Raw genomic sequence first — 59,366 nt, 5'->3', positions numbered from 1 at the left:
TTATTTTAACTTTTTTTAACGAAATTAAACGTTTGTAGAATGTGCATCATACCAGCCCCGTTCCTAGAAATTTATGGGCCCTAGGCATAATGTAAGAAAAAGGCCCCTTACGTAAACAATTTTTTTTTACACGTAATAGCTTTAAATATAAGACAATGAAAATAACTTAAATTATTTGAATAATAAGTCTCCATACACAATACTGGAGTAATAACTTTGCATAATATTTCGGTAATTGAATAAATATGAAACGATGTAATTGAAAAGATTAATATTTTGAAACAGATACTCATAAAATCGGAAGATTAGAAGAAGAAGAAGAGGTTATATTGCATAATTATCTCCACCTAATTGACATCTAAGTAATTTAATATTAATTGCTAACTAAATGCATTTATTATCTTTTTTAAAGTAGCTTATTTTTTAACGAGTAAAAACTACAGTTTAGACAGTTTAAATTCTACAGCTATGTAAATTGATTTTTTTTTTTGAATTTTTGGGCCCCTTTCTAGCGTGGGCCCTAGGCGGTCGCACTTGAGGCCTACCCCTCCGGGCCGGCCCTGCATCATACAGACGCCTGCACGAACCACTCATTGATTATGATGAAAAAGATCACGCTCAATCCCTCCCTTTAATTGAGGAGTGAATTGTTTGAATTTTTTTTTAAAAGCTACATCGCTTTGTTTGGGTGCACGACCACCCAAATGTACTCCGTACCATGTAAATTTCAATTCTTGTATGTACTACAAATTGTTATTTTAAGATGGTAAGGTATTATTTTAGTTGACCCTTAAGCTTATTGGTATATCTAGTCTCAGCGTACGAATTTCTCCCATTAGGACTCCGGGGTATCATAGATAAAATATGCTCCTTATGCAAAGATTACGTCCAAGCCTAAGATAAGTTTTGTGCATTCATAAATTCTTGATTAAGGCGGACTTTTATCTAAGTTATTGTAAGGTCTTGTTCACTTCACCTTAAACAATATTAAGTAAAATAATTTCAGTTCAATAAAATATTTTCAATTCAGTTTAAATAAATTCATTTCAGCAAAACTAATTCCAGTTCAGTAAAAATAATTTCAGTTAGACAAAATCAGTATTTTTAAAGAAGAAGCATAATAGAGAATCTGTAAAAAAAAAAAAAAAAAAAAAAAAATTAATCAGCAAAACTTATTTCATTTCACTAAAAATAATTTTAATACGGTAAAACATAACATAAATTAAGCAAAAATAATTTATGTTTAGTAAAATTAACTTCAGTTCATAAAAAATAAGGTGAAATGAACAAGGTCTAAGACAGGTTGAAGTTACTCTAAAAATATTTAAAGTTACCCTTTTATGCAAAATAATTTATCATTTTATAACAAAAACTTTACCCTTAAAAAATACTTACCTCTTTTATTTTTTTTAGTTGACACGTGTTTCTTTTAAGTAGGGGTGTTAAAAAAACCCGACCCAATGACCCAGTCAATATCCGATGGGAGATTTATGAAAATTACCTGTTATCCAGGTCGGGACATGGACCGCATTTTTTAATTATCGGGTACCCGCTTACCCGATAATAAATTAATCTCTTCATAAAAATAAAAATAATAAAAAAAAACTCTCCCTCAAACTGAGCGTTTGAGCCCAACCCATTTAGACATCCAATTAGGGTTCTCTCTCTTCGTATCGTATTTCTAACATTTGGTCCAAAAAAACACACCATAGTAAATCTCCCAACACTTGTCCACGGATCTTTCTCCTAGATCTGCAATCCCACAGTACACCAATTCAATTCAATTCAATTTAATCTCCCCTAATTCATGACCATTCATCTGAATCAATCCAATCGACGAGTTTAACGAGTCAGTGACTCAGCCATGGCGAACATCTCCGGCTTGGTATCGATCCGAGTCCCCTACAAACACCTTAAGCAAGCTGCTGAGGTTAAATTGGTAGACTTTGATCATAATTCGCTGGAAAATCACCTGCATTCGTCGGATTCGAGATCGAAGAAGTATAGTTTGCTGAAATTGATACTGAGTTGTACGGTTGCCGTCGGTGTTCAGTTTGGTTGGGCGCTTTAGCTTTCTCTTCTCACTCCTTACATTCAAGTCTTTTTTTTTTTTTCTTAATTGTTGTTATAAATTCAATGCAATGGTATTTTATATCATAATTGTGATTTTTATGTGAATTTATGTCCCGGGTACCCTATATCCCGACCCGAATAATCCGGGTACCCGAGATATTCGGGTCGGGGCCTGGGCCAAATTAACAACTACCCGAAACTCCGGTTACCCATATTTTCCGGTAATCGAAAACCCGAGTACCTGGATTTGAACACCCCTATTATTAAGGAAGTTTATTTTTAGTTGATACATTTTCTTTTTGAGTAAGTTTTACACATTGCATACATTAGTATACCCCACTTGTTTTATCATTCTCTCTAATTCTCCTGCCTCTCAGTAATATGTGTACTTAAATTGATCACGTCAACTAAATAGAAACGAGGGAAGTACTTAAAAAGTATTTGATTAAGCGTATTAGCCTTCAAATCATGTATTTATTAGAATTTTTTTTTTTTGAATAAATGTATTTATGAAAAATTACATTAAATACAATCAAACCTATAAAAATTAAGAGTTAATCTTAATGGGTTTAAAAATACCACAAAAATTATTAATGTTGCCCTTAAACTGATCGTCTTATAATAAAATTAACGTAAATTAAACAAGACTTATTAGGCCCTGTTTAGTTCACCTGATTTTAGCTGATTTGGTCTGATCTTATCTTATCTTATCTGATCTGAACTTATATTTTCTGATCTGATCTGAACTTATTTTTTCTAATCTGAACTGAACTTATTTTTTCTGATCTGATCTGAACTTATCTTTTCTGATCTGATTTGATTTGAACTTATTTTTTCTGATCTGAACTTATTTTAATTATTTCAATATTCTACTTTTATTTTAATCAATATTAATGTTTTTTTTAAAACATATTAATGTTTTATTATTATTATTATTATTATTATTATTATTTATTATTATTATTATTATCATTATTATTATTATTAGGAAAATTATTATTATTATTATTATTATTATTATTATTATTAGGAAAATTATTATTATTATTATAAAATATTTTAGATTCCTTACAAATATTTTAAAAGAAATCTAAAAGTATTAATGTTATTAGATAGTATAAGGTAATATACTTGTAATATTTGATAATTTTATTATTTACAATATCCAACATCATAAATGAATTTGTTTATAAGAAAGTATTAAAATGGGATCCTAAAAAACCTAAATTGCAGATTAAATTTGTCATAGCTTTATAGGGAATTTTACAAATTTTTTGGTTATGTAAAATGGTTGACTAAATTGAATTGAAAATTATCATTTCATATTTCAATATTCCGAACAACTATGGGTAACACCTCTATTTTCCTATATAAAACATCTTAGTGTCATAATTTTCACACTTTAAATCAATCTCCTAAAATATTTTTCTATTCATTTGTTCAATAGGTTGTTTGTCTTTTATCTCCATCATAGGTAAATACTTCAACACTCTATGTCATTAATTTTATCATTTGTCCATTGTTTTTTAGATAATGTAGGAAAATATACATTTATTTGATTTCATGAATTTTACATTTGACCTAATGCAAGTAATATCGATGAAAATGTAAAGCACAATTAATATTTTATCTTCAGTTCATTTATTTCAAAAGAATCCTTTTGATTATAATCCTGGTGCCAATTCAACATTAATGTCTATAATTTATGCATGAAATATTGATTCCAAAGTGTTCTTTATCATAGTGTAATAGCTGGTTGGGTAGCATGGTCTGAAGAATGTACGGAGATATTGTTGGACATATGCTTGGAGATGAAAGAATTTGGATATTTAAAGCTTAATTGGGATAAAATAGTGAGTACTTTGATCGTAAAATGTGGAAAGCAATTCAATATCAAACTAGTAACAAATCATTGGAATGATTTGAGATGTTTTGGACAATTCAAATCTCAATGGAAAATACTCACAATGATGCCAAATATGGACACTAAACATCAATTGGCGATTATGGTTGCTGCATTCACATTTCACAATTTTATTCGATTACATGAGTTGGATATACCCATTGATAGTGGTATAGAAATCGAACCAAGAGCAGATTATGATTTGTTTAACGAGAATCGTAAGGCCTAATGAACGAAGTATAACTTAATATAGTGAAGGAAATTTGAAACTTCTTATGATGGAAATTATATTTGTAAACGTTTATGATTTGGAGCTTATAATGAAAATTTAATTATTATCGTTTATTGTTTGAACAATAATAATAATAATAATAATAATTATTATAATAGTAATAATAATAATAATAATAATAATAATAATAATAATAATAATAATAATAATAATAATAATAATAATAATATGTAATAATAATAATAATAATAATAATAATAATAATAATAATAATAATAATAATAATAATAATAATATGTAATAATAATAATAATAATAATAATAATAATAATAATAATAATAATAATAATAATAATAATAATAATAATAATAATTTGTATTTAATTTGAACTTATCTGATCTGAACTTATTTTTTCTGATATGATCTGATCTAAACTTATTTTTTCTGATCTGATCTGATCTGATCTTGTTTTTCCTGATCTGATCTGATCTGAACTTATTTTTTCTGATCTGATCTGATCTGAACTTATTTTTTCTGAAATAAGTAAAATTAAGGTCAACTAAACAAGGCCTTAGTGTGAACATTATATAATTATTTTTTAGGTTTCTTTACACCGGTAGGTCTCACATTATAACCCCTATATATAATGATTAATGGAAATTTTTTCTAATTGAGGGGTTTCATAGTATCTAAAAGTATTTATTTGAATAGACTAAAGACCTGTTCTTTTCAGCTTAATTTATGTTCAGTTCAGTTAAGCTCCAATCAGTTCAGTTAAGTTCTATTCAGTTCAGCTATAATTAGTTTTGTTCAGTTCAACTCTTTTGCTAATTTTTTTTATTTTATATGATTTAGCTAATGATATTCGTAATGACAATTTAGGTTTGGTGGGCCGGTCTATTTAAGTTCCTCTTTATTTCTAATGATATTGATAATGATAATTAAAGTTAACATTTATACTTTTTAGCATATATTACTCCCTCGTTTTGCATTAATTGCAACAATGGGCTTGATTCATAGTTTAAGAAAATTATAAAAAGGACTTATAGGCTTATAATATAAGAGTATTAGAAAAAATTGTCAAGAAGTACCCACTGAATAGATCATTTTGTGAACAACTAATCACCTAAATTTTTCCCCGTAAACCTATAAAAGCACCGAGTTCATATTTTTATACCCTCCTTATGAAAAGTGTGCTGTCCATTTTGCCCTTATATTTGAACTTGAAATCCTTATGAATAGTGTGCTTCCCGATTTACCCTCAAAAATATGTCATGTGGTGCTACAATTCACTGCCCAATAAAATTGCCCCTGATTTTGTATCAAGCTTTTCTTTATCAATAGTGTGATTCGTGAAATGCCCTTAAACATTTGTGCATGTGAGGGCTTATGTGGGCCCTTAGAATATGCAACATTTTTTTCCTCCAGACACGTGTGAAGTCAGCTTTCTTCTTCTTGAGCTTGACAATGGAGCTCATTTACAGTTCAATGCTGTTTTTTTGGGCCGTAGTTGCTGAGATGAGTTGGTGGTTAATCTTGGATTAGTTATTTTTTTGCGAAAAAGCTGAATTTATTTGGAACTTCATTTTGGGCGCAATTTTGCTATTTCCATGTACATTGAGTGCATTTGTATACTGCAAATTGATGCTTGCTGAGAAATTGGTGAAGTGACTTGGAGCTTATTCCTGGATTATTTTGGAGTCGTATTTGCTGAATACAGTTGTGATCTTATTGTGAGCATTATTGTGAGCGTTATTCTAGGACTTGTAAATCTATGGAGTCCATGTTCATGCCGCTTATTGGTACTTGCTCAGCTTCTTGGTTATTCATTTTGAATTTCATTGACTGTTAAGTTTGTTCAAGTGCCTTATTAGCTGTTGCTTGTGAATTTAATTAGCGAAGCATATGTGCATGTGTTTTATTAGGACATAGACAATGATTTATTAGGTGTTACTCTCCATATGCGAATAAGTAAAGTACGAGCTGATTATATGGTTTTAAATTGTTTAGCAATGTTATTAGTTTTAAAAGGGGTGATCTTGTTAAGTTTTGCCTTTTTTATAATAATAAGGTGATGTGGCTATTCAATTAATTACTTTAAGTTGATGTGGCTATTCAATTAATAACTTTGTATAAGTAGTTTTGATACTTTTATTCCGGTTGTTTAACCGAACGTTCTTTGGACCGATGGATTTTGGATGGTTGGGTTTTGATGCTGAAACACTGCATTACACACCGGTCTATCTTAGTTTATAATGGGTAAGAGCAATACTCTTATTAAGAAAAGTGTCTGCGTTTTGGGAAGTGGGTCTGGCTGCTTGTTTATTGATAATGATGTTTGTAAGGATGTCATTAGATGTGGCGCATGCTTACTTTATTGTAAGATTTAGTTGGTGTACTCAATTGCCTGCTGTGTTTTACTTTAACTTTGTTTTACTTGTTTTGTCTTCTACTGCTTTGTAGCCTAATAAATATAAGGGGTTTTATTTGGTTTCTGCATATGCAACATATACAAACCAAAGTCCATGGAGATTACATTAGAGGTAATGCAAAATGTAGATGTAGGTTTCTCTGGTTATTAGTCAAGAACATCACAACATACAACTTCTTACTATGAAAACAGAACATTTAATAACTTGGTTTGGAACACTGATCTTAAATTATGTACACTGAAGAATAATTACTTTGACTTGTTATGGTATCCTAGCTTTGTGATTCACTGATCATTAACTATGCACAAAAAAAAGAATTACTGGACTTGCAGATACTGACTTATAGATCTATTTCTTCTCTAATGATCACATTGAAATATTGATTGTTTAGTTTGAGTTGGTATGCTATCCTAGCTTTGTGATTTACTAATTATGAACTATGTACAAAAAAATGAACTGCTGGACTTGCAGATACTGACTCACAGATCTATTTCTTCACTAATGATCATATTGGGATATTTATTGGCTAATTAACTTTGCCGTTCTTTACTAATAATGAGTCTGTGGGCTCCAAATTTGCTACCATAGGTTTATTGAATGCATTTTTGTGTTGCTGGTAGTATCTGAGTTTTGATGGGTTAACATGGGTTCACTAAGCAACACTGAAAATTTCAGATTTGGGTACATTGTTTGTGTTTAGGTTTAAATAGCTTGTTTTGGGTTCTTACATCATAGCATTGTCAAAGTAATGGAGTATTTGCTTGTTTGGTAAAGTGCTGATTGATTTTTTCTGTTGGGTTTTGGCCTTCTCTTGTGCAGAGTTATGAGCTTGCAATGGTTGCATATGAAGTTCCTGATGTAAGTGTTTCTGAAACCTGGTTATGGTTATTTGGTTTGGCTCATGTGTTAGTTTAGTTGTCTTTAATACTATTGCTAAATTTTCCATGTTCATTACACAGTGTTTGCCCTGGTTAATTATGCTAGTTAAATATCTTGTATGGATTTTGTTGTTGTAGTAGCTGTTTGCTATATCAGTCATATTTATTTAAAAAAAATTTGTTTTTTACATGCCTTAATTAGCTCGGTAGATTCACTATATGTTATGCCAGTATTATTTGCTGTTCTTCTTTGCTGAACTATGTTGCATGTTTTTAGTTGCTTGTTAGGTTAATATATATAAGATAGCAGGCTTGGTTATAAAAATGAGATACCTGATACTACATCAGTATAATATCATCTCCTTGGATGCCTTTATGAATCGCTTACTTGCTTATGTGATTATGATTTGGGTTTAGAACTATTCCTTCCTTGTTAAATATATTACCCTTTTCCTACACATAGCTAGGGTTATTAGATTTCTAAGATAAAATTGGTTCCATACATATCTTTCTCATGCTATGGGTTCGCACACAGGTAGGCGGGCATGAAACTCGGTAAGTTTCTATTTCTTTTTCCTGCCTCCTGCACCAGGTTGTTGAGTACCTGAAACTTCCTCTGCCAGCTTACTATTTGGCGGATGTGGGAAAGAATGTTGTGAAGGTTGTCATGGAGACTGATCCAGGCTTGGGTCCTTCTATGTATGAGGGTGGTCAAGCTGCAACAGTTAGGGAATCTCGTGAATAGGTTGCTGAAAATGTTGTTCGTTCCCTTCGTATGGAATTCAGCGTTCAGGTTGAAGACCTAACTACTAAGAAAATCAATAGGCTTGAGCGCGCTGAGTTTCTATATCTGATGAAACGTATTGAGCTAGAAGCAATGGAAAAAAGAGCAGGGTAAGTTCCAGTGAAGTGGCCAGCTGTGCCTGATCACAAGCGTCGCAAGAAATATGTCTGCATTGATTACATGGATGTTTTGCACACATTATCTTTGGAAACCAAAGTGCGTATTTCGGAAGTTGACAACTTTAATGTTGGCCCTGGGAAATTTATATCATGGGTGACAATTTACGGATCTTCAGTTGCTACTGGAATGGAGTGTTTTTTTAGTGCTGTGCGTGCTGACTCGAAAGCAACCAAACAAGATGCAACTACGAAGGCTGTTGATTTCATACGCATTGCATACAATCTTGACATAGTTGATCTGAACTATGGGAATGGGATTTATGCTGGCATAAAGTGTTCCTTAGCTAGAGAGAGCTACTTAGCAGCTAAGGAGCGTATGTTGGGGATTCATGATGCTCTTCAATTAGCTCCTTTTTTAGTCGAGGAAGGTTGTGTTACACCTAGGTATGCTGTCCATAGGATTCCAACACCTACTCTTCCTCCACCTCCACCACACAAGCCAAAAGCAAGGCCATCTTTTAGTGCTCGCTATAATGGCCTGCCCTCACCGGCCCCAATTGAGTTGGACAGTTTTTTCAAGCGTAGGAAATTTGATTAGTGTGCAACTGCATTTCACATAGAGCCCTAGCTTTGCACTTTCATTTTTTTTTCTTTTTGCTTTGTTTGTTTAAGCTTTTAGAGTTATGGTGTAATACCATTTTCATGTACTTGTGTTCTAAGTTAGTTGAAGCTGCACTATCTGTATATGTAATTGGCAAGAAATGCTATTCAGCTATTCCTAAGTACGATGTATCTCATCTTTTTGTGCTTGATTAATGAAATACACTTCTCTTGCCATGCTTCAGATTACTAGAATGCATATTTTTTTTATAACCAGAATGTTTTTATTTAACACTTTTCTGCCAGTGTCTTTGCGGTTTACTGAACTGTTATACACAGCCACTGGTTCTGGCCAAAATAAGTGCCTAATTTTACCATTATGCATTTCTTCCCAATCACAGGTTTAATTAGGTGCATCGCTGCCATTAAATTCAGTTCGCCTCCAGCCAACCTATAGATTTTGCTGTTGGTGTTAGACTGAGCTGATATTACTATCATGAGTAAATTCGCTATCTCTTTTTGCTTCCGACTGTTTTCTATATACCTACACTAGCTTTTTAATTGAACAATATCGCCTAGAATCAAGCCTCATTTTGTTAAATTTGAAGGCCTTTACATTGTATTCCAAATCGATGCTTAGCTGCTAACAAAGGTCCTCCAAAAACTAGGAATAACAAACGTTTACAAGGCTTATAGGCTTTTTCTCAGACACCTGTTTCAATAAGGTGCTTATTTGTTGTTGTGATTGTAGATTCACATTGCTTATTTATACATTTTTTTTATTCACCCTCTTCTTTTTGTTTGTTTCATTCGCTTATTCACTTTCGTCGCACAGAGAGCCTAATGAGCCAGAATCGGCTAGAAATGAAAAACAGGATCCTGTAAACATTCAGTCGGGACTTATCAATATAGGGAATGCTGGCAATCAACCGTGTACCGAATCAGTAGGCAGAATTAATGGTGAGCATGATTATATGTATTTTGTATAAGCATTATGGCTTAAAAAGTATAAAGATATTAAGCTAATAATTTTACTACACTCTAAATAGATGTTCCTAACTACTGTTTACAAGCTTGACTGCTGCATAACTTTAGTGCTGCATTTAAATAACATAGTATTTTGGTTACAAGCCCAAATATCTTGCCTATTGATGTAGTTGAAGCGAACAATACACAGGTTGATGGCCAAGATATTTTAAGGCCACTTTCAGACCAGTGCATGCTGTATTAGAAGAGTACGAACCAACCAAGAACTAGCAAGTGCAAACGAGCAATTACTTCTATGTCTGAACCACCTACTCCTATAAGGTGTTTCCACTTTCCTTTGTGACCACAACACATATTTATTTTTATTAAATAGTTAAGAGCAATAGCTCACTTACATTTTTGGCTACTGCACATATAGGGATATAGGTGAAACGAGTGAGCAAGGAAGAACAAGAAACTAAAACTTAAAGAAATCACAAGCTAAGAAAACCAGTAAGTGTGCATGGTATAAATCAGAAAAACATATCATCTTGATTGAATAATAACCAGATCAGTTTTGCATCAAGATCTATAACTAAAATATTCATATGTATATAAAGTAGCAACATCTGAAAAAGCTTTCAGCATAACAATCTGAAAATAAAATTCAGACCACGCAATTTCATAGCAACATCAGTATCATTACAACCAAATTTCATAATCAAGCCATTAACATGAGCATCCTCATTAGATTCTTCTTTGGTATATTATCCCCACCACAGCTGACGAATTACTATATCACTCTTCATTTTCTCGCCTTCAACAATATCATTGTTCACATATTCCTTAGCTATTCCAGCACCTTCACCATTAACAGTAATCACAACATCTTCATCACGTTTTGTGTTCAGCATTTTGGTCTTCCCTGCCTGCACCACAGGCACAAACTCACTAGCATGACTTACAACATTCTTTCAAGCTCTTTTTCCTTCACCAAAACTCCTGATTTCCAATATCTCATTTGACAGATCATCTCATTTCCTCTTTAGCTTTGTAATCCTCTTCCCTACATCAGAATGAATAGACATTGCATTAGCTAATTTGCCTTGTAAATTAGCTTCCCTTAGCTCTATCACTCGAAGTCTAGCTTGAATATCGCGCTTCTACACTGCTGAAAATTTATCCCCATTTCCTCCCATATTTAATTTTTACCTTAAAAAAAAAAAACAAACCTGTAAAATAATCAAAAGGTTTAGGATAATTTACAATATTACTCTTACCGTCTCCTTAAAAACTACAAATCACAATGGCCTCTTCCCTTTTATAATGAGTTGGCCTCCTGTCGTCTAAAATTGTCACTATCTTATTAAATAGGGAAAAAAGGCTAGGTAATATTAACATACAATTACTCAACAACAACGAAACCTATATTAGATACTAAAAGCTAAGAACATCATAATATTTTTTTCTAGAAAGTAATTATTTCACATTTTTTTAAAAGCTAAGAATTGAGTATGGGAGGAAGTGCTTATTTCACAAGGTTTGTTTTAAAAGTAAGGTACCAAGTATTTATTGCAAGAGAAAGAAAGTAATAAACACTTCAGTACTCATTGTCCATAAGCTAAAAGGTTGGCACATAAATACTATATATAAGCAGTGACCACTAATTAATGCTAGCTTACCAACAAAACTGTATAGAAACATAAAATGAAACTTAGCTTAGTGGAATTTTTTTTACCAGTAATAAACTTATCAATCAAATTATGAATAAGCATTTGTTTCTAATGATATACTGCCTTCTGAGTTAGTTCTTAATGCCTGAACTCTTAAAGATTGATTTTGAAAAATTCTCATATCACAGAAGCTGCTACTGTTCCATCTTAAAAGTGGGTGATGAAACAACCTACTGATAAAAAAACAAGTAAGCTTTGCTGACCATATTTGCTTAAACGCTTGTTTTGCATTGTAACATACTAATAAATTGCTGCGGCGTTCACTGGATGGATAGCAGAACCCCCTGTTGCTATGGCTGGCCTAAAATTACCTGCTACTTCTTTGAAGCTCAAACCACCTCAGTATTGTAAGCACTGTAATGCAAAAAAAATTCCAACACGAATCACTTCATTTCTGTTGTGGAAATGGATCTATTGCATTAGTCACTAATGATTATCCTCCTGCATTAAGACTTTTAACATCTGATGACGATGATGCACTGCACTTTAGACAATATATCCGTTTATATAATAACTTATGCATTTAGCTCTTTGGGTGGCAAATATGATTCAGATACACAAAAAGGAATTTATGTCTTTAAATTGGATGGTCAAATTTATCATAACTTTCCTGATTTAATCCCTGGTGATGAAGGCCCTAAATATTTGCAACTTTATTTTTATGATGGCCAATTTGAAGAAGCTGCTAGGGCAGACTGCTTTAAACAAATTAGACAACATATTATCAACATACTTATGGAGGTGACGGAGCATAATCCGTACACTCGGTTTTTAGATCTTTGAGAGAAATTGATATCCAGGAAGACACACAAATTCTCATTTACAAAAACACTATTGTAGTCCAGCGTGTTTATAATGCTCCTACAACAGATGAAGTAGTTGTAATCTGGCATGATAATACATCGTCAAGCGAGTCCAAGAGCCCATACATTGTAGTAAGAGGAAGATCAAACGATTCTCATCGTATATACCATAATTACGGATGCTATGATCCTCTGCAGTACCCGCTCTTATTTCCTTATGGTGATTGTGGTTGGAGTCAAGGTATGACAAAAAACAACTGTGCATCTCAGGAGCAAATAAACTCTGCTATGTCTTCTGCAATACATACAGAGGAAGATGTGCTTGAACAAGAAGCAAGCCATAAGCTTCAAAACTCAGTAACAAATTTGCTTCTTTTGATCATAACTCTTTGCCCTTCACTATATGCCTTACCTGACATACATTGCAACCACATTGATTTCAGGCTTAGCAGATGCAAGCGGTAGTTCAGCTAGGCATATTTCGCCTCGTGAATATTATGCTTACAAGCTGCAGTCCCGTCCAAATAACATGCTGTTTCGGGCAGGCCGGTGTCTTCAGCAATATATAGTTGATATGTAGGTGAAAATTGAAAATACTCGACTAGACTTTTTCCAGCACAATCAGCAGGCAATCAGAGCTGATTTGTACCAAGGTATCTTAGACTCAATTGAGAATGGTGAAACTAATCCCATAAATGTAGTCCGGCAAGTTATATTACCACCGACTTTTATTGGTGATCCACGTGACATGAAGCGCCGTTACTTAAACACAATGGCTTTAGTGCAGTGCTTTAGTAAGCCTGATTTGTTTGTCACAATGACCTGCAATGCAAACTGGCCAGAGATCAAAGAAGAATTGGCTCCTGGGGAAGCAACTCAAAATCGACCAGATCTTGTTGCTCGTATTTTCCAGTCTAAACTGATTTGCTTGAAAAAGAAAATAATGAAGAAACATATCTTTGGAAAAGTTGCACCTATGATATATGTGGTTGAATTTCAAAAAAGGGGTATTCCTCATGCACACTTCCTTATTATCTTAAAACTAAGTTGCAAAATCAAAAACCCATCAGATTTTGATCGCTTTGTCTCTGCAGAATTACACCCCCCACAACTCTCCAGCACTCCGGAACATTATAGTCCGGCATATGATGCATGGGCCATGTGGAGAAATTTATCTTGATTGTGCATGCATGACTCCAAATCACAATAGTCCTTTGTCTTTTAAATATGGATATCCAAAAAAATTTTTAGAGGAAACAACAAACCACGTTGATGGATATCCCATGTACAAAAGAAGGGATACGGGAGAAAGTGTCCAAATTCGGGGTGCAAGCCTTGATAATCGCTGGGTCATTCCATACAATCCATACCTTTCTATGTTATTTGATTGCCATTTGAATGTAGAAGTATGCTCATCTATTAAGGTTGTGAAGTATCTATACAAGTATGTCTACAAAGGCCACGACAGAGTTTCTTTCAATGTTGTTGGCAGAGAAAATAATTCTGAAGATGAAATAGAAAGGTTTTAGTCTGGTCGATGGGTGTCTCCATGTGAGGCAGCTTGGAGAATTTTTTCCTTTGATCTTTTTGAGATGCACCCTCCTGTGCAACAATTGGTTGTGCACTTGGAAAACATGCAAACAGTTTAGTTACGGGCTCATGAACAACTAAATTTATGGAGCACAACAGATGGGATGCTAGTAAGAAAGCATGGTTTCAGAGGCAAAATAAGAAACTTGTGGTTGGTCGGCTGGCAAGTGTTACACCAGCAGAAGGAGAACGATTCTTCTTGTGACTACTGCTGATAAATGTACGCAGTCCTAAATCATTTACTCTCTTCGAACTGTTAATGGATTAATTTGTGCCACTTTTAAAGAAGCAGCTATTAAAAGAGGTCTATGTGAGGAAGACAATGTAGTTCATGCATGTTTGGCTAAAGCAACAGAAATTAACTTGCCAGCAGCCTTACGCCGCTTATTTGCAGCTGTTTGTGTATTCTGCACCCCCAGCAACCCCAATAGACTTTGGCAGCGATTCTACAATGATCTATCTGATGATTACTGTGGGGAATAATTTCAAGCCTTTAAAATCCCACTAGCTTGAACCCCACTGTGATCATACACTAAAGTACGGTGGCATCCAAAAGGGAAGAAGATAGAGCAAAAGAGTCGCCAACAAGTTTTTTAGGAACTTGTAAACCATTCATGAGGTGAAGGTTACACCCCTTAACGATCCAAGAGATCGTCAACTCCATAAGGTCTAGAACCAAATAAGGGTTCGGGGATGATGGTACAAATCCAACCTAAAAGAGATTGAACCTGGCCTAATAATAGGCCTCTACTTTATTCTGATCGTATTCATGTGCGCTTTATGATTAACATGCAATCAATAGAATTAACCCTAAACCTGTTTAATCTATGTTGGTTGAATTTAATGCACAAATAAATCTATTATTGGCGATCACTTGAATTATAATCATATTAACCCTAACAAGATTATTAATTATCTTATTAATCGTGATTACAAGTACAAATTCCCTTTAAACATGCATAAAAAGGTGATCAAGCAATAACAATAAATTTCAAGCAACATAATAATAATCATAAAATTATAACAATTATAATCATAATCATGATCATGTTAAAGCATAATAATAATAGCAAGATCCTAGGCATGATACTAACAAGATTAATAACAAACCCTAGCATGTCACTAAGCAATAAAAATCAAATCTTTAATCCTAACATGATACTAACAATCACAAATATTAGGAAGAACATAGGAAGCATCGTAACAATCATATTTAATACTAAATTTACCCTAGACATGATATTAGGAATATCATATATAATAACAACGTAAACATGATTTCTACATCATAGATCAATTAAAACCAATAAAGTACTTACTTTGATGCTTCGTACCTCTTTCTAATAACAAAATACACACGTTAGTAACTTCAAGGAAAATAATCAAACAATTAAATTAAATAATTGAAATAGAGATTTGGGACCAAACCCTCAGAAATTAAAACTTTCACGTCTAGGGCGAAGGCAACTTCGAATATGGCTAGGTGTTTCTAGATTTTGCGAATGCGGAATTTTGTATTTGAGAAAAGGCTAGTTTAGAAAAAGAGAGAGAGAGAATAATCAAGAAAATCTTGATGAGAGTTGGTGAAAATTGGAGAATTAATGATTGCGAATGAAAACTGATTGTAGGTGAATATTCGTGAGAATTGGTGAATGATAAGAGAGAATAGGTGATGAATGAAATCAATTGGTGAATCAAAACGGAGTTTTTAATACGATATTTATAGAGAAAATCAGCCAAAAAGATAAATTAAACAAAACAGAGTCTGACCCTCAGAAAACAGAGCTGGCGCCAACCCTGGCTAGCTGGCGCCAGGCACCAACACTAGCGCCAAACGCCAATGGCTAGCGCCAGGCCTGGTTCCAGGCGCCAAGGCCTGGGGTTAGGCGCCAAGCCTGATTTTAACGCGTTTTCGAAAATCCGATAAGTTTACCGTACTGGAGGATAAAATCATATAATTTCTTCGAAAATGCTATTTGATTTTGATTAAAACTCTGAATTGTCAACAAAAGTCAGTTTATCAATGCTAATTGAATTAGGAATGAAAAGAACCTTCTTGAAGAATCTAGAAGACTAAAACCATTCCTAACTGCATTAGGAATGATAAATCATATTAGGCCCTCCCCTAGATCATTGGGCCGTATATAAAGCTCAAACCGGGCCCAGTTTAGTAAATTGGCCATAACTTCCTCAATATTCATCGGAATTGGGCTTATAATATATCGTTGGAAAGGTTTTTGTAAGCCCCATCCAACTACACTACTATTGGACCCATATTATGGACCAACCAAACTGGATTGGCTGTTTTCTTAAAATAAGTTTTCAAAAACAGAGAGAAGAGAAAAGAAATAAAAACTTTCCGCAACACTAGACTTTCCACACTTTCGCTTCATTCGATTATGATTCGACGTGAAATGTACTCATCACTGGGTTTGGTTTTGGGGAGACACAAATGGGTGTCTACAGAAGCCCCCACTTTGACTGAGTTTGGAGAAACGCAAGTTTTGAAAACAAAAGTCAAAGTATCGATAGCGACGGAGAATGATTCAGAACGTTCTGCGATCCTAAACCACTCTTGTAACGCCGATACCTGCAAACTATCGTTAGTTAAACAGATTAAAGAGTTAAGAAACGCGTATCTTGCACCGTCGAGCACACGTCTCTGAAGGTAACCGATTTGCTGCCGCTTTACTGTTGTTTTAATGACATCCTGCAAGCTAGAGAATGCCATCCCGCTTGAAAACTGCTACGCCCGGAACTGCTTCCATTATAGAAGACTGCTTCGCCTGAAACGATCCTCTTCCGCTTTGATAATATTCCACATCCAAGGGAATACTATCGAAGATTGCTTCTCTTGAAACAATCCTCATCTGCATTGATAATATTCCACGTCCAAGGGAATACTATCGAAGATTGCTTCTCTTTAAACAATCCTCATCCGCATTGATAATATTCCACGTCCAAGGGAATACTATCGAAGATTATTTCTCTTGAAACAATCCTCATCCGCATTGATAATATTCCACGTCCAAGGGAATACTATCGAAGATTATTTCTCTTGAAACAATATTCAGTTGCTTTTTGACAACTTCCCACCATCTATGGAACGCCATCTTGCTGTTTGTTTTGACGATCTTCCGCAATCTAGGGAACGCCGTCGATCAATGTTGCTACATCTTGAGCCTTTTCTTGAGTCATAGTGACAACCTTTCCTATCATAGAAAAAGTCATCGAAGACCGCCTCATCATGAACCGCTCTTCTCATATCTTGGTGACAACCTCCACCATCTTAGCGAACGCCGTCGAAGACCGCCCATCTCGTGCTATCTTCTCAAATATTGGGTGACAACCTCCACAATCTTAGCGAATGCCGTCGAAGACCGCCCATCTCGTGCTATCTTCTCAAATCTTGGGTGACAACCTCCACAATCTTAGCGAATGCCATCGAAGACCGCCCATCTCGTGCTATCTTCTCAAATCTTTAGTGACAACTTCCACAATCTTAGCGAATGCCGTCAAAAATAACTTTACTTGAAGTCATCCTCAGTTGTTGCGATAATATTTCGAAGAAAATTACCGAAGACCAACACTTGTCGATCTTTAAAGCTCGCTTTGCTTCTGCTAAAACCAGTATGTCGGTGTCGTGATGAGCCAATTCTTAGGCGCTTTAAGCTAAGTGAGACGATCTTTCATTAGGTCGACCACTTATTGTGATTGTAATCAAACTGACTACTTAATCATGTCAAAATTGCTTATAGGGGCTAACTGCCGTACCAAGGAACCCGAAATTGCTATATGAGGTCGAAATCACCTTTCTGAGAGGCTTCGAGCTCTGTCGCTGCTGAAATATCTCTGGCGCCAAGAATTGACTCTGTCGCCAAACGCTGTGATAGGGTCTTCCCTGTTCTGCTGCACCTGTATTTATTTTGACTATAGAACTTTGCCAATCTTTTTAATTATCTTAGGGTTGACCTAAGGCTTAATGTTGCTTGACTCATCGACTTGACACGACTCAAGGTACAAACTTGATTCACTGTTATTGACTGACTCAAGGTTGACTTGACTCGATGTGACTTGACACATGTGACTCGTGACTCGTGTGTGCATTGTAATGTGATCGTGCGACTCGAAAACGCAAAAAAAGCAAAAATTTTCCGTCATTTTTGTGGAGGGTATTGACTTTCTCCCGAAAAAGAAAGACGCGAAAAAGAAAGAAGCTTTCGAATGCATGTTGAACGAGCTTAGTCAAATGTCATTTGATACTATCTCTCAAGGTGCAAGGATTAATCCATCCTAGGCTATCTCAACTTTTGACTTCATGATGAAAGTATTTGGGTAACTTAGGCACGGAGGCTAAGCACTTCATACTTCGTGATGCAATGACTATTATGATTGATGAGTGATGTTGATCTGACAAGGCATGATTCAGCGTTGTGTTAAGATTCCATGACAAAGGGTTCCTAAGGGAAGTATATTTGGTCATGTATCTGTGATGTGTGTGAAAGTGATACTAAATTTTGGCCGCAAGGGCTAAGTGTGTGGAAAGATGTTATTTTTTAAAAGAGTAAAATGGTGGTGACTCTTACGCTTTGTTTGGATAGCAAAGAAGGGAGGAAAAGAAGGGGAGGGAAAATGGAGGAAGGGAAGGGAAAAGAAAGGGAGGGGGAGGTGAGCTCCATTTTCCCTCCAAATCTCTCCAATTTTGGAGAGATTATGGTTATTATAGAGAGAGGGAAAATTGATCCCTCCCTCTCCTTCCCCCAATCTTTTACCCAAACAAGAGATTTTATCCCCCTCCATTTCTCTTCTCTTCTTTTCCTTCCATTTCTTCCTATCCAAACAAAGTGTTAGGCTAGGTAATCTAATGATGTAGGGATCAAGCCTCCAAGTCTAGCTCTAAGTGGATAGGGATGAGCATAGGGAATCCCTTGACATGATCATGGTGTAAGTGTGTGAATGTGATTATGAATTCATGTTTATTACGGCCGCACCTCGATGTGAGGTTGCCTACGTATCCGTTAGGAATCAGGCCGAACGTAGCTCTAGCCGAACCTCGCACAAGTGTGTATACCTCAAAAAGGTCTTTTTAAGGGTTGTAACGTGGTTAGGCTAAAGGTTTGAAATAAGAAGGGGATAAAGGCTCAAGACCCTAGCTAAGCCCCCAAGGTGTGCAACCTTGCTTTTGAATCTTTGTATTTTTATGCATGAGTTTCTATTCTTTTTTAGCTCTTTCTTTTTCTTTAGCATTTATTTTATTTTTATTAGTGTGGACAATCCCGATCATGCGGTCTATCACTCACTTGGCATTCATGTTTCTCAAGCACGGTACCGAGCACTCGATAAGAGACGCAATCTGAGACGTGTTCTTATCGAAGATATTTTCATATCAAAGACATTGGAACACTTGCCCTTTTGTACACTTTTATTTATTTATTTTTTGCTTATTTTTGCTATTTTAATCTTTTGAATTTGCTCAAGCTTTCTTTAGAATTGCATAAGTTGCACACCATCCCATCCCAAGGTTAGGTAGATGTAGGTTGAAAAAAATGAAGGGTCTATCGTTAGACGAGGCTCAAAGTGGTTTATGAAGAAAGGATTGCATATTTGAAGGGTGAAAGGTGATAGAATGTGGCTACAAGGGGTGCCTCATCAAATCATTGGTATACCTTGTGCTTAATACGACATTTTTTTTTTTAATTTTTTTTTAATTTTTTTAATTTTTTTTTAATTTTTTTTTAATGCAATGCAATGTGATGATCATATGCAAGGAAATAAATGCTCATTTTATTTAAGGGAAAAAAAACCCTATGAAATAAATCTAAGGAAGACAAAAGGTGCCTATGCTAGACTTATTGGGGAAGGGTTTGAAAAAAAGAAGAAGAAAGCATGAAATCTTGGTGAGAAGCTTGCCTTGTGTTTTGTCTCATCATTACTCTTTTTTTTTTATCATTATTTTCAATCACATGGCCCAAACTCGATTCAACAAGCATGGATGGAAGAAGGTGGGAAGAATGAATATTGTGATATGGAGAATTAGGAATAGAATGTACCCCCCAACTCAAATGACGGAAAGACCGACTCATGCATGGACCTAAGACATGGTCATGGTGATGTACTCAAAGTGTGTGCTAAGAGTAGTGAGTGTAGATGGTGCGTTAAGACTCGTGTCATGACCATGTGGCTAGACTATGTGACTAGACTCGATTAAAGACTAAGTTAAGACCTCACGTATATGCATTAAACTTGACAGACTGTGGTATTTTAGTCATAACTTTTGATCTGCGACTCTGACTGGGATGAAACTAACGCCAAATTAAAGACAAAACTCGGGGCTACAGATCCATAAGTTGTACGACTCGTAGTTCTTTCTAGAACTCCAGATATGAACAAAACAAGTTGACGCTTGTGCAGTATACGGGAATAAAAATTCGGATTGACTTAAAGGAACTATGACTCGATTTTATATTTATTTATTAGCTCAAATTAATTAATTAATTAAAAAAATTCCTTTAGTCATTAATCAGTTTATTTAGTCTTAACACAAGTCAAACAAACGGTTAAGAAAAATCACATAGAGTATGCGCAACAAATAATGCACAATTAGTCAAGTAGACACAATATGATGCAATGAGTTTGCAACCTAACCATGGCTCTAGTTCTCTAAAGTTCGGGATATGGTTTAGTCAATAGAGGGTCCATGGTTAATTGTCCGGATGCACCGCGCGGAAGCCTAACCGTGAAGGGTTGGCGCGAGTGGATGGGACACCGCGAGTTTTAGAAAAAACTCGCTTCCAATGTTTGGTGAATTCTACATCTCGGATGTACCCTTTGTTGCACGGAGCGTTCAATCGGGTAGATGAAGCATGAATTCCCAGAGGGTTATGTCCATATGTAGAACACATATGGGTTTCAGAAAAGTGAGAAAAAATTCAATCAGGAAGTAGGATCGAGCAAACAATACGAAAAACCGATCGAAATTAGAACGCATATTTCTGGCTCGGTATTGGGGGAAATTGGCGCCAGCAAATAGAGACTGGCGCCAGCTTTTAACTGTAGCGCCTGGCGCTAATAGTGGCGTCTGGCGCTACGACTAAAATACTGGCGCCAAGCTCTGGCCCCTGACGCTACTTCCCACATGCCTCAGCAGCTTTCTGTGCTCGATAAAATTTTCCAGTTTCGCGCGATGTTATTTTAGTCCTAGTTGTGAAAGATATTTCTCAAATTCCCTACGTGTAAAATCCTATGTTTTTAACTCATTACGGATGGTCTTTCCAATGAGATCTTTTTTATGCATATGACAATAATGTTAATCAAAATTACGCACATGAAATACTTATAACTTTTCGAGTCTCATCCACTCATTCTAAATCATTGCCGAAACAAATTCAGGAATTAAAATAGAAATCGTCCCCAATGGAGTCGCCAAAAACTGTGGGGAATAATTTCAAGCCTTTAAAATCCCACTAGCTTGAACCCCACTGTGATCATACACTAAAGTACAGTGGCATCCAAAAGGTAAGAAGATAGAGCAAAAGAATCGCCAACAAGTTTTTTAGGAACTTGTAAACCATTCACGAGGTGAAGGTTACACCCCTTAACGATCTAAGAGATCGTCAACTCCATAAGGTCTAGAACCAAATAAGGGTTCGGGGATGATGGTACAAATCCAACCTAAAAGAGATTGAACTTGGCCTAATAATAGGCCTCTACTTTATTCTGATCGTATTCATGTGCGCTTTCTGATTAACATGCAATCAATAGAATTAACCCTAAACCTGTTTAATCTATGTTGGTTGAATTTAATGCACAAATAAATCTATTATTGGCGATCACTTGAATTATAATCATATTAACCCTAACAAGATTACTAATTATCTTATTAATCGTGAATACAAGTACAAATTCCCTTTAAACATGCATAAAAAGGTGATCAAGCAATAACAATAAATATCAAGCAACATAATAATAATCATAAAATTAAAACAATTATAATCATAATCATGATCATGTTAAAGCATAATTGATGTACACATTCTATACCATATTTTACCCTCGATTTATAACTATTTTCGTATGATTTCTAAGCTCTACGGAGCTATTTCTCGCTAATATTTTCTTCTCTAGTGTGGCTTGGTCTATTTGATTGATTTTGTAGGCATATGAAGAATTCCGGATAATTTGGACTTTTTTGGATAGCCATGAAAGCTTATTAAGATGGAGGAGAATTTTACCCGTGTCTGCCCTGGAGGGCAACATTGCCTTGGCAGCCAGGGCGAAGAAGAAAAGAAGTGAAGAATTCAACTCCCATCCGCCCGGACCGGGCGGCATTGCCCTGGCAGACCGGGCGAGCAAGGTATTGTGCGAGGAGGCGAATTTGCTTCCCGCGCCCGACCGGGCGGAGTGTCGAAGACCCCGTTTTCCTATTTTTTCGGGATTTCTTAACTAAGGGATATAAATACCCTTTGTAAACCCCGACTAAAACATACTTAGTTATTATTTTCTAGCTTTAAAACCTTCATTAGAACCCTATTATTCTCTCTAGATCTAGATTAATTTGCACTTTCAAGTTTTGATCTTTATTCATCAACAATTGGTACTTTTCTTCATTCAAGCAATTAGTATTCATCTTTATTTCTTCTTTTACTTTTAATTACTTATTAATCATGTTTTTTTTCATTGATTATTGTTTTTGCTTTCATTAATATGTGTGAGTAGTTTCTTTATTCCAAGATCTAGCGGAACCCGAATATGATTAATGCATGATTTAATTCTTTAAATTCTCTAACAATAATTGTAATTGATATGCTTATGCCAATACTAGATTAAGGATAATTGGTATTGTTATTAATCCTTTGTTTTAATCACAACGGGAGTTGGGTTTTGACGGATTTGAATAAATCAATTAAGGGTTTGAAGTTCATCACGGGAGTAGTTGAATGGATGATTAGGAAGTTAGAGTAATGTGCTTAAGGTCTTTAATTTACATGATTCCACGGAAGTAGGCTTGATTGTGATTAGAGAAGCCATTGATAACTCGGGAGAGACCATTGGTATTATTCATGGATTACTTTTCCTCATTAATCAATTGAATTATGTGTTAGGGGTAGAATGACTATTGCATTAATTATATTCGTGGTGAAGCTTTATCTTGGATGTTTTTAGCATTGAATTGTCATATTGTTTAGATTTTATCGTTTTAATTAGTTTTTTTTAGATATTGATTCTTACTTATTTTATTTGGTTACTTGCTTAGTAATTGCTTGAGTCTATCTAATTAGTTGAACCATAGTCTCTTGGGATCCGACCCTTGCTTGCCCGTCTACATAGTAGTGGTCTAGTTAGGTTTATTTTTGTTAGGTACGCGACACGCCTATCAATAATAATAATAGCAAGATCCTAGGCATGATACTAACAAGATTAATAACAAACCCTAGCATGTCACTAAGCAATAAAAATCAAAGCTTTAATCCTAACATGATACTAACAATCACAAATATTAGGAAGAACATAGGAAGCATCGTAACAATCATATTTAATATTAAATTTACCCTAGACATGATACTAGGAATATCATAATAACAACGTAAACATGATTTCTACATCATAGATCAATTAAAACCAATAAAGTACTTACTTTGATGCTTCGTACCTCTTTCTAATAATAAAATACACACGTTAGTAACTTCAAGGAAAATAATCAAACAATTAAATTAAATAATTGAAATAGAGATTTGGGACCAAACCCTCAGAAATTAAAACCTTTCACGTCTAGGGCGAAGACAACTTCGAATATGGCTAGGTGTTTCTAGATCTTGCGAATGCGGAATTTTGTATTTGAGAAAAGGCTAGTTTAGAAAAAGAGAGAGAGAGAATAATCAAGAAAATCTTGATAAGAGTTGGTGAAAATTGGAGAATTAATGATTGCGAATTAAAACTGATTATTGTAGGTGAGTATTTGTGAGAATTGGTGAATGATTAGAGAGAATAGGTGATGAATGAAATCAATTGGTGAATCAAAACGGAGTTTTTAATACGATATTTATAGAGAAAATCAGCTAAAAAGATAAATTAAACAAAACAGAGTCTGACGCTCAGAAAACAGAGCTGGCGCCAACCCTGGCTAGCTGGCGCCAGGCACCAACACCAGCGCCAGGCGCCAATGGCTAGCGCCAGGCGCCAAGGCCTAGGGTTAGGCGCCAAGCCTGATTTTAACGTGTTTTCGAAAATCCGATAAGTTTACCGTACTGGAGGATAAAATCATATAATTTCTTCGAAAATGCTATTTGATTTTGATTAAAACTCTGAAAAGTCAACAAAAGTCAGTTTATCAATGCTAATTGAATTAGGAATGAAAAGAACCTTCTAGAAGAATCTAGAAGACTAAAACCATTCCTAATTGCATTAGGAATGATAAATCATATTAGGCCCTCCCCTAGATCATTGGGCCATATATAAAGCTCAAACCGGGTCCAGTTTAGTAAATTGGTCATAACTTCCTCAATATTCATCGGAATTGGGCTTATAATATATCGTTGGAAAGGTCTTTGTAAGCCCCATCCAACTACACTACTATTGGACCCATATCATGGACCAACCAAACTGGATTGGCTGTTTTCTTAAAATAAGTTTTCAAAAACAGAGAGAAGAGAAAAGAAATAAAAACTTTCCGCAACACTAGACTTTCCACACTTTCGTTTCATTCGATTATGATTCGACGTGAAAGGTACTCATCACTGGGTTTGGTTTTGGGGAGACACAAATGGGTGTCTACAATTACAGACATGCCAATGCTCAGAATGAAGTCCGTGTTAGGTTGCAAACTATACAGTCAATCGAACGCCATTTAGAGTCTATGGGAAAATCATTAGCTCATTTCCAACTTGACCACTTACATGAAGAGGTGCCAGAAGAGCTCAAAAGAACTAAAGACATCATTGATGCTTTAGTTGCACCTATTCCTTAAGAGTGCGTTGACTGTAGAGGCAAACTTAACTTAGCTCAACAAATTGCATTTAATAGAATTATTTCTCAAGTCGAATCAGGAAAGCCTGGCTGTTTCTTCGTTGACAGTCATAGAGGAACTAGTAAAACATTTTTATACAATGCCTTATATGCGGAAGTGCGCATGGCAGGGAAGATTGTTCTTCCAACACCAACATCAGGCATTGCTGCAGCAAACACACCTTCTGGGAGGACAGCGTACTCGAGGTTTAAAATTCCTCTAGATTCAGAAACATCTCTTGCTTGTGACGTTCCTAAACAAGGCAGCTTAGCTGCTTTAATAAAAGAAACAACTCTGATTATATGGGATGAAGCTTCAATGGCGAAAAAAGAAAATATTGAATTAGTTGAGCTTTTGCTGCGTGATCTTTGTGACTCAAAACAACGATTTGGTGGGAAGGTTGTAGTATTTGGGGGAGATTTTAGGCAGGTTCTGTCGGTTGTTCCTCCCAAAACTCAAAGAGAAGCTGTTGCAGCAAGCCTGGTAAACTCACATTTATGGCCTGGGCTAGAAAAGTTACACCTTACGAAAAACATCAGAGCAGGAGAGGATCTCCCATATGCATCATTTTTACTGAGTTTAGGCAATGGCCAGCTAAAGTCTACTGGAAATGCTTATGTTCAGGTTCCTCTTCACATTGTGAGTTATTATCATGAAGGCGATGATCCTATCAATCACCTAGCTGCTACTGCATTCCCAGAGTTAGAGCATGAAAATTTTTCACCAGATTTCTTCGCAAAGAGAGCCATTCTCACACCATTAAATGATGCATTTGACTCCATCAACACATTTCTCATTAATAAATTCCCAGGAATCCCTGTTGTTTACAAGAGCTTTGACAGCATGCTAGATGATAACTGTGTCATTTACCCAACCGAGTTCCTATACTAGCTTGCCCCTAGTGGTATGACTCCACATGAACTTGTTCTAAAAATAAACAGTCCTGTAATATTGCTCAGAAATATTGATCCAGCAGATGGCTTGTGCAATGGAACACGTCTTATATGCAAGTCTTTCAGAGGTAATGTGATTGTTTGTTTTATAGTTACTGGTCATCGCCAAGGAGAACTTGTATTCATTCATCGTGTTAATCTCCGACCTCCATCATCAACAAAATTTCCTATTCAGTTTGAGTGAATACAATTCCTTCTTAAGCTCAACTTTGCAATGACAGTAAACAAATCTCAAGGCCAGACATTAAGCCAAGTGATAGTTTACCTCCCACAGCCATGCTTTTCCCATGGACAGCTATATGTTGCACTATCAAGGGCAAAGAAGTCAGATAAAGTGACTGTAATCACACCACAGCCTGCTGAGCACCACACATCACCGCTACTGAAAAACGTTGTAGCGTAGGATGTTTAGCAATTATCTGGCATAACATGATCTATCAATTTAAAGGTATAACTCCTTATCTACTAAATCTACCAATTAATTTTCACTTAATTATTCTCCATATCTTAACTAATATAATATTAAACATGTTATAAATGCAGGTGATTGCGCTTTATATATCTTTGTAACTAAATGGACAAGGTTAATTGTTCTAAATCTTTGTAACGCCTTTTTGGTTAAGCACACATTTAGATTTTGTTGAAAGTGCAACTATTTACTGCTAATTACTATGGTTATATTATGTACTATATTACTTATGTAACTTTTGCATGTAATTGTTTTATGCACTATTCAATTTACTTATGCCATCTTAGGTAACTTGAAATTGGTAACATAAAAATAGCAAAATCCTAGGTTTTCCAACCATATAACCCAAAATTTTGTTTCTGATTTTATAAAAGGCAAATCTTTTCTTTGCCTTTTGGATTACACCTTTACTTTTACAGTTGTATTGTAGGAAAACCTCATTCATTCTATTGTCCACAAAACAAATTTCCTGATTGACTTTTCCTACACACACCTTATTAACTGCTGGTCAATACTATGTTACACCTTAATCTACTAAAAAATTTAGAATTCCTACACAGCAGGTTCCCTGCCATTTTCTTACTTTATGCACTTCATTATCTGCTGGACAATAAAACACTTCAAAGCATAGTAGAATACATTGGACATTACAAGGAACCTCATGTTAAATCTAAAAGACTCTTCTGCTATTAAAGATGCTAACATTTCACAGTGAACATTTACTTCACACTTTACTCTCTATCACTATGATTCTCTATTGCTGTATCCTAGCAATAACTGCTTGCAAATCAACCTTAACAAGGTACGTTCATAAATGCTTTTGCTCTTCAATTTAACTCCAGCTTTTTGATTTTTTAAAAATGTTTTCAGCTTAATAATGGCATGCTGGTTTCTATAGTCAAATGGCAATAGTAGACCACAGACACTAGCTCCTGCTTACTTTCTAGAACCATTATCATACCATCTTAGCTAAATACCATGTTTTAAATTATATGGAACATAAATATAATTAGTATAGCAATCTGACTTTATTTTCAAGTTGATCTAATACTGAATTTCAACAATGTGCATTGCATAGCTTTCGAGATTCGAATGTCACATTTTACAAACCATTCACCATACATTATATTGAAATGATGATTTGTACCCTTTACACTAACTCTTGATAGTACCTTGTATTCTCTAATATAAATGCTATCCTTATAAAATGTGCTCATTCTGGTACACTTAGCTGTAGAGCTTTGTTTTACTAAGGCTACAAGATTTATTTTATACTAGACTTGGTTGCTAAGATGCTAATAATTCTTGGACTTTACATGAACTGCTTAATTTGTGCTCAATATCAGCTACCCATATTAAGTCTGACTTATTTGAATTACAGCATAATGCCTTGTAATGGTCAAGGTTATCTTTATTTTCAAGTTCACATGGAAAGCATGCCTCTTTATTCAACCTTATACAGAATAACTTAGTTTTGCATATAAAGTGGAAAAGAATTCACAAAACAGATTAGTTTAACATATATAGTGAAAAAGAAGGAACTAATGCTTACCAAACATAAAGACAATAGATAGATTCACACAACACCAAATACATAGCTACTACTACTTAGAAAATACAACTTATAACAATAATAACTACTACTACTTAGAAAATCCAAAGACAGAGTACAAATTGATAACATAGCAAAAGATAACTGCTGCTACTTTGAAAATCCAAGTTATAGTTGGTAATACATAACAACATCAATAATAAAGTGCTATTACTTAAGAACTAACTATAATAATCTTAGAAACCTAGAACAAGTGTGGATATAAATTGATTGTTCCCTTAGAAAGAACCACCATAGGAAGCATCACTCTCTAATGAATATGAAGGGCTTGAATGGTGGTGGATATCATCACAGGTATAATTAAAGTTAAACTTGCTGGTCCCCTCTTTTGGAGTTTCTTTCTTTGGACTTGGCTGCTTATCTTCCGGCTCAAAGCAAAGAGCCTGCACCACTGCTTCTAAATTCTCCACCTTTTGCTCAAGAGCAGCAACCCTTTCCTCCAAAGATTCTGAGTTTGGCTGGTTGGGAAGGTCAGCTTGCTTAGTGCTTTCCATCTTAGCCTTGCCTTTGCTGGCCATTGTTATCTACTTAGTTTTGAAAACACTAAGATTAAATACTGGCAAAGAAAATGAAGGAAAAGCTTGTGATTTTGTGAACACTTACCTTCCTTTTATATATGACTAGGTCACACTTTATTACCTAGAAGTTAAAACTATGCCCTGCTGCAGTTATTTATTCATACCTAGATTTCCCCATGTGCCTTAGCATTGAATACTAATGACCCAAACTTATAAAATAGAACAAATCTCATCCCATGATGTTTGTACTTCTCTTTTACTCAATTATAACACATTATATAGTTGTAGTGCAGCATCTTAAGATGGTCATTATTGTTAACCAACAATACATGAAGTGTGACACAAAAAAAAAAAAAACTCATTAGAATTATAATACATGTAACAACTCTTTTAACATTGATGCCCCACAGATGAAACACGACTACACATCCTTGGACAAGCTTTCACCAATTCACCAATAGCAAAAGCATACAAAGTGCGAGTCACTGTTAAAGAAAAGTCTCCAATTCGATCTCCTCCTAACAAAAAAAGGTTCCAAAAACTGGTTTTTAAAGATGAAGAGGTATATGCCAACATTTACACTTCTTCCGTTCACATTTGTAGTTTAATTCTATTTAAAATGAAATTATCTGTCTTGCATTACAGGGACACAACATGAAAGCTACTTTGTTCGGAGATGAATGTGACCACTTCAAAAAAGTCTTTGAATAAAAAAAAAGTATGAAATTGCTAATGCTCCAGTCAGAACAGTGAACCCCTAATTCAGTTCATTCCTAGGAGAATGTGAGCTGACCTTTGGAGGCATGACTAAGATCCAAGATGTTGATCGAACCCAGGGGCCTGTTTTGCCAGAATACATTCCTATTGCTGATGTTCCTAAGATCAGTGGTCAAGGAGACCGGTTTGGTAAGCTGCTTGTATTTTCTAAATTACATGTTCTTGCCTCAAAACATATCATCTTTAAGCATAATGAGCTCAATGGTTGTTGTTTGCTAGATTTGCTAGGTGTGGTGGTCCACATGGAAGACGTGCGCCAAGTGACATACAAGTCAGGTAGGGTTGCTGATGTGAGAGATATCAACGTTGTTGATGAAAGGTAACAAATTCTATTACCACACTAACAACGCCTCTAATAATATACCTGCAGCAATATACTAATCTACTATTCCTTGCATTTGCAGCACTAGTACTAGACCCATGATCATCTTAGCATGGGGTCAGCTTGCAACTTCAGATTGTAACTCCTCAAAGATTGGGCATCCAATCCCTTGGTTGTAAGCTTAACTTCTCTGAAGCCTGCAACTCACAGAGGTTATACACATTTACACTATCTATTAGTTTATATGTTATGCCAAATCAAGTTGCTGATGCTATCTTCACAAGCTTTTCTCTTCAATCAAGCATGTCTACAACAATTGACCCAGCCCCTGTTGGTGAAAATGTTGAGGCTTTAAGAGCTTGGTAAATAAACAAACTAAGTACTCATGATCATTCCTCATATTACATTGCATCATAGAAACTTATTTTAAGCTCCCTTGATTAAACTAACTTCTTTCTGCCCTTTTGTTATGTTTATAGGGCCCATACACATCCAGATGTCATTGCTGACTACATGTCAAGGCAACTTGAATTCATGGTGTTGGTGCTGAACCAGTTCCTACAACACTTGATCAAATATTTAGTAAAACTGTGAGCCTCTCTGTCAACTACTCCCTATCCCATTCCCACCAATACTTACTTTGTTAACTCACACTTATTCATCTAGGTTGACAACACTGTCCAAGAAGAAGTGTACACAATCACAGTTACAATTCCAGATGCACAATTAAGCAACATCATAGCTTATATTGGCTGTGATGGTTGTGGTAAACGATGTGGCATTACTGCAAATGTGCCATTTTTCTGCCCACATTGCCTTTACAAAAAATGCACTTCCACTGAAAGGTACACTTTCTTTTTCAGCATCCTTATATTGTGCAACCAGGACTCTTCCCAATTAAAATACTTTGACACCGGTACATTGAAGAGTCAATTTCACCTTTGATGCTGCAGACAACACCGGAACATTTCGTCTGACTGCCTTTGGTCCTGTATGTGAACAAATCCTCCAACTGCCTACATCAAAAATCTTTGAGAGGAAAATCAAGGTTCCTATTTAATCATACAAATAGCTTATTTAGTACAATCACCTATTTATACCTATTTTTGTCATGACACTTTCTTCTATTTCTCTCAAGATGATTGGAGTGACTTTAATCACCTTGCTGCAACTCTAAAAACCACACCAATACACATCATACTTCACCCAGCACAGTTATTAAACAGGGCAGGGGTGCTTAGGTGGGTAGTACAGTCAATTTCCCGCCCCTGAATACCTGATCTACTGATCTAAGGGCTCGTATCAGAACACATCATTCCCGATAAGCATTGCTTATCATTTTGGGTTGGGTTCTTGTTTGAGACCTTATTGACTGCTGTTAGTATGTTAGCTCTTCTCTGACCACTTACCAAACATTACTCCTTTTGATTAGCACTTGAACCTTGCTTTAGTTTCTGTAGCTGTATGGACAGCTTACTGTTTTTGCCTTGCATGCACTTTCACTTAGGCTTACAAACAATGTCTATTTTGCATGCTTAACTAATACATGAATTTAGCAATTCCTTGTATTATATAAACAATGTCTATTTTGCATGCTTAACTAATACATGAATTTAGCAATTCCTTGTATTATATACTCTAATGTTTCACAATCAATGCATGCACTATGCCAATTAGCAGCATCTGTTAACAATTCTGTTGTTTATCCCTTATTACTTGAGATTACACTCACTCATGCAATTAATTCTTTGCATAACTACACCTATACAGACACTCTAGATCATGAAATCATGTAAGAAAATTGCCCCAAAAAAAAAAAGAAAGTACTTGTAATGTGTTAATCAGCTGTTCAAATTAAAAAATATCAGCATTCCTTATTAATGGTCAATCATCATGCTTTTTCCCTTCAAAATTCACACAATATCACATTATTTTACATCACTAATTTTGGTTTCCTTTCTTAAAAATTAATTTTAGTGAATTTGTAACAATTGTTTTGATGAAATTTAATGTGTAAAAAAACCCAAATTCATCCTTTTAAATATAATTATAGGCTGATTTGCTGTGTAGCAAGTAAAAAAATTAGATTTCAATATACAATGCTTTTCTCTATTCTACTTGAGTTTGTTAAGATACAACCACCCATCAGAACCAGAAACATATTCAAAATGCTACGAAGTGTGACTATTGAAGAAATATCTAACCAGAAAATTTCATAACAGCTTTATTTACTCAAAGTTAGAAACCTCGGGGAGATATTTGCCATTGTTGTACGTTCAATGATTTCCATTTTATCTAACACTACAGCTGATAAATTGCTGCTAATTTAAATGTATTCTTGGCTCCGAATTATGATTTCTGCCATCTGTAATATGGACTCCTCAAAGTCTTTTCCTTTTCTCTCTAATCTATATAATGATTATCTTCTAATTTAGCTGTATATGAACATAGTATGTTAAGCCCTCAATTTGGATTTGGTCAATCAAAACTACTATTTGTAATTTGACTAAATAATGAAGTAATTTACTCTTTCCTTGAATTCCAGTTCAAAGAATACCTTTAAAATTGAAAAGAATAGTGAACTTTGCAGTACAAACTCAATGCCAGAATTATACGAATAAATAAAATCGAGGGACATTTGATTAACCAATAATTTTGTTCATTGGTTTACAGTGACTAAACTAGCACACAGCACCACAACTCATGTGAGAGATAAACATAAAAACTTAGCAGTTTACATTACACACTACATCAGCAATTAAACTCATATTCAGCATTATAGTGCAAACAGACTTCCCTCAAAAAATATAATTGAACAAGTCAAAATTTGTAGATAATTCTACACAAAAACACTTGTCTAGAAGCACACAAAACAAGCTACTAACCACCTAAGCAGTACACCAAGGCTGAGAAACAAATAGTATGTTTATGATCTCTCGGAAACAACGATCGGACCTTGAGAACATTGGTACTAAATCTACAATCAGCCTTACTTATACCAATAATTTTGCCAACACTAATTTAACCACTTCAGCTATTCTTCTTCAAAAGAATTAAAGCCAATTTATCTAAAAAATGCTGCTCAATTATGTCCTTCCTATTAATACAATCAAATCCTTAAGCCTAAACCCCACAAGCACTAATTCTACCACCAACAGACCATCTTGTGCTACAGTAACTCTCCTTGAAATTGAAACTTCTATCATACATCCAACAACAAGCAACTATCAAGCTTCAACACACAATATTACCTCTACATAGTTATTCAAGCACGTCCAAAAAATAATCAAAATAGGCTTGTAAAATAAGCCTGAACAGAAAACCAAGGCCTAATATTACTTAACAATATACTATCTACAACAATCCTAATAAAACTGTCCTTAATTCCATCATCAAGGAACAAAAAATCAGACTTAATTTGGCCATCAGACACAGGTTAGTGTTTGCTATTTTAAAGCTGATTCAAAGCCAACCCACAAACCTTCACCTAACATATAACACCCAATATTGCATTGCTCAATAAGACCTAGGCACAAACAAGAAAGCAGACCCACTCACACTGAAATGGATAGAAAATAAAAAGGAAGAAGACATCATTTAGTTCACAATAGAATAGCTCAACATCATTTAGTAATAGGAAGGAGAAATTGATGCTTGAATGGAAATTGACAACAACTACACAACTTGCAAAACGATATGGAGACAACAACCTACATGGCTGCATGTCACACAGTTAAAATAAGTTCATATCTTATCCTAACTTAATAGTCTAAATACTATGCCATTCCCCTTATTCATCACTTCTCTTCCACATTGAACACTTTGGTTTTATGCTAAAGTACATTGTGGCTTTATGACTCGAAAATGAATTAATATATCTCATTCAGCCACTATCAAACCAATGAGAAGCATTAATAAATTTAGACAAAATGCATTCAATATCACACACAATGTCCACCATCAGAGGCAGTATACATTCTGTAAACACATCATCATCATCAATAATTCGAATACTTAATTTAAAAGACAAAGCACCTAAATTCATACATCAATTCATCCAACTTTAATACATAATTTTAATCCAAAATAAATAAATTGTCTTTAGATAACTAACAAACCCCTAGATTCATATCTACTAAACCGAACAAAAAAGAAAAAAAAACTTGAATACTTAGTCAGAATCAAAACCATAGGCTTCGTCATCGCTTTCAGTCATCTAAGAAGAACGATAATGGTAAGGATAGCCATTATCCGCCTCCGAGGAATCGTCGTGCTCCTCAGCCTCTTCTTCCTCATCTTCTTGCTCCTCTTCTTGGTTGACTTGTGGCTGTTGCTGCCCTTGCTGCACTGCACTAGCACCCTCAACCCCAACAACAGGTTCCTCTTGTTCTGCTTCAGCATAGGCAGCCACCATTGAATCAATTACATGCTTCACTATGCCCTCATCCTCGCTGATATCCATATCATCCTTCCCTCCTTCGACCCCAGCACCAAAAGCAAACTTACCACCACTGCATTGACCCCTAAATTTAGATGGCTCACCTTGGAAACCTACATATCTTCTCATTCTCACTGGCTCTTCATCAGAATCGCTTTCAACTTTAATTGGTGTATCATAGTTTCTTCCGAGTTTAGGTTCTTTACTCTTACTTTTGGGTTTGACCTCCTTACCCTTGCTTCCGAGTTTGACCTCCTTACCCTTGCTCTTCCTCTGAGAAACCTCAGCGCACTTAGCTAATTGTGCATCACAGTCTTTCATTGCCTCCATCAATTCATCCAACTTCATTGTAGCTTCCGTTCGAACTTCCGCAGTTGCCACAAATTGGCCGCGTAAATTATCTTTGCGCTTCTCTAAAAATTTTCGGTACCAATCATTAAAAATAGCATAATCATCCTCATTTCTAACGATGGTGATGGTTTGAATTTTAATTGATAATACGGAAGAAGAAGATGAAAGAGAAAGGAAAAGCTTTTCAACTTTCAAAGAAAAGTAGAGCAAATTTGGGGAAATGTGTGATGATCAGTTTCTTCCTTTTATTAAAGAGCAAACCGTCACTTAATAAAATCATGTCAATTCATTTGTCTATCATACCATGCAGAAGAAGAAGAAGAGTTGCACTGTTTCATCCAACGCACGTAGCACGCGGAAACACTTCAATTTTTTTGGTTACACATGAAACCTAACTACTGATACTAAAGTCACGTAATAATTTTTCTGAAAAATTATCAATAGTCGATTTCATTTTAAGACTAAGAGCAACATCATGTTAATAACAAAACAAAGTATATTTTATTAATTTTTGAAATCGTACCATTATATTTGAATCAATTTATTATTTTGAATTATTAAAATACCAAAAATGTAAAGCACCTATAATTTTTAAATCTATACTTGGCTTATTTCAATTCTTATTTTTCATAACATTAAACTTATTTCAATTGTTATTTCATAACACATTAGGCTAATAATAGCACTCTTATTCACACTATCAAAGCTTATTATTGCACCAACACAAATACAATAAAAATCAGCACTTAATTGTAATGTAACATCAAACACTACAGGATTTCCACGCTCATAACTAATAATCTCCCTTTCATCAATTTGTATATCATAATAGTCAATCGCAGCAGCAACTCCATTTTTGATAAAACATTGAATAAGCTTTTCATCACGTCTCTTAATTTTCAACTGAGCATCAAACCGAGTATCATAAAGTTGCACAACAACATCCGTTGATTTTGGAAACGAACCAAATTGTGCTTTAGCGAAGTCCAACGGAACATTCTGCATCAATTCAAACATTAATTAACACCATAACAAAAAAAAATTATCCATAATAAACAATCACTATATAAACTGAGTTTTAAAAAACACCATACAATAATTCCTTCTGAATGTTATGCTTTAGAAAACACAAATTTAAAGTACAACCCTTCCCAATCAGCTGCCATATCATTCAACCAAGCATGTGTTTCGGCTACTGTTTCTCGAGACCCTTGCACAAAAGGCTTGTGTCCACACCTACCACCTCTACTCGCCATCCCACATCAATTATTCACCTTTTCATGCACAAAACCACAATTGCTTTACGAATATATATACACAAATGAACACCATCAACACAAAGTTCAAACTCAAGTTAAAATTACATTTAATATACAAACTCTAACATCTACCATAAATAAAAATATAGCTAAGTCAACAATAACTATCCAAACTAATTCAATACTTAGCATTCTTATCTCCAATCAACAACACATTAAAATACTTATTTATAGACCTTAAATTCATCAGTTTCTCATCTCCTTCCTTAATACTCCCACCATAAACATTAAATTATAGACTTATATATTAGGTTATATGAGACTATGAGTTATTGCTATGCACTTGTACGTGCAAACACTTCGGTTTTAGGCCTACATATAAATAATGCCAAAATAGATGCATTTTTTTTTCAGACATACGAAAAACACTTATATTAGAGCATGTTATAATTTTTCCCAAACCTTTTAAGTGGTCAATTTATTTTAAAACGTAAGAGTGAAATCCTTTTAAGTAACAAAAATAATATTTCTTTTTAAAAGAATTTGTAATTTACGTTGCTTCATTTATAAATAAACCATCAAAATTAAATGAATCTTTAATAAGTTTATTGAATTCGTAATATACTATAGATTAGCTATGCTTTTAGAATAACATATACGTGCACTTATTACGTCAATGCTTTTGTAACACATCGTATATGATGTATGATGTATATAATCCACTTAATTTATGATATCCGAAAAAAAATTAACGCATAAAATCAAAATAATAATATTATGAATATTTATATTAGCTTTTTTTTTCTAGCAATAATTACTTTCTTACATTACAATCCGCAACTACACACTTTGCATTTTATCTAAAAATCATAGCATACGTAAATATCAAATTCGTAAAACCCCAACATTGCCCCATTTCTAAACACAACAAACAAACACGATTTACAAACTAAAAGCGCGCTCTAGCCCCCTAGTTTATCAAAACAGCTACCCATTAAATTTAAAAAGTTTGAGTAGCACTACCCATTTTGATTTTCCGACAAGTGTGGCTGAATTTTATTTAGTTTTTTTTCTTAAAAAACTTAATCCTAAACCTCCTACAACCATCCTAATCTCCTTTACAATGACTCACCCTAAAAACACAAAATTTTCAATATTTCCCCAATTAAAGAGAGAGAAAGAAATTGTGATTTTATTTAAGAAATATGTAATGCTTCTAAATTGATGTTAAATTCACTTGTTTTGGCTTCTTAATTGAGTAATTCATCATTTTGTGTTTAAATTTTGGAAAAAAAAAACAAAAGTGAGCCCCACTTACCGGATTTTGTTGCCGGAAAACCAAAATGGGTAGTGCTAGTCGATTTTTTTTTTAAATTTAGAGGATAGTTTTCTTTAAAAAAAAATATTTTAAACACGTAGTTATTGAATAAATGACCTATTAGGCGGGTAGATCCTGACAATTTTTCCAAAGTATTATTAGTAAGAGATAGAAATTATGAAAAATAAGTAGAGTTGGTGGGGTGGGGTTGGTATATAAAAGAAATAATAGAATGTTTGTAAAAGTGGGGATAGTGAAAGAGAGAAATTGTAAAATAATGGTTGGTCCTTTCCAAATATACTAGTTTTATGTAATAATAAATAAACAAAATAAAATATCATTAATCCATAGTTAAATATATCAGTTCAGTTCGAATCAATTTAATTTAGTTTAGTTCAGTTCTGCTCCAATCAATTCAGTTCATTTCAGTTCAGCTCAATTTTGTAAATCAGAACATGCCATAAGAACTTGTTCTTTTGAGTTTTTGAATATAGTAGTGCAAATTTAAGTAGACATTAGCAGAATATTATTACTAAGTAGAGTGTCAGAGTAAGGCTTGACAAAGTATAGTTTAGCAAATTTTAACAGAGTATAGCAGAGAAGACCACAATAGATAAAAAAATTAGGGCCTAAATGGGAGGAAGAATGGCATGTTTTGATAGTTTAAAAAGGAGAAAACGAAATCGGATAACGTGTGATAATGGAAATGTGGATAGGAGTGTGAGCCTATATGATTTAGCTAATGATATTTTTAATGACAATTTAGTTTAGGTGGGCTGATCTATTTTTAGTTCATCTTTATATCTAATGATATTGCCAATGACAATTAAGCCAACGTTCATATATTTAACATATATTACTCCTTCCGTTTCACATTAGTTACAACAGTAGGCTTGACTCATAGTTTAAGAAAATTATAAGTTAGGCAAGCTTATAGACTTATAATATAAAGTATTAGGAAAAATTGTCAAGAACTACCCACCTAATAGATCATTTTTTCAACAACTAATTGCTTAAAATTTTTATCAAAAAAACTACCCACTAAATTTAAAAAGTTTGAGTAGCACTACCTACTTTGGTTTTCTGGCAACAAAATCTGGCAAGTGTGGCCGAATTTTATTTTATTTTTCTTCCAAAACTTAAGCCTAAACCTCGTATATAACAACCATCCTAATCACATTTACAACGACTCAGTCTAAAAATCAAAATATTCAATATTTCCCCAATTAAAGAGGGCGAAAGTAATTGTGATTTTAATTAAGAAATATGTAATGTTTATAAATTGATGTTAAATCCACTTGTTTTGGCTTATTAATTGAGTGATTCATCATTTTGTGTTTAAATTTTGGAAGAAAAAACAAAAGTGAGTCCCACTTGTCGGATTTTATTGCCGGAAAACTAAAGTGAGTAGTGCTAGTCAAACTTTTTAAATTTAGTGGGTAGTTTTTTCTCTAAACATTTTAAACAAACAGTAATTGACAAAATAACCTATTAGGCAGGTAGTTCCTAACAATTTTTTCAAAGTATTATTAGTAAGAGAGAGAAATAATGAAAAAAAAAGTGGTGTTGGTGGGGTTGATAGAAAAAAGAAATAATAAAATATTTATAAAAGTGGGGATAGTGGGAGACAGAAATTGTAAAATAATGGTGGGTCCTTTCGAAATGTAGTAGTTGTTGGAAGTTCATGATATAAAAGAAGAGAGTTGGGAAAAAAAAGATCGAGAGAGATAAACAAATGAAAGGGAAAAGTCCCACAATGGTTGGGGAATGAGGTTTTGACTTGTTTTTATATTGTAGTGTTTTAGCACTACTAAGTTGAGTGAGTGGGAGGTGTGTGTTACACAACATACACACATGCGCGCATACGCTGAGCTGGGTCGGGTCGGCCTCGGGTCTTAGGGAATCCAATGCGCGGGCGTGGGTCATTTTTATCTTTTTGGAAAAATTTTGTTTCCTTGTTGACATAATATTCTTTTTTACTCTTGGGATTTTCTAACTGTTACGAATTTTAATCAGCAATTAATTCCTTGATTATAGCTGACTTTTTCATCCCTTGTTTATTGCCCTTGACTGACCAAGTTTATTTGGATAGTTTTTTGGCTAGGTTCTTCCCTCGTTTTAAGCTAGTCGTTTTCCCTCTTCTATCTATAAATACTCGGTGGTTTTCTCAACCAAAATACAATAACACAGTCTTCCCTTTTCTCTAAAATTATCTAAACATTAGTTCTTTCTTTTCTATTTTCTGGGCAAGTATTCTAAATTCCAGTTGGGTTTGTGAGTGCACATAAATTCCGGCACCGTGCTTATCCTGGAGGGCAACCGCTTCTAGTCTACTGCACCGGGAGGTAGCGCAAAATCGTCTTTTAGGTCAGTGGTATTCCACGACACGGCTACTATCAATTTGGTTCATGCTTCAAGAGATAAGTAATTTCTGTTTTACTCCTTATTAGAATAACAATCTAAAAGACGATTATGGCTTTCAAATTTTTGATTCCTGATTTGTCTAAATTAGAACCTTTTGATGGAAAGAATTATAAATGTTGGGCTGTTAGGATGTGTTTTTATTTGGAGCAAATTGATGTTGCATATGTTCTTGATGATATTGTTGAATATGTTGATAAGGAAGATTTTGTTTGAAACTGATGTTAATTTAAGTTCACTTAGGATGATAGAACCGGTAAGGGCATGTTGTTGCATTATATGTCGAATAATCCGTTGAATATTTATTTGGGTTTTTATCATGCTAAGGATATTTGGGATGCTTTTGAGAAAAAAAATATGGGACTAATGATGTTGGTACTAAACGTTATTGTGTTAGTAAGTGGTTGAGTTTTCAAGTTGTTGATGATAAGCCTATTATTATTGATTAGATTCATGCTTATGAGAATGTGTGTATTAATATGGCTGCTAAAGATCTGTCTATTTTCGATATTACCCTTGCTATTGTTTTGTTTGAGAAACTCCCTCCCTCTTAGAAGGATTTTCGTAACCAATGGATGCACAAAAAGAAAGACCTAACCTTAGAGGAGCTTGTAGGACACCTTAAAATTGAGGAGGAAAATCGTATCAAAGACAAAGGCCCTTTTGTTTTTCCTTCCTCCTCCTCTGCCAAAGCCAATCTTGTTGAACCCAAAACAAAACAATCAGTCAAAAGCCAATAACAATTCTCTTAATCCTAAAGGAAAGGTTTAGAAGTATGAGTTTAAGTGTACTTGTTTCGAGTATGGTTTGACTGGTCACAAGGCTAAGGATTGTAGGGTTAAGAAGAAAAATGGGCAAAGTTAAGCAAATCTTATTGAGGATTCTAACGTTATTGCTGTTGTTGTTTTAGAAGCTAACTTTACAGGTAATGTTGCTGAGTGGATTGTTGACACTAGAGCTACCAGGCACATCTGCGCCAACAAGGACATGTTCACTACCTATGACCAGGTTGAAGGTGAAACTGTCTCCATGGGCAACTCAGCTTCTACTTCTATCCAAGGCAAAGGGAAGATCATTCTCACTCTCAATTCTGGAAAATTTCTTACTCTCACTAATGTTTTGCATGTTCCAGAAATGCACAAGAATTTAATTTCTGGCAGTTTGCTCATGAAAGTTGGACTAAAACTCTCTTTTGATTCTGATAGATTAGTTCTTAATCGCAATGGGGAATTTTTGGGGAAGGGCTTTTGTAATGGGGGACTTTTTACTCTTGATGTTAAAATTGACACTTTGAATCAGAATGCTAGTACTTCTTCTGCTTATATTGCTGAGTCTATTGATTTATGGCATGCTAGATTAGGTCACGTTAATATTGATTCAATTAAAAGGCTTAAAAACTAGAATTTTATTCCAAGTTTTTCTAACACTGATTTTTCAAAATGTCAAATTTGTGTTGTAGCCAAATTTACAAAGAAGCCATTTAAATCAGTAAATAGACAGACTGAAGTACTAGAACCTGTTCATAGTGACTTGGGTGATTTTAATATTTGCGAAAGTAAAGGGGGTAAGAAGTATTACAGTACTTTTGTTGATTATTGTTCACGTTTTTGCATGGCTTAGTTTCTCAGGTCTAAGGACGAAACTGAGGAAATGTTCCTCAAATATAAAGTTGAGGTAGAAAACCAATTGGACGAAAAGATTAAGAGGGTTAGGAGTGACAGGGGTGTTGAGTACAACCCTGACACTCTTATGACATTTTGTGAGCAACTTGGCATTGTACATGAAACGACGGCTCCCTATTCACCCGAACAAAACGGTATAGCTGAAAGGAAAAATTGAACTTTAAAGAATATGATGAATTCTATGCTTATTAGTTCTGGGCTCTCTAATAACATGTGTGGGGGTGCCTAGCAAATGTAGGCATACTGTAGGTGTCGTTTGAAGTGCGCCTACGTTAAAGCATGTTGTGAATATGCTTGGCACTCATAGGAAGTGGGAATTGACATAGTACGATTAGGGACAAGGAAAGTAGGGAGCCGCCAAAAAGTTTTTAAGGAACTTTTAAACCGTTCACCGATAATAAAAGGCAACCATGAGAAAGGGACAACGATAGGCAACAACGAATGACCCGTGAAGGTTACACCCCATTCATAATCCGTGAGATTACTAACTCCATATGGTTCGGAACACGAAAGGAGGATTGGGGATGACGGTACGAAGTGAGTCATGGAGTCACATTCACCCGTATTGGCCTCTACTCGATTCTTATAGTGAAAAGTGATTCTTTTGATCTCAAAGGCATGCGAACAAAATATTCAATTTTCTCCAAACTATTATTAGGCTAAATTGGTTGAATATTAATGCAACATTTAATTCTAAAATATTTGTGATCACTTGATTAAACAATAAGATTAAAAAGGATCCTAAGTCGGTCGTCCAAATTATCTTATTAGGTGTGATTTTCAATTACATATTCCCTTTAACATGTAATATGGTGATCATAATAATAATAGAATAAACATTAATATTGGAAGCAATTTAACAATAATAGCATTAGTCAAATCAAATATAAAATAACCTAATCAGGATACTAGCAATATTTTAAAAAAATAAGTAATTAAATTAATTAATTACTCACATTATGCGCGTTCCTTAAAATTGCAATATCATGAATAAATTGTTAAAAATTTCAAAAAAAAATATAAATCAAATGAAAATTAAATTAAATAAATGTAGATTTGATTTGGTCCAAACCCTCAGTTATTTATACCTTTCACGCCTTGGTTTAAGGATGGAACCTTGGGTTAAGTATGGACTCCTGGGAGTGCTAAAGGGAAGAATGATGTAATTAAGAATATAGGTTTAAGGCTTAGAATATGAGAGGTAGAGAGAAGAGAATGATTTTTGGTGTAAAAGAGAGAAAGAGAGTGATTTGGTACCCCGAACTGTAGAAAGGGGGGGGGGGTATTTATAGGGAAAATGAGTAGAGGGAACACACGGAACCCTTAAAAGATAAAAACCCTAAAAAAGGTTGCCGCAACACGGCAAAAACTGTCGCGACATGGCAAAATGTGCCGTGACACGGGAAACTCTTGTGTGACGCGGCATACTCTGGAGTGACGCGGGAAATATTTGAACTACGAGAGTAAAAACGCGTGAAGGGTATACGCGGAAAAGACACGAGAAAATTCCATGACATGGCACACGTATCGTGACACGTCAGTGTCCACCGTGGCACGGTACAATACACCGTGTCACGGCAAAAAAAGTGCGTAGAAAATGCGGAAATTACACGGAAAAAGCACCATGACACGGTGAGACATACAGTGTCACGACAACAGGTACCGTGTCATGGAAATAGGTACCGTGCTAGGGGGGGTTTTCACGCGAAAAAACATTAAAAATAGCACCGTGAAACGTTGTAAATTATCGTGTCACGACACCAGGTACCGTGCCACGTAATCAGGCGCCGTGACACGATGCTTTTACACTGTAAGTGGTAATTCATGTTTTTTACAAGTTTTTTAAATATCATAACTTAATTATTTGTAATTTTAAGATATGGTCCTTTTAATTGAAGGGTGTCGGTTTTGGGCCGAGTTTAGTGTTTTGCTCATATCTTCTTCGTTTTAAATCGGAATTGGGCTTATGATATATGGTTGGAAAGATTATTTCAAGGCCTATCCAACAAAATAATAATTGGATCAAAATTATTAGGCCATAAAATCAGTTTTTCTCGGTTTTGTGATGTGGACACGAAAAGAGGAAAACAAGCTATGGTTTAGGGAAATGAGCTAGGAAATGGATTGGTTTATGAAACGTATTGGATAGAACATGGATTTAAGCAGTTCAAATATTAAATATTCAACCCAACCAATAATGGTGGTAAAAGGTGATGAGTGTCATTTATGGCACTCATAGGGTAGTCTTTTAGGATGATTTCTTCTCCTTTTCATGCTTTCTTATCTTATTTTTGGTCCTTTTTCCTTTAGTTCCTTTCTTTCTTAATTTCCTTGTGTTTTTTGTGTTTTCCTTTTAATTGGTCCTTTTTCCCTTTTATTCCTTTCCTTTGTTTGTTCTTGTAGGTACTTAGGAGTTATCTTTGCTAGGGGATCAAGATGAGCTATATTAGCTAAGCAAGGAGGAAGCAATCTGCTTGGAGAGGGCTTAGAGAGGGCTTGGAGAGGGCATCAAGCCCTTCCTGGTTGCCGCGGGCGGGTTTTGCAGGCCGCGGGCGCGGGCTCGTTTGCACCAAATTAGCTAATTTCGACCAGGAACTCTCCACGGTCTGGTCGTAGGCTCCCCGCGGGCGCGGGTAAATTGGAGAGATCGCTCCAGACAAGAGAGACCGCGACCCTCTGATCACCCTTTGGGAGTAGGGGATTCGCCGCGCCCTTGCCGCGGGCGCGGAGGCTTTTGCCGCGGGCGTGAGCTAGAAGACCCGCGGGCGCGGGTGTTGCCCAGATAGCCCGCGGAGTTTGTTATGGGTTCCGTACCCATTTCCCCGAGGGCGCGGGGCTTACTAGAGAGGGCGCGGTGTTTCCGTTTTCCTTCTTTGCCTATAAATAGACTTGTAATTCCTTTTTGAAAACCAACTTTTTGATAATTTTCATTAGCTTAGTTTTAGAGAGAGAAGTTAGAGAGAAGTTGTTGGTTTTGGATTTGTATTTCAACATTTGATTAATTGTGCTTGGATTTCTTCATCTTCAATCATTAATATTTGTGAGAATTTCTTCTTTTAGTTCATCTCTTTACTTGTTTGTTTTAGTTTCATGTTTGATTGTTTGATTTTCTTATATTTGAATTTGATATTGAAGTCGATAATGATTTCTCTTGATTTTGATTTAGAATGATGATCAATGCTATTTCTAGTGATTTTTTCTTGAGCTACACCATGATAAGTGAGTAGATTAGTTGCTAGGGAAAAGGGGAAGCATGATTGATTGATAATTCGTGCTAGTTGATAATCATTGATTGATTGAATTGTTGCAATTAAATTGGTTGACATAGTTTTGCATGTGATTAATTAGATTAGGAGTGATCAACCTATGAGATTAATCTAGATTGCATTGCTATTCTTAATGACATGAACCATCAATTTGAGAATTTCTTTAATTGATTGAGTTTGATTATGAATTTCCTTGATTAGCCATTCATAGTGAACCCTAGCTTGGCCTCTAGGAGATAGCTCTTGAATTCTCTTGATTGCTACTATTGTTTGTCCTTTGCAATGCTTGAATCAAGCGAATGAATTATCAATTAGCATGTTTATTGAACTTGCCTGTGGAACCCATATCCCTAGTGTTTAGTTTCTTGAATTACTTGTTTAGTCTAGCTTTGTTACCATAGTAACCATTTTCTCACTACAATCTTCGAAATAACTTGACTTAGGCTATAGTTAATACCGACTCACTCCTTTGGTTTCGAGCCTATACTTGCCTTATACTTGTATTAGGTTTGTTTAGGATATTATATATTGTGTTTGGTTTTGGGATAGACAATTAACGACTTGTTTATTCCTCTATCAAAATGGCGCCGTTGTCGGGAAGTGATATTGGTGCTTAGATTTAGTTGTTGAGTCTATTTCACTTTAACTGAAAAATACAAAAAGATTTTGTTTCTTAAGGCTACATTTGTAGCCGTACTACTAATATTTTAATTGAGTTTTGCATGCATAGAGCTCATGATCGATCCATTGTGCCTTTTGACCCGGAAATCGAAAGGAATCTCTCAAGGAGAAGAATTGCTAGTCGATCCTTGGTGTTTAGTTCCTCAAGCGAAGAAGGATTTGAAGAAGAATTAAGCATTGGAGAACAACCAAGAGTTGATTTGAAAGAATTAGGAATTCCCGATGCGTACACGTTTGAGAGTGGAATTGCTCCAACTACAACAACGACGAATGATTTCGAAATTAGGCCGGCTATGATCGCTTTGATCGAGAGGAGACAATATAGCAGAGCTAAGAATGAGAGTCCGTTGAACCACCTCAAGGAGTTCGAAAAGTATTGCAACATTATCAAAGTTAACGGAGTTTCTCATGAGTTCATCCGGCTAAAGTTGTTTCCCTTTTCTCTCATAGGCCGGGCCTTGGAGTGGTTAGATAAGGAGGTAAAGCCAAACTCCCTAAGAACATGGGACGAAGTCACCAAGGAATTCTTGTCCCGATTCCACCCACAAAAGAAAACGGCAAAGTGATCCGTGCCATTTATGGCACCTTTAGGCTATGTTTTCTTTATATTTCTATGCTCCTTTGTAGTCGTTTATGTCGTGTTTTTAGAGAATAATGCTCGATTCGCGTGTTTTTGTGTTAGTTTAGAGAAATGCATGCTTTTAATGGCTTTCTTATCATTTTATTCATTTCTCGGCTATTTCTCTTGCTTTTCTGTTTCTTTGTCTTGTTTTGTAGGTACGTCGCGGGCTATACGCTTGGGAATTGAAAATAGCACCCACTAGGATCAATATGCACTTTTCGGAATTGAATTTGAGTTTGAAACAAAGGAAAACGAAAGATTGCAAAGTATCAAATAGGACCGTTGTGCATTGTTTTAGTCATATCTCAAGTTCTACAGATCGAATTAGGGTGATTCAAGTTGAGTTGAAAACTAGACTTGAACAGATTTCCAATGATAGGTCGCACGCCTTCATACGATTCTTAGATCGGAAGTTACAGCCTTCTGAAGTTGGCCCTGGAAAACTGTCGCGGGCGCGGGTTACAGTACCCGCGGGCGCGGGGTTGCTGTAGCTCCAAAACTGCCGTATTTGGGCAGTAAGCACCCGTGGTTGTCCTGAGGGCTCCCCGAGGGCGCGGGCTTGGGCCACGGGCGCGGCTATCGGGGTGTCCGTTCCCCTCCGCGGGCGCGAGTTTCTGGGTCTTTTACGATTTTAAGCTTCTTTTCTCCTTTTGTTTATATAGTTTTTGGTTTCCTTTATTCTTCATTGATGTAATTCTTTAGTTTTAGATTAGTTTTCTCTCTCTTAGGTTGAGAGCTTCTCTCTCTTAGGTTGAGAGCTTCTCTCTCTAGATTAGGCTAGATTAGGAGTAGTTTTAGAGAGAGAAAATGAGGAATTTCAATGGTGATTGAGAGATTGAAGATGCAAGTGTGACAATTGTGTTGGAGATCTTCTTGATTATCAATGAGCATTTTTAAACTCTATCTCATTCAATTGCTTTGTTTAATTTGATGTTTTTTTGGTTTGATTTTGATATTTGATGTTTGATTAGAGTAATTGTTCTTGATATTTTGTTGATTCTTGTTCTCTATAGTTGATAGTTGATTTGATGATGTTGTTTGAGTAGTTGTTGGCTAGGAATTGGGTGAAACTTGTATGATTGATTAATTGTGATTAATTTTGGAATTGTGTTGATTAATTGTTGAGATTAAAGTGATTAATGAAGGTTTGCATGTGTGTAATTCAATTAGGCTTTGAGAATTATGCTAGATTGCATTGTAATTGCTAATGACATGAACAATTGATTTAGGAACTGCAATTATCAATTGGTTTTGATTGTGATTCTCTTAGTTTGTTATTCATAGTGAACCCTAGCTTAACAATTAGGAGATAGATCTTTGATTCCTATTGATTGCTCTTATCATTTAGTCCTCAAAACCTTTGATTCGCATGCTCTTCCCAAGTTGTTGCAATTGACATGATTACTTGTTGATCCCCGTTCCTAGTGTTTTATTTCCTTGGTTACTTGTTTTGTTAGTTGTTAGTATTCTCTCTTACCTTCGTCTTTGACCTAGCTTAGGCGCATAATTGAAAGTGCTTGAACATTACCGTTCCTTTGGGTTCGACCCTTAACTTGCCTCTATACTCGTATTAGGGTTTGTTAAGTGTTTATAAATTTAGTTTGACCGAGGGAAGATTAGATAACGACCTAGTTTTCCCCTCGTCAAAATGGCGCCGTTGCCGGGGAATGCTATTGGTGCTTAGCTTTTGTTGTTGAGTCTACTTCATTTTAATTGAAAAATACAAAAAGATTTTGTTTCTTTAGGCTACACTTGTAGCCGTGCTACTAATATTTTCTTTGAGTTTTGCATGCATAGAGCTCGTGATCGATCCATTGTGCCTTTTGACCCGGAAATCAAAAGGACTCTCTCAAGGAGAAGAATAGTTAATCGATCCTTGGGGTATTGTTCTTCAAGTGAAGAAGAGATCGAAGAAGAGCAAGGCATGGGAGAAAATCCGAGGGTGGCCTTAAAGGAGCTAGGAATACCCGGTGCATATAGGTTTGAGAGCGGCATAGCTCCGCCTACAACACCGGCAAATGATTTCGAAATTCGGCTGGCCATGATCACCTTAATTGAGAGGAGGCAATATAGTGGGGCTAAGAATGAGAGCCCGTTGAACCATCTTAAAGAATTTGAGAAATATTGCAACATGGGATAAAGAGTTCATCCGCCTCAAGTTGTTCCCCTTCTCTCTCATAGGAAGATCCTTAGAGTGGCTAGATAAAGAGGTGAAGCCCAATTCCTTGAGAACATGGGATGATGTTACAAAGGCCTTCTTGTCCCGCTTCTACCCTCAAAAGAAGACGGTGGAGGCAAGAGCCTTGATTCAAGGGTTCAAGCAAAGGCCAAATGAAAGCCTTTACAAAGCATGGGAGAGATACAAAGAGTATCAAAGGGAGTGCCCTCACCACGGAATCCCAACATACCAAGTGGTCCAAATCTTCTATGGCGGTTTAAGTCCCCAAGGCAAGTCATGCCTTGATGGGGGGGCCGGGGGTCCTATCATGAATAAAACTGAAGAAGAAGTGGTGGACATTATTGAGGACGTGGTGACGTACTATAGAGATTGGCAAGATGGGGAGAGGGACTCTTCAAGCAAGCAATCTTCATCGTGCTCGGTGGACCATCTAAATGCGATCAACAACCTTTCCTCCCAAATGACAAACTTGGGAAAGGAGGTGACCGCAATCAAAGCCAAGTTGGAGAGTGCTTCTTCTTCTTCTCAAGCTTCGAATCTTCCCTTCCAATTTAAGGGGAGAGGTACTCTTTCTAACTCTCAACCCCCTCCATCTTCACATAATATGCCTATGGGTTGTTTGTTTTGTGATGCATGTGGATCGTATGATCATGACTCTAGTAATTGTCCTAATGAATGTGTTGACGAGTTTGATAACAATGAGAGTGAGCATGTGAATTATGTGTCAAATAATAATGTTCAAAGTTTTGACAACCAAAGAGGTCAATGGAATAGGAATTACCAAAACCAAGGTAATTTTGACAACTATAACCAAGGTGGTGGTTATAGAAACCAAGGGAACCAAGGTTCTCGTGGTAGCTATAATAACCAAGGCTATAGTGGCCAAAATCAAAGCCAAAATTATGGTAATCAAAACCAAGGTTATGGAAATCACAACCAAGGTAGTGGTAATCATAATCAAGGTGGTGGTAACCATAATCAAGGTTATGGTCAAAATCAAAATAGGGGTACTTAGAACAATCAAGGGAGGGGCAATTTTCAAAATTATGCTCAAAGAGGTCCCCCACCCGGATTTGTTCCAAGGACTCAAGGAGAAAATTCCTATTCACAACCTTCTTCACCTAGGACCAATTTGGAAGAAATAATTGAGAATCAAACCAAGTTGTTGAACACATACATGGCCGTTAGTGATAAAAAGTTTAATGAAATGATGACCCACAATAAAACGCTTGAAAACCAAATTTCTCAACTTGCTAATGCTTTGAAAGATCATGCAAGCCCTTCTTCTTTACCTTCCCAAGGTCTTGATCCCAAGAAACATGTGAATGCTATTGTTATAAGGAGTGGTAAGGTTCTTGAGGAGAGATTGCCTAGGATGGGTGAAGGTAAGGAGATTCCTAAGAAAGCCTTGGTTGAGAATGAGGGGGATAGGGAATCATTGGATGAGGTTGTGGTTGAGACACCTAGAGAGGTGAGAGTAGAGAAAGAAATTGTGAAACCCAAGCTCCCTTACCCACAAAAATTCATGAGACACAAATTGGATGAACAATTTGGGAGATTCATTGATATGCTAAAACAACTTCATCTTTCTCTACCTTTTACCGATGTGATCAACCAAATGCCAAATTATGTCAAATTCCTCAAGGACATTTTGAGTGGGAAAAGGACTTGTGAGGTTGTGGAGACTATCAACTTGACCGAAAATTGTAGTGCTATCATCATGAACAAAATGCCACCATAATTGAAAGACCCCGGAAACTTCTCCATCCCTTGTTCCATTAACAAGATGCAAATTGATAATGCCTTATGTGACTTGGGAGCTAGTGTGAGCATAATGCCATATTCGGTTTATCAAAGACTTGAACTAGGGGAACTCTTACCTTCTAACATTACCTTGCAATTAGCCGATAGGTCAATCAAGTTTCCAAAAGGTAAGGTAGAAGATGTTCCATTGAGGGTTGGGAAATTTGTGTTCACGGTGGATTTTATTGTGCTTGAAATGGATGAAGATGCTACCATTCCAATCATTTTAGGTAGACCCTTTCTTGATACCTCGGGTGCTATGATTGATGTGAGGAGTGCAAAGATTTCCCTTAAGGTAGGAGATGAGGTCATTGAATTTGATTTGAATGAAAGCATGAAGTATCCATGTTCTTCTCAAGAAAATTGCATGATGATTGATTTACTTGATCATGTTGTGTCTTCCATGCATGAGCACTTGCTCACCTCTAACGATGCTCTTGAGAATGTTTTGTTGAACAAGGACAAAGTAGATACACCATGCAAGGAAGTGGCATTCTATGAGGAATTGCTTAATGGAAGCATGGAGGAAGTGGATGAGCAAATGTGCTTGAAAATCTCAAGCCAAGCAGCTTTGCAAGCGGCCACGTCAAAAGAAGGTAACGGTGTGCCTATGGTAGAGCTCAAACCTCTACCATCACACCTTAGGTATGAGTTCTTGGGCCCTCATTCCACTTACCCCGTGATAGTTAGTGCATCCTTGAGCGTGAGCCAAGCTCAAGCGTTATGTGGTGTTTTGAGAAAGCACCAAGGTGATTTGGGGTACATAATTGATGATCTTAAAGGTATAAGCCCCGCCTTGTGCCAACACCACATAACACTTGAGGAAGGCGCCCTTCCTTCTATCGAACGACAAAGAAAACTACATCCCCAAATGGAAGAGGTAGTTAAGAAGGAGATCACCAAGCTATTGGATGCGGGAATCATATTCCCCATCTCTAGCTCAAGGTGGGTCTCCCCCGCGCATGTCGTTCCACAGATGGGGGGCATGACCATGGTTGAGAATGAGAAGGGTGAGCTCATTCCAACTAGGACGGTCACGGGTTGGCGGATGTGTATAGACTATAGACGTCTAAACACATCCACCAAGAAGTATCACTTCCCTCTTCCATTTATTGATCAAATGCTTGAAAGACTAACAAGGCACAAGTTTTATTGTTTCCTCGATTGATATTCGGGATTTTTCCAAATTCCCATCCACCTCGATGATCAAGAGAAAACTACCTTCACATGTCCTTGTGGGACCTTTGCCTATCGAAGAATGCCCTTTGGGTTATGCAATGCACCCGCTATATTCCAAAGGTGCATGATGAGTATTTTTGGGGATATGTTGGAGGAGGAAATGAAGGTCTTCATGGATGACTTTTCGGTGGGGGGTGTTTCATTTGAGGAGTGCCTTGTGAACCTTGAGAAGTGTTTGGAAAGATGTGTGCAGGTCAATCTTGTTTTGAATTGGGAGAAATGCCACTTCATGGTGGAGGAAGGTATAGTGCTTGGGCACAAGATTTCAAATAGAGGCATTGAGGTGGATAAAGCAAAAATAGAAGTGATTGAGAAACTTCTACCTCCGGTGAATGTCAAGGGAGTGAGATCGTTCCTTGGTCATGCGGGTTTTTATAGGAGATTCATCAAGGATTTTTCACTTATTGCTAAGCCCCTAAATGACCTTCTTCAAAAGGATGTTGAGTTCATTTTTTATGACAAATGCTTGAAGGCATTTGATAGATTGAAGAAGGCCCTAATCTCCACTCCTATTGTTCAAGCCCCAAGGTGGGATCTTCCTTTTGAATTGATGTGTGATGCGAGTGATTGGGCGATTGGAGGTGTTTTGGGAAAACGTGTAGACAAGAAGCTTCATGTGATTTACTATATGTCCAATACACTCAATGGGGCTCAAAAGAACTACACAACAACGGAAAAGGAATTTTTAGCAATTGTGTTCTCTTTTGAGAAATTCCGTTGTTACTTGTTGGGTTCCAAGACCATAGTTTTCACGGATCACACAGCTTTCAAGTATCTCTTTGCCAAGAAAGAGTCTAAGCCTAGGTTGGTTCGATGGGTGCTTCAAATTGCAAACTTTTGAGATTGAGATTAGGGACAAGAAGGGTACGGAGAATGTTGTGGCGGATCATCTTTCTCGCCTTGAGGGTGATCAAATTCATGATGATGGTTCACCAATTGAGGATAGAATGCTTGATGACTTCTTATATGCCATGGAGGTGAAGGAACTCCCATGGTATGCCGACTTGGTGAATTTTCTAGCATGTGGGGAGTTTCCACCCTCTTTCTCAAAGAACCAAAGGAAGAAAATCAAAAGGGAGGCAAGACATTACTTGTGGGATGATCCCATCCTATACAAACGAGGGGTTGATGGCTTACTTAGGCGTTGTGTTCCAAATGAAGAGGTGCCTAGTGTTTTAAGGATGTGCCACTCGGACCCTAGTGGTGGGCATATGGGTGTTTCCATGACCGCTGCCAAGGTTCTTCAATGTGGTTTGTGGTGGCCGCATCTCTTCAAGGACTCATGGGGCTTTGTGAAGTCATGCGACCGATGTCAAAGGGTTGGGAATATCTCCAAGAGGAATGAGATGCCTCAACAGCCCATTCTTGAGTTAGAGGTGTTCGATGTTTGGGGGATTGACTTCATGGGACCATTCCCATCTTCATATGGTAATCAATTCATACTTGTGGCTGTGGACTATGTTTCTAAATGGGTTGAGGCCATTGCCTCCCCTACTAATGACCACAAAGTAGTGTTGAAGTTGTTCAACAAAATCATCTTTCCAAGGTTTGGCGTGCCTAAGGCTGTGATAAGCGATAACGAATCTCATTATCTTCACAACGCCTTCCAAAATATGTTGAGGAAACATGGAGTGCATCAACGGTTCGACCTTCCATATCATCCTCAATCGAGTGGCCAAGTCGAGGTCTCCAATCGTCAAATAAAGCTCATTCTTGAGAAGACGGTTGCAAGGAATAGAAAGGATTGGTCGGACAAGTTAGATGATGCTCTTTGGGCTTATAGGACGGCTTTCAGGACGCCTATTGGTACCACTCCATATCGCCTTGTCTATGGCAAATCATGCCATCTCCCGGTAGAGCTTGAACATCGTGCCTTGTGGGCCATCAAGAAGATAAATTTTGACTTAGGTAGTGCGGGGGAGAAGAGGTGGTTGGATCTTCATGAGCTAGAGGAACTTCGTCTTGATGCTTACGATTGTGCTAGCACCTACAAAGCTTGCTCCAAGGAGGTTCATGACAAGTTGATTGAGAAAAGGGAGTTTTGTGTAGGTGACAAAGTCCTCCTCTACAATTCAAGGATGAAGTTGTTCCCCGGAAAGCTCATGTCAAGATGGAGTGGACCATTCTTGGTGAAAGATGTTTTTGCTAATGGTGCCGTGGAGATTTCTTCTTTGGATTCCTCATCTTCTTTCAAGGTTAATGGTCATCGGCTCAAGAGATATTTTGATGGAGTGTTTGTTGGTCTTGTTCACAAAATGATTCTTTTTAAGCCACCTTGAGATGGTGGTGCACGTCGAGCTAACGACGTTAACCAAAAGCGCTTACGGGAGGCAACCCGGATTCTCATCTCATTTCTTTTTCCTTTCTTTTCTTTTATTTTTCCTTGATTGGTTTTTTATTTTATTTTGAGTTGGTTTTGTGTTTGTTTTGTAGGTCGCCTATTATCATCACTTGTTTGAAATAAGGGGTTTGATGAAGAGTTTAGAGTGCAGGGGAGGGGGCTCCCCGAGGGCTTAGAAGACCTCGGGGGCCTCTTCACTTTTTTGAGGCATTCCAATCCAGGGACTTCCCGCGGTTGCCCCGCGGTCTCTCCGCGGGCGCGGGAAGTTTTGGAGAGGCCTCGGAAGTTTAGGAGAGGGCGCGACCCTCATTTCAAGCAAAATTGAAGTTCAATCCAGGGACTTCCCGCGGTTGCCCCACGGTCTCTCCGCGGGCGCGGGAAGTTTTGGAGAGGGCGCGACATTTCTGGAGAGGGCGCGGCATTTCTGGAGAGGGCGCGGCCCCCTGTCAGGTAAAAAAATCCCAAAAGTTCCAGGAGCTCCCCGCGGTTGCCTTGCGATCTCTTCGCGGGCGAGGGAGAGTTGCCGCGGGCGCGGCAGAGTCGGGAGAGGGCGCGACGATCTGGGTTTGTTATACCCGGGCGCACCTCTCTCCCCTCTCTCTCCTCTCTTATTTTCTCTTCTTCTCCTTATTTTTCCCCTTTCTCTCTCTACCTCCTCTCAAACCCTAACCCCAAAACATCAATTTCTCACTTATTTCTTCAACTTTTGCCTAAAATTTTCACAAGTTCTTCCATATTCCTCCATTTTCATCACTCCTACTCTACTTTCTCGTGGTTTTTCGGGAAATTTCGGGTCTTTGAAGTGCTTTGAGTTTAATTTGAGTCTCCAATCTTGGTATACTTCTAACCTTTGTAATATTTTTGTCAATTTCAATTGATTTCTTTACATTGGTTTGTTTACCTTGATTTTGAGCATGATTTTTGTGTTTTATGGTTGATTTATGGGAAATTTGGTATATTTGGGTGATTGTTACTTTTTCTTGTTGATTCATGATTATATTGATGATTGATTGTTGATATTGTTGTTTGTTGTTGGATTTTGATTGTTGTGTTGATTGGAACAGGTACCTTGTAGTTTGTGGTGGTTTGGTTGGATTTGTAAGGAGGGTTGTGAGTAATTTTGGTGGTATTTGTTTTGTTTGAGGGAGTTTGTGTTGTTCTTGTGAATTGTGTGAATTTTGTCAAAATGGATTTGATAAGAAGAGTGAAAAGTAGCAAGACGCGCTCAAACTAATCCCCCGGCCAATCTTCTCAAGGCCAATCCTCAAACCCTCAACCCCAACCGCATTCAACGACTCAAGATGATGCTCCTCCTCCTCCTCCTCCTCTACCCCCTCTCAAGTTTTGGAACCGGTCTAAACAAACCCCCATCTATAACAAAATGAAAGACCGTAAGTTTAGACCTTCCCGCCATTACTTTCGTGAGGACATGGCCAAGCTAGGAATTGAAAATGACCTTGACATCCTTCTAAACAACCTAAGCTTGGGTGAGTTTATAAAGTCTTCCCCTATAACCTATTTGGAGCCATCCATTGAGTTTTTCTCCACATTTGAGTTTAATAAGGTGGGGGAAACTGACTTTATTATTTCCTTCCAACTCTTCAATGTCAAACACACCATGAACCTGGCCGAGTTCAATGTAGCCCTTGGTTTCAACCCCAATGGTGATATCTTCGAGCCCCTTATCTCCCTAGTCCAAACTGAGTATAATGAGGTTTCTTGGTGGAAAACCATAGCCCACAAGAGGGAGTTTGATTCAAAGAAGTCTCTTGCTAGTGAGATTATCCATTCGGCCCTTAGGATCCTTCATAGAATTCTTGGGTATTCGGTCTTTAATAATCAAGATTTGGGGAAGTTATCTCGAGAGGAGATTATGGTGTTATGGATGGCTACCAAGCCAGAGTTAGGGTCAAGGATTAATTTTGGCTATATCTTCATGAATTGTTGTAAGGAGATAATGCATGGGGTCAAAACGGGGGAAATTCATTGTGGGGGCTTGGTGACACGTCTTGTGTCGTATTTTAAGCAAGAGGGGTTCTTGAAGTCTTGCACTCCGGTTCGAAGGAGTGAAGACGTGTGGATTAGTTTAAAGCAAGTTAACACTTTGCGTTTCATAACTAGCACTAGAAGAACCGATACTTACTCTTGGCAAGTGAGAAATACCCACCATTGCCTACTCCCTAACCCGGCCGCCACCTCCATCCTTCATGAGGCTAGAAACATTTGGATGGTCCCTAGGGATAATGGGAGGATTGAAGATGAGATGGAGGAGGATGATGAGATTGATGGGGGGTGATGAGAATGATGAGGAAGAGGAGGAAGGAGGAGGAGAAGAATATGATGAAGAGCAACAACAACCGCCACTACAACAACAACATGAACATTTTCATGATGATGCTCAAAGAAGAAGAAGAGAAAGAAGACAACAACAACAACAAGATTTCCAAGGAGATGCTTATCTCCGAGAAATGGAGGCCATGAGAGCCAACATGGAGCGCATGCAATTGAGCATGCAAGGTATGTACTTAGACCACCAAACTCTGTCTTATCAAACTAGCGCCTTGTATGACGCTAGTGTGCGTAGGGGGGAGGTCACACCTCCAGTCAACTACCCTTATGTGCTGCCCCAACAAGGGCCGATACCTTCATGGGGTGGTGACAACCTCCCTACGTACCCATATTGGCCCGGGGTTGAGGACCCCGATGTGCCAAGGCGCAACTTCCCACCTTATGATTATAGGGTCTCGGGGGGGGAGTGATTATCGGGGTGATCCCGCATACTACTATGTTCACCCCCATCACCCCGAGCCCCTTGTTCAGCGTGAGCCCTACGACCAATTGACCCGATCCCAACTTGACCTATTCAAGGGTCACTATGGATTTCCTCCCGGTTACACCGGAGGTTGGGATACGGGTGATGATGGTGCCGGCCCTAGTGGCCAATAGTCCCCTTATGCATGTTTGTTTCCCTTTTTGTTCACCCCCTACCCTATTTTGCATGTTTATAGGCATCGCGGTCGATGCCTTCATTTTGTGAGGGGGGAGGGTAAAAAAGGATGTTTTATGGTTGGTTTGGGGGAGGCACCTAGGGCTCGGTGGGAAGTTTTTATTAGGGTTTTTGGTGGATTTTTGCTAATGGTCTCGTTGGTTTGTTGCTTGTTGTTGTTTTGTTTCACTTCATGATGTTTTTGGGAGTTTCTTGAAAATTTTTTTTGATGATGATTGGTTTCTCTAGGTTTTTGTATATAGCTTGTGTCTAAGTGTTTTATCGTTTGCCTTTGTTTGGAAGTTACTAACAATTTCATTTTGTATATATAGCCTTTTTCTTTAACTCACCTTGCTCGTAGCCTATGCTTTGGATTGCGGAGCCTTTTGGAGAAGCACGTTCCTACTCCTTGGGTACTTTAGTTTAGCACGGACGCTTGGTGAGGCCTTTCTTATTTTACCTCTTTATTTTCACTTCTATATTTTCCTGGTTGCTTAGATTAGGATAAGATTTAGGGGAAGTTGAACGGTTCGAGGATGTATGAATTTAACACCTAGTGTGTGTTTGGGGTCTTTGGCGATGTGGCCATTAGACCGCTTGTATGTCGATTGGGATAAACGTGTTATGATTGAATATTTGCCCTTTTCCTCTTTCCCTTTCTTGTCCTTGTCTAAGTTTTCTATCTTCTCTTTTATTTTCTTTCCCTTTCTTTTATTCTTGTTTGTGTGCATAACTTTTTGAGGCTTCATTTTCACTTTTTTTCTTTTTTTTTTGAAAATTGGACTTGTATGCAATGGACTTTTGCTTTTGAATAATAGTCTTCCTAGGTAATAATGGTATGCACGGTTTGAGATTACGTTTGGTTGATTCTAGGATAAAGCATGCTAAGATAGTTGTCTAGAACTAGGGGGATCATGAAACCGGATTCTACTCGTTTGTGGCATGTTGTTAGTTGCTCCCTATCTTTGATTTGACAACCTTAGTGAGTTTTTGCTACAACCATGTGAGATGTATATTTGTTCAAGCTTTCATCAAATTCTTGCATGAGCGACATGGATCCTTGATTTTCGCAAACCTAATCTAGAATCTTAGCGTATGATTCCTAAGACCGTGACCGAACTACCTAGGGAGGACAAAGGCAACATTTCGGGGAGGTATTTTCTTTTTCTAGGATAGTCCCTTTATGTTTGCTTTTTTTTTTTTTTTGGTTTGGGATACATTTGCCTACTTGTTACCCCTTTGAACCTTTTTCCATCTTTTCAAGCTGCATAATTAGATATCTTAAGCCTTTTGTTTCGTTCTCTTTCTTTTTGGTTTTTATGAAGCAAGGGTCAATATTTGGTGATTGTGGTCTATGAAGTTGGAGTTTGGTTCGAATTGGTACACATAATTGAGTTGTTTATATTTGGTAAATAATGGCAAATGCTTATGTAAAAGCCGTCCTTAGTAAAAGAGGCAAGGATGTTAATAAATGCATATTTGAAAAAGCTGTCCGAATTGAAAAAAGGCAAGGACTAATGCTTTTAAGGAGTACGAGAAAATACAAACAAATTTTTAAATGAGAAAATGCAAAAAAAAAAAAAAAAAAAAAAAACCATAAAAATTCAAGTGTCTTTCTCCTCTCTATGCATTAAGGACAATGTTTCTTTTACCTTAGGGGGAAAGCGCTTGCGCTTTTTGTTCTAATGATTGTAGATTGTTGCTTTGAATAAGCTTGGGGGTGTTAATACGTTTTTGTTTGGTGATTACTTAAGTTTGGTGTTGAGATTTGGCCGGTCTTTGCTTCACAATTTAGGATAATCACCAAATTTTAAATTTTAGCCTACCTTAACCCTTCTTGCCTTACGTTACAACCTTTGGGAAGACCTTTGGACCTAGGAGTTGAGTCTTTCATTGGTGGAGGGAATCATTGGTTGTAGACTAAGGAAAGGGGATGCGAAATCAAGATGTCCAGTAGCCTAAAATATTGATCTTTTTACGGTTCCTTCGCGGAATCAATGTGATGCTCACTAAGGGGAGATATGAGATTAGTAGGGGGAACGCGGTAAGACCGTTTGGGATGAAAGTGGAGTGTGATAACTAGTTCCTATGCTTAGCATATTTATGTTTCAATCAACCTTAGGTATCTTATAACGTGCATACCATAATTCACTTTAGAAAGGTTGTTATGCATTTGAATTATAGTCTCTTTGTAAAGTCCATTTCGTAAAGATTTTGTTTCCTTTTTCCTCTTTCCTTTCCTTTTATGGTTTTCCTCTTGGGGGTTTGGTGGAGAGTTATGGGTAAACTCTTTGGATACCCTTACGAGAGCATCACTCATCCTCTAGGGCGATCTAGGGGTTTAAATGGCTTGTTGTAGCTAAAAACAACCGTGATTCCTACGACAGTGAGTCTTAGTGTAAATTCTCGCCCCTCTTTTTCTTTTTGCTTCGAATAAGCCCTTCTTCTTCCTCTTTAGCCTTTGTTTTGCTCGGGACGAGCAAAAGTCTAGCTTGGGGGAATTTGATGAGTGTCATTTATGGCACTCATAGGGTAGTCTTTTAGGGTTATTTCTTTCCCTTTTTCATGCTTTCTTCTCTTATTTTTGGTCCTTTTTCCTTTAGTTTCTCTTTCTCCTCTTTTCTTTATGGTTCTCGTGTTTTCCTTTTATTTGACTCTTTTTCCCTTTTATTTCCTTTCTTTGTTTGCTTGTGTAGGTACTTGGAGAATCACCTTTGCAAAGGAATCAAGTTGGGACCTTAATGACCAAGTAAGGAAGAAGCATTTGGCTAGAGAGGGCTTAGAGAGGCCTTGGAGAGGCCTCGTAGAGGTCTCCAAGGTATTTCCAACAGGCCGCGGGCGCGGGTCAGTGAAGCCGCGGGCGCGGGCTCAAGAAGCACAAATTGCCAGATTTTGGCAAGAGCTTCCCGCGGTTGCCCCGCGGGCTCTCCGCGGGCGCGGGAAATCTGGAGAGGGCGCTCCGTCTCACAGAGACTGCAGCCCCCTGATTGAGTTTTGGGAGCAGGGGATTAGC

General features: G+C 36.6%; 2 protein-coding genes across 2 annotated transcripts; both read left to right on the top strand.

The window, feature by feature from the left end:
• The first annotated feature begins 25,239 nt into the window (after positions 1-25,239).
• Positions 25,240-26,007, top strand: LOC145632738 (uncharacterized). The gene has a single exon (XM_081685080.1). It carries the CDS (start codon positions 25,240-25,242, stop codon positions 26,005-26,007), a length of 768 nt encoding a protein of 255 aa, XP_081541206.1.
• A 15-nt stretch (positions 26,008-26,022) lies between these two features.
• LOC145632737 (ATP-dependent DNA helicase RRM3-like) lies at positions 26,023-26,472 on the top strand. Its single transcript, XM_081685079.1, has 2 exons — positions 26,023-26,137; positions 26,291-26,472. Exons 1-2 carry the CDS (start codon positions 26,023-26,025, stop codon positions 26,470-26,472), a joined length of 297 nt encoding a protein of 98 aa, XP_081541205.1.
• Positions 26,473-59,366: the final 32,894 nt, after the last annotated feature.

Source organism: Chenopodium album, chromosome 5 (assembly GCF_948465745.1).
Source record: "Chenopodium album chromosome 5, dcCheAlbu1.1, whole genome shotgun sequence".
NCBI classification, from domain to species: domain Eukaryota; kingdom Viridiplantae; phylum Streptophyta; class Magnoliopsida; order Caryophyllales; family Amaranthaceae; genus Chenopodium; species Chenopodium album.
This window is presented reverse-complemented; position numbering and strand designations above follow the sequence as displayed.

Coding starts and splice junctions, on each gene's coding strand:
- LOC145632738 (XM_081685080.1), top strand. CDS start 25,240: ATGGCAGGGAAGATTGTTCTTCCAACACCAACATCAGGCATTGCTGCA.
- LOC145632737 (XM_081685079.1), top strand. CDS start 26,023: ATGACTCCACATGAACTTGTTCTAAAAATAAACAGTCCTGTAATATTG. Junction 26,138..26,290: donor TATATGCAAGTCTTTCAGAG/GTAATGTGATTG, acceptor TTGCAATGACAG/TAAACAAATCTCAAGGCCAG.